Source organism: Electrophorus electricus, chromosome 8 (genome assembly GCF_013358815.1).
Source record: "Electrophorus electricus isolate fEleEle1 chromosome 8, fEleEle1.pri, whole genome shotgun sequence".
Lineage (NCBI taxonomy): Eukaryota > Metazoa > Chordata > Actinopteri > Gymnotiformes > Gymnotidae > Electrophorus > Electrophorus electricus.
This window is the reverse complement of record NC_049542.1, coordinates 11,880,459-11,942,469: the sequence shown is the minus strand read 5'-3', so window position 1 is coordinate 11,942,469 and position 62,011 is coordinate 11,880,459. Positions and strand designations below refer to the sequence as shown.

The 62,011-nt window shown below is 39.4% G+C and overlaps 3 protein-coding genes across 9 annotated transcripts; 1 reads left to right on the top strand and 2 right to left on the bottom strand.

The window, feature by feature from the left end:
- Nucleotides 1–1,516: 1,516 nt before the first annotated feature.
- On the bottom strand, nucleotides 1,517–19,585 carry snx27a (sorting nexin 27a). Its single transcript, XM_027002282.2, has 13 exons — nucleotides 19,222–19,585; nucleotides 15,073–15,304; nucleotides 14,618–14,810; nucleotides 14,265–14,329; nucleotides 14,059–14,163; nucleotides 13,264–13,342; nucleotides 9,692–9,855; nucleotides 9,001–9,090; nucleotides 8,636–8,785; nucleotides 8,201–8,329; nucleotides 5,084–5,143; nucleotides 4,927–4,975; nucleotides 1,517–4,700 (listed from the first exon to the last, which is right to left on the bottom strand). Exons 1-13 carry the CDS (start codon nucleotides 19,542–19,544, stop codon nucleotides 4,633–4,635), a joined length of 1,707 nt encoding a protein of 568 aa, XP_026858083.2. The 5' UTR covers nucleotides 19,545–19,585; the 3' UTR covers nucleotides 1,517–4,632.
- Nucleotides 19,586–22,450: 2,865 nt separating this feature from the next.
- Nucleotides 22,451–24,600, bottom strand: s100a10a (S100 calcium binding protein A10a). Its single transcript, XM_027002260.2, has 3 exons — nucleotides 24,394–24,600; nucleotides 23,126–23,306; nucleotides 22,451–22,780 (listed from the first exon to the last, which is right to left on the bottom strand). The coding sequence occupies exons 2-3, from the start codon at nucleotides 23,264–23,266 to the stop codon at nucleotides 22,616–22,618; spliced, it is 306 nt and encodes a 101-aa protein (XP_026858061.2). The 5' UTR covers nucleotides 23,267–23,306; nucleotides 24,394–24,600; the 3' UTR covers nucleotides 22,451–22,615.
- Nucleotides 24,601–42,077: 17,477 nt separating this feature from the next.
- On the top strand, nucleotides 42,078–57,116 carry trim46b (tripartite motif containing 46b). Of its 7 annotated transcripts, XM_027002358.2 has the most exons (13): nucleotides 42,723–42,923; nucleotides 43,112–43,198; nucleotides 48,161–48,407; nucleotides 48,671–48,821; nucleotides 49,146–49,344; nucleotides 49,970–50,116; nucleotides 51,580–51,675; nucleotides 52,065–52,318; nucleotides 52,653–52,774; nucleotides 52,944–53,282; nucleotides 54,969–55,198; nucleotides 55,353–55,420; nucleotides 55,534–57,116. In XM_027002358.2, exons 1-13 carry the CDS (start codon nucleotides 42,921–42,923, stop codon nucleotides 55,970–55,972), a joined length of 2,382 nt encoding a protein of 793 aa, XP_026858159.2. In that variant the 5' UTR covers nucleotides 42,723–42,920; the 3' UTR covers nucleotides 55,973–57,116. The 7 variants fall into 7 exon arrangements, with proteins under 7 accessions (XP_026858160.2, XP_026858159.2, XP_026858161.2 ...); XM_027002359.2 differs by lacking the exons at nucleotides 42,723–42,923; nucleotides 43,112–43,198 and adding an exon at nucleotides 42,078–42,166; XM_027002360.2 differs by lacking the exon at nucleotides 43,112–43,198.
- Nucleotides 57,117–62,011: the final 4,895 nt, after the last annotated feature.

Below are 62,011 nucleotides of genomic sequence, written 5' to 3'. Positions count from 1 at the left end.
TAATAAAAAATTCTATAGTAATGTCCTCATCCTTTAAAGTTGGAAGTTGGCAAAAGCCTCATGATTCGATATGGCATAAACCTTTTGGTTCACAGGTCAATATATTGTGGTTCTCAATGCAAAGATTACATAGAACATCATTACATATTCCAGACTGATTACCACATAATGGAAACATATAGCTGAAATGTTCCTATAGTATGGATGTTGTTTTTACAGTAATATTGACTAAACAACACAATGTCTTTGTTGCGGTGTGTTGTAATTTTAGTTGACAAGGTAGCGCCTCAGGGTTCACTTACAGTACAGAATTGTTATACTTTTACTTATGCCTCACACCAACCAACTTTTGCTGAAAACAGCTTTTTAAATTTTTAATTTTTTAAAAATTAATTTCTAATTTAATTTCTAAAGTGTGTAATTTTCAATTGTTCAATGCAAGGAAACTGAACTGACTTTTCATATAAAAGCTCTGCTCTCCTAAGGGGGAAGCGATGACTCCAGTATTACTGAGCTGCATTAAATAATCCCATTATAATAAATGTAATAAATAAGATACTAATAAAAGAAATTGGACTTTACTGTAGCATTCACTGTGAAGGAGCCCAACAGTTTAAGAGAAGATTGGCTGCATGTGGACCTTCTCTCAGAAGTCAGTGTTTGCTATAATAATGCCCTCTGTGACTTCCGTAGACTTTGCATATGGGTTTGACTCACTGAAGGGTATTGATAACAGCTGGCATCTCCCCCCTTGGCACTCCAAGCACGATAACAAGCTGCAGTGACAAACAAAGAAAGGCTAAATTAACTGAGAAGAATCCTGTTAACCAGGAGACAAGTTTAGGTAACTAATAAATATGAAAGGTCCACATTTAAAGGGGAATCAGTATTTACCCAGGGTATATACATAAATCTGATGTGGGTGTGTTGTGTATGCGATTTCTTGAAGCTTGGGTGGATGTAGCTGTAGTGTTTTGGCAGTATGCTCTCCAGCCTGGTTCACCCCCAGCCACTGTGCCCTCTAGCACTGCGTTTAACCAGGCCATCTGCTGCTGCAGACATGCTCTGCCTGGCACGGCACAGCACGGAGGATGTGTGTGGCTGGAAGAGAAAACCAACCCTCATCTGAACTGCCATCCCCGCCACAGGATCCTGTCAGAGCACATCACACAGAGTAAGCTTTATTAAACCATCAACTTACTGCTCAGCTGAGGAGTGTGTGTGTGTGTGTGTGTGGGGGGGGGATTTATGGTGTAGTGAGAGTGGGGAAATTATGTCTCAGCATCCATGGTTCCTCTGCTGCTCTCCCTGCCTTCAGAGTAGGTATATGCACACTATGTGTTGTGTGGGAAAATGGTTTCTTGCAGCTTTAAGGAACCAGCAGCTTTTGTTTGACTCTGGCATGTTGTTAGGAACTTTTAAACATGCTAAAACTTTTGGCTTTGTTATCAACAACTTGATAAAAAGTCTTTCAGCAGAAAAGTGGTAATGTTTTCACAGAGGGAAAAGAAAACCCTTCATCAATAGATCATTTTATTTAAAATATGTTACAATGTTTAAGTCTACATGACATTTTCCAAACTTGAGCTTTTATTTCATTGGTTAGTTGAAACCCATTTTAGATACAAAACTATCATTTACCGATATCGGTTGTTAATTTGTAATTAGGCTATATGAAACAAAGCATCACTGCTTGTCATCACTAATAAATTAGATCTCTTCCCACCCAAGCCCTCCTAAGCCCTAAAAGAGCCTTACTTCACAAGGCTACCCCTAGTGTGACTAGGCTTCTTTTCAAAACCCTTGATTTAATGGGGAAAAAACAATAATAAATTAATGATTTCAGTCAAAGGCTACAGCAAATGCTTTGTCAAAGCAACACACAAGCAATGCATTTACAAGTAATAAACAAGGACAAATGTGTTTTCTGATTCAACCTGCACATTAACTTGACAAAATGTACTCTTGGTTCACAGAACTAAAGAAATGAGCAAGACATAAAATCCCACATTGCAAAGGATTAGCAACTCTGTCAGATTCCGGTCAATGCCAAATCCTCCATCAACAGCCTACTGTGGTCCTAGAGGCCTGGATGTCAGGTCCATGTTTCAGCTGTGAGAGCGACGCTGCTTCATAGTGGAGAAAGGAAAGGAGGAACACTTGCCTTGCAAATGCATTCCAGTACATTCATATGCTCCTCACACATTTCAGTCAAGAGAAAAACAAACAAAAAAACAAACAAAAAACAGCCACAAAAAAAACAAACAACCCCCCCCCCCCCCCCCCAAAAAAAAACAAAAAACAAAACCCCACTGGCCACAGAAACATGACGGCACTGGTTAATATTTCATATGGTAATAAATATGTCCCAAGATATTTTTTTTTTGTTGTTTGACACTTCATAATCATTTTAACAAAATGACAGAAGTTTGTCTCTCCTATGAACATTTGACAATTACAGACAGCATACTCACAATGTAAAATATAGGCCTACTCACTCCTCGTTTGTGTTATGACAAAACTGAACAGGTCTTCAGCACAACATGATGTTTAGCTTGACTTAGCAGTAGAGGCAAGCAGTTAGTTTTGTAAATACAAAGAACAAAACATACATCCATGAGATTATGCTGCCAAGGCAACAGGAGGATATTTTCTGAGCAAATAGTGTAGTGTGCATGGACACCCACGCACACGCACACGCACACACCAGGTAGAACGGTATTAGCACTGAGCTGTTAATGGGTCTTCCAAATGACTTGAGTAGGTGTGGAGACGCAAGTTGAAGAGTTCAGACTGACTGCTATTTTTGCCCTTTTAATGAGCTGAAAGCACAATAAAATTCACGCAAACACTGAGCACCTGATGCACTCCAAAAAGGTTCAGTGAACTGCTAGGAAGGAAGAGGGAGAATAATCCAGAAAGGTAGAACACACCTACTAGGCAAACACCTTGAAATGTTCAAGTTTCTAAATGCTTCTCTTCTAGATTCCCATGTCCAGCCTAAGAAATGTAAATAATAAAAGATATATCTTATATTCAGAACATTCTCCTTTCCTTTCTCTCTCTCTTGCTCCCCTTTCAACAGTTTATATATTGAATTCATTGCTCAATGGGTGAGTTACCTATCCCCAGGGAGCCATTGTTCTAAACAGCCTGGAAGACCACACTTTAACCACTCAATAGTTAAAGCTGAGACTCACCAACTAACTCTCTCACATGCGCACACACACATTTGCAAAATACAATTAAACCACAAACACAACACTACTCTCTTTCTATTCCTCACGTTTCACGTCTTTTCTGAGAAAAAAACTTCACTTGTATGTAGCACTACTGTCCCCTATAGGAAGACATTAAAACTGCACCTGAATGTACACAAACACCAATTCCTGCCGCTCACCATCTTCACGCACACTGTTGTTCTGCATGCATATTATTGCCAACAAAATCTAGTCAACAGTTGAAGAAACAGGCACCCTGTTTATGGAGCAGCATTCACACACTATGTTCACTGGACATCTGGGACCACAAATACATAATTACACACGTGCACTCGCACACACACGTGCGTGCACACAAACCCTTCCCTCTCAAACTTTTATCTTGTATTCCATGGGTTGTTCTAAAAAGCCTCAAAGCAGTGGTCTATCTAGCCAGACTTTTTTTTTGTCCTTATTGCAAATTATCATTATTGTAAATTAAACAAGCACCTCACAAAGGGACACACTAAATTAAAGTGAAATCCTAACAGCTAGCAAGCACCTTCCCAAGCATTTTCCAACAAGCCTCAGTGTTATCTGTTTAGCCAGCGATATTAATGATGAACTACCATGACACCATTAAGCAATTTTGTTTAAAAACAAACAAACAAAATACATCTTCAGTTTGAATCTGAGTGGTCAGCTAAGACTACCTTCAAGGATAAAGCTCCAAAGCACTTAACTGAGTCCAACATTAGCAAAATCTCCTTGAGTTTAGATGCTTCCAATCAGTGTTAATATTTAGTTATTACCTTAAATCCCCTGCCTCTACTCACTACTCACATCTTCAGCCTTTACATCAGCCAGCTTCTTAAAGTACTCCTAAAACCCAAACATACATGCTGGCTCTGATCAGTCACATTGATTTACTTGCCCAAACAACCAATCAAAAGCAGTTGCTTGTCACTATGCTGCAATGATGACAAATGATGACACCGGCCCTTCTTCAACCACGGGTGGCTTATGCGGCAGTAGCGTTAGCCAACAGGAAAAGGGGACCCCGCTCCACAACCAACGGCCCAGAAGATCTTAGGCTGTCATATTCCTTTTTTGTGTTTATGTTCAGGTGATGAGGTGAACATATCTACTGATGACATGACCACAGATCCGTTTGCTGCTGTCCATTTGCAGTGAAATGGCCCTAGCTTAGCTATGAGTCTGTCACCATGGTAATAAGGGCATTCTCAGCTGTCAAGGTGACGTGGCAGACCAACGGGGCCCTCTGTAGTTGAAAGGAGCCCATTTTGTCTTCCTAATAATATGGTTGTTATGGTGCTGCTGAAGTGTTACCGTGGTAACATGGTTGTTATGATGGTTTGCTCTACTATGATGGTCCAGCTCAGTTTATGCTGATCTCCAGAGGACAGGCCTCTTATGAGGTGGCAATCTCGCCTCCTAGGTGGCGCCATCCCTTTTGTTGTTCCAGAGGAGAGAGGTACTCTGAAATGGAAATGCAGAACATGGAATTCTTTTGGATTTGTTTTTAAATGTTTGTTAAAACATTTGTCCAGTTGCCAACGTTTTTGTGCACATGAAAAAATGTGATTTCAGAATACATTATTCTCTCAAACTGAATGCAGAACACACAAACGACAGATGGTCAACAGATGTCACAAAGTGTGTGGTGTGTGTGTGTGTGTGTGTATATATTGTCAGCATGATGTACCATTGTTACTGCAATTCTTGTTGTCCTTGTCAGAGGCCTCAGCTTCTACCTGTACCATTTTGGAGAAAGTGAAGACAGTTAAAAACAAATGACAAGAAAGTATAAAGTAAAAGGGTAAAACAGAGGGGATCTGTGAGTGTGCAACATGTGGACTTGCCTCTTTCCGCCATTTCAGTTCACAGAAAATCCTCTCGAAGCACTCATGCATGTAGTTGAACTGAGAAAACACACTGTCATTAGTGGCTCATGAAATATAAAGTTTGTTGCTGACCTGCATGTACAAGTCTGTGCACATGACTAATCAAAGTCTGACTGAGCAAGGTCATTTGTAGGTAAATGTGCTTTTTTTTTTTGCAATTCTGCATTATGTATATAGGTCAGTCTCAATCAAGTTAAGTGCCAAGCTGGTGAGCACTTGTATGCTACAATTTGAACTGAGAGGATAACATTGCAGTTATGGACATTGTACAGCTGTGCAAAGATTGTGTTGCCTTCTTTGTACCAAGTTGGCTCCAAGGAAGAGAGGTCATTGAGGTTCTGTTTAAAGTCCAGTGTGCACTGTGGTTAATGAAGGCTACAGTGCTAGGGAAAAAGCTATTTGCATGTCTTTTTGTACTGGTCTTGATGGTCCTGAGTTTTCTACCCTATGCAAGAGGTGGTGTCCGGGGTGAGAAGGGTTGGCTATAATCTCGCAAGCATGCTTTGTATACCTGCTGTTGTAAATGCCCGGACTTACAATCAGGAGTTTGGCTCACTTCTGTGAAGTGGAGAATACAAACCGGATGGTTATTGATGAGGTGAGAATGGACTCAATGATTGCCATGTAGAACTGGATCCTGAGGGCCTATGGCAGGTTTAATTTCTTCAGCTGCCACAAAAAGAACATCCTCTGCTGCACTCTCTTGGTGATGGAGATGTTTCTCTCCTACTTTAGTCCTTGGATATAGTGGTGCCCTGGAGCTTGAGTGAGTCTACAGAGGAAACCACAGAACTGCTGATGTTGGGAGTGGGGTGGTCCACCACCATCTTCACTCTTATGCATTTGTCAGCAGATGGATATGATTGCACCAGGACACTAGCTGTTCTATTTCCTTGCTGTAGGTAGACCGTTAGTTAGGAGACCAACCATGGTGGCGTCATCTGCAAACTTCACTATCTTTAGTATTGTGACGCTCACTGGAGACGCAATCTTTAGTGTAGAGACTAATGAGAACACCACAACCATGTGGCATTTTAGTACTAAAGGTCAAAGTGTCCGATTTGTTTTTCTAGTTGTACTTGATGGATTCTGATGGCCCGGAAGTCCATGATCCACAAGTGGAATCTGGTATTGATAGCTGAGCTGCAGAGGCTCTGGAACTACAGTGCTAAAGACAGAAGTGTAGTCCACAGCGTAGTCTAGAGTGTAGAATAGTTCCCTGGGCAATCAAGATGCTGTAGCATGAAGTGCAAACCGCTGTTTGCAAACAGCAGTGGATCCAGCAAAGGGTTCATGATAGCTTCCGGGTGGGCAAAGACCAGGCGTTCAAAGACTTTCAGAACTACAAAGGTCAGGGTGACAGGCCTGTAGTAATTTAGTCCTGTGATGTTTGTCTGTTGGGGGATTAAAATTATGGTGGTGGACTCGCGCACTTGGGAACAGTGGAAAATTCTAGATTTGTTGAAAACGTCTGATGACTGGTGCTAGTTGATCACGGTGGTGCTTTAGAGTAGATGGTGGGACAATATCTGGATCTGGGGCTTTTCTCAACTTTTGGCTCCTGAACAGCCTTTAACATCCTGCTCAATGATGGTGAGATTAGATGTAGCCAGAAGTGAGAAAGTGGGAGAGGAGAACATTGGACTCGGGGGTACGTTCATCCTGTAAAATAACTTATTCAAGTCGGTGAGCTGGCAGTCATTCAGTTAGAAGGGCGTTTCTCTCACCTTTTAGTTGGTATATATCTATAGGCTTTTCCAAGTTGAAGTAGAGTTGTTAGCAGCGATGTGGCTATTCAACTTCTTAGTTTTACTTTGCTGTTGTAATCTTTCTCTAGCCTGTACTTTACTGCTGAATGCTGCCCTTTTCCCCCTATGAAGTGGTCTGAGTTCTGCTGAACACAATGGTTTTTCATTCAATCTCACCCATGTCTTTGTTGAGATGCAAAAAAAAAAAAAAAAAAAAAAATAATTAAAAAAATTATATATATATATAATAAATATAACCATGTCATACGTCAGGTTTTTATATTTTTATATTTTATATATATATATATATATATATATATATATATATATATATATATATATATATATATATATATATATATATATATATATATAAATATAAAAACCTGACGTATGACATGGTGTTTGTGTATTTGTCCAGGCTACCTGTCGCCTTTTCAAAAACAGTCCAATCTGGAATAAAAACAGCATTGAAGCTTCTCAGTGTCTTCACTGGTCCACCTCTTAACTGTTGTAACAACAGGCATGCTGGTTTTGAGTTTTTGCCTGTATGTTGGAATGAGGTGGATGAAACTGGAATATCAAAGCCTCTCGTGTGATGGCATATTAACCATTTGTAATGATGGTGCAACAATGGTCAAGTGTCCCCTTCCCTTGTGGCACAAGTGATGTGTTGCCTGTACTTGGGTCTGTAGCGATATATAAATTCCAACAAAAATGAAAGAATAACAACCTGGGAAAGTAAAATGGCTTGCAGTTTATGAACAGTGACTAACAAAGGAGTACATGATTTTAGCAGTAATGTGACATCTTTGCATAATTTTTGTGCTTGTTCACATAAAAGCAAATTTTTGCTTTTGCTGGTCTGCACTGTGATATCACTGTTTGCTCTGTGGAGATGGTCAGATCAGTAAGCCTAGTTTCTGTGAAGCACATGGTAGTTTGAAAAAAGCTTGTTGTTTTTATTGACAAGATGTAGTTCCTCAATCTTGTTGTGGAAAGAATGGAAATTTGTGAGAAAAAGATGGGAGAGAGATGCAAAAATCCCATGCACTAGCCACAACTGCCTCTCCTCCCTTTCCAGGTCAGGTTAGCAGCGTGAGGACTCAGGAATAATGCCAAGTTGAATATGGTCCTGAAAGTTAGTAGATGCTCCTTGCTTCAAGTGATTAAGTTAGACACTCCATAGACAACATTAACAAACAAAAAACAATGCAACAGGTAACTGCAACACACAAAGGCAGGCATACACGCTGCCATACTGAATCCAAAATGCAGACAGCAAGCACTTTCTTAAGGCATTTGAGTGAGTGTTTAAGCAACTCACATAAGGAGTGAAGATTTTAACCCAGCGGGGTTTTTTCTCTCCTCGAACATACTCAAAGCAGAAAGCCATGCCCTCCTCATCAGTATCCCACCTCTGCATCTCAGACCATTCGAATGCTATAACCTGATTCTGTAAAATGAAAATACACACACACACATTCATACACGTTGGATACATCACACCAACTCTGAGGGCTAAACACATACACAAACCTAACTGAATATAGCTGAGAAGTTTAAATCTATATTTTATGTTATATTTTTGAGTGTGTTATAATAATGCACTCAAGAAATCTTTACCAGGTTGCACATGCATGTACACACACACACACACACACACACACACACACACACACACACACACACACACACACACACACACACACACACACACACACACACACACACACACACACACACACACACACACACACACCTCCAGTGTGCCATCCTCAGTGCAAGCATGCAACTTGAAGTGGTGGATACTGATAGCTGCCATCACGTGTCCTTTCCTCCGTGAATCACATGAGCAATGAGGGAACATCATCTCATTATAGCCCTCACACGTGCGCAGCAGACTCAGATACTGAGAAAGAAAATTTTAATGAGGGTAGATTGAAATTCTGTTTGTCTGCAAAACTATAGTCTTTGACTAACCACAATTTAAAAAACATAATGCTATCATCAGTTGTTCCAAATCTGTGCTCCAAGCCATAGAGGTTAATGGTAGTCTTAACAGCTGTGTGGAGTTCTTCTTATGAGAGCATGATAACAGAGGAGCAGTCAGGAGCATAGACTTACTGTTGCCATTTTCCTCTGCTCTGCCAGCTTCTGAAGCTGGTAGGACTTATCCTCTGCTTTGATGAATCCCTTCTTCACATCATCCTGAGCCTGTACACACATATGCAGACAGACCGGGAATGACAAAAGATTGAGAACAAAAGTATGCTAGATTATTGAAGATAATTGTTTATAAAAAGTCCTGTGTTTATAACCTTGAAGGTTGCTGTGTTTGTTTGAATTGGAAGTCAGGTTAAAAAAGAAACAAACAAGGTGATCCTAAGGTTGGGTGACATGGCAAAAATATCACAATACATGGAATACCTGAAACATCTTCATAATGCATCACAATATTCAGTTATTTTTAACTACACTGTAGTAATATAGTAGTGAATTATAAGCTCTGAAAACATTTTCAAAAAAAAAAGGATAACACTGAAATAATAACCTAACATTAAATCAGTCTTGTCACTTTTTATAGTATGACAATTCAGGTTGTTGTATATACACTCTATATTTAAAGATACCTGCAATAGGCTTAGAAAAGTACATCAAGATAATATCATCACTGTTGAATCATCCAGCCCCATGTGATCTGCATCTCAGTTAATGATATGTTGTTGGTGACACTGTCTCGGTAGTGAAGTAGTGAGTCTGACCCAGGATCTACAGAACTGCTTCCTCACAAGGCTGGCTGTGAATGTGAACTGACCTGATGGAAACAGTAGTGCAGAGCCAAGGGGTGGTCATGAAGCAGCTCTTGCTCCTGATTGCTGAAGAGCCACTTGCGCAGAGCCAGGCAGGTTCCTGGCACCGCTGACGTGTAGTTCTGCACATATAGCTTGTGCGGGAACTCGTTGGGGGCTAATTTGCGCACTGATAAATAGACAGCATTTCCAGAATCAAGTAGAGCAAATCAAGAATGAAAGAAACTGAAAGCAAAACTAGTCTAGGACAAAATCTGTAGTCGATCTGGCACACAGCATGATGTCAAAACACTGCTTTTTGCCTCAAATTTTTCTCCCAATCTGAGAAACTGAATGTATACTTCTTGTATATTTAGTTTGATGGATGTGGCACCGAATAGTTACTGGTAAGATTTAAGTAACAGGCCACCAAAATGCACCAAAAAATAAAATGCTGCACCAGTAGAAATTTGGAGTGTAACGAATTCAATGAAATTGTGTTCAATCTATTTGTTGGGCATGTTCCTTTGCATTTTTTCACCCAGTTTGTAATAAGCCAGTTTGTAATGTTCAGTTCCTGTTTAAGGGGTTTTTTGCTTCTTCCCCCTCACAATATGCATACTTAGTGGGTTTCACATTTAGTAATTGCACTGGCTAGTTGAGAATTCCACTTTTTGGCTTTTTTAGCGAACATACTGAAATAAACACTAACCATATAGATAATAGAGAGCACAAATGGCTCAGTAAAGTCTAAACAATATAAAGGAAGTATAAAGGGGTGGGGCAATGAGGTAGCTTCCTGTGAATTCATGAGGAAAACAGGGTGGGAAGTGTGATGGTTTGAAACTACTTTTCAGGCAGCTGTTCCTGGATTGCAATTTAGGTGGCTGGTCTGGGACAGTTTGGCCTTTGACAGTGATGAGAAGAGGTCTCAGCCTGGGGTCCCTGATGATACTGATACACCTTTACAAATGATGAGCAGGAGTAGTGAGCCAGTGGTGAGCTGGGACAATTTTACTACCTTGTGGAAGGATTTGTGATGCAATACAGTGCCATTGTCCAACCAGACCATGCTGTTGGTAAGGACTGGTTCAAAAGAGGCTCTGTAGAGGTTTTAAAATGCTCTGAATATCAGCTTATTGTTGCACCTTCTACTAGAGTATTTGTAAACCAGGTGAGATAGTAACTTGAGATATGAAGTTAAAGTTGGTGGGCCTCAAAAGCCTACCTGCTGACATAAAGGGGATCATGGTCAAAGTCGACCAGCAGCTTTTTAGATTGGTACACACAGAGTGGGGCTGCTGTCTGCTCTCAAGGCAGAAAGCCAGAGGACTTCTCTCCTGTGAGCGGAGTCAGGCTGACTGGACATCTGCCACATATGACATCAGTGTCATCTGTGAACTCATATCACTTGTAATTGATGTGGAGATGGCGCAGGAACCAGTGTAGAGTTCCACTCTTGGTGGTGACAGACTGGGTGGTGAACTGGTTGATACTATAAGGTTCTATCTTTAGTAAGCTCACATTCATTTTCAGTGTTTCACAACCCAAGTGCTCAGAGCTTGGTGGCAACTTTCATAATAGAATTTGATTTTCATAATAGAATGCATAATAGAACAATGCTTTGTGATTCATGATAGATTGGCGCTCTGCAGAAAATACCACTTGAACATGTCTGAGACACAATTTTAGTGTTCAATGATTTACAAGTAGCACTGAAATCATCAGTTCAACACATCCATGAAGTTCTCCCAGATTGGTGAATGTATAAATGTTACAAATGCAAATGCATACTACTGTCTCCGGACTAGGGTTAGTTAGTAGTTTGTCTCTTGACGTCAGTCTTCAATATTCATGTCATCATTTAAATGATTTTGATTGACTTTCACCTAAGCCAAAGGTGACTTTAGTGCAGCAGTCATTTGATACTGTTGCGCTAATTATCATTACAGTAACTTTACATGTAGAAATAAAATAGTGTTGCTGCTACTGTAATGCTGTTACCATGAAGTTTAATGAATCTAGCCCACTTTGTTTACTTATTGCCTCATTTGACAATCATGAAAAGAAGTCATTCAGAAGTCATTTGGTCTGTTAAGAGAGGTACATAGTCCTACTATAGCCTATTGGGACCATGAGCCTCTTAATAGAGGACTGGACATGGTCCTACCATAGCCTGCAATAGCACACGTCATGGGTACCTTTCAGCTGCTTGAGGTATAACGTTGTTTTGTTTCTCTTCACAGCTAAGTAAGATTGGTCCGTGCTGTTCGGAGTGCACCTGCCCAGCAGTAAGGTAGAACTGTGGGTTCTAGGCAGCACACAGATGTCATGGTTGAGTCATGGCTTCTTCTTTAGCCATGGTCAGATGGTCTTGGTGACTACTACACCATCAATAGATCTGCTGATCTATGCAGCCCCAGACAAACCGTAATCCTCCGTTAAAGATAAAAGTAATGTTGGCATGTGGCAGCTTCCCTCAACACACTGCAGCCCATTCATAAAAGCGTTGGCAGGGTGCACGGTTCTCAGACTGCTAACCAGCTTGTACAAACATGAGAGAAAGCTTTCTTAGCCTTAGCCCTTGGAGAAATGTAGAAAATTACCACTGTAGCATTTTAACAGTAGTGGACCTCACCAGTGTTTGCACAACATGACACCACACACAATTCATCCAGTCTGCTTGTGCCAGACATGGTCTTCATGTCTACCTGGATTGAGGTGAATATCCTTGCTAAAATGGTGTCGGGAACTGATGTATGAAGTCCAGTTTTTGTTAATATTAGAGAAACTCCTACACTCTGCTTGTGCGTTCTAAATTTTAAAATCTATTCCTACATCCTTGACAGCATTCTGCTTCTTATTCCATCTTCCTGTAGTAATGTCAAATTATAATTAATGTTATACTAATTACATAAAAACATCTTAAGATTAAAGTGGACACAGTCTTAGTGCCCAGTTTTTTTAATAGACTGTGTTGTGTGAGTGTTTTGTTTCCAGCCAAACTGCTGGGTAATAAACTGTCTTAAGCCAAACTGGTGCATACATTTTGGCTAATTTAGCTCCAATTTGAAGATAAATAGGTCAGCTCTTTCCCCTGGGCTTTTTAGATTCTTCCTCCCTTGTTAGTCACATGATGCAGGCATTTTTACTCTTACCTACGGCTAAGGAATCTTAAGGAACAGCTCGAGAAACGTCCACCCTGAAAACTAAAGCAATCTCTCAAACAGTATTGGGGACTTAAATGCCCTGATTAACTTAAATTATTCAGGTTTTAAAGTATTTCATTAAAAAAATAATGCTATTGTTAATAAAGCATTTAAATGATTAAAAGAATAAAACAATTAAAAGCCCTTTCCTTTTCAAACCCTGTTTTAACCCATTTTAATTTTCCTACTCTCTCCATTACTGCTCATGGCGTTATGTTTTACTGTTTTTTTTAAATCCCACTTTTGCCTACAAGTTGTAAAAGAAAGTGGTTTTCCCTTGCAATAGCAATAATGAAACTCTACCACACTTGTTCTCCAGAAATCACACACACATATACATATTATACACACACACACACATCCTCTTTCAAGCAGACCGGTGTACTCACCAAAAGAGTGGTTGATCACCTCAAAGAGAGCAAAGTAACTGGCCATGATGCTGTCCATGCCAACCTTCAACACTAAAGCCTGAAAGGGAACAGCACACATCACCAATCAAAAGGCAAGGAAAAACAAAAAACAAAAAACAGACAATCCAGTTTGAACTGAAGCTGAATGAGCCTTATTACAATGGGAGCGAAATCTCTGGGAGAAGAGTGGTAAAGAAAGAAATGAAAATAACAAAATTAAGACAGGGGTTTAACCCTTTTTATAAGATGTCTCAAAGCAGCTTTACACAAATCATATATACACATAGAATCTGGGTCCAGGCCCTTAATGTGAAAGCCAGGGCAACAAAGGCAAGCAAATCATGTTTACCAATCTCCTCAGGTTGACATCATGTGGCAAACTCATAACACACAATGATTCTAACTTGCAGCAGGTGATCCACTAGTAAAGCTGTATTACAAAAATACACCAGTGTAACACCGACTGACTACCGAGTTAGAGTCACTGCTGTGTTGAGAACAGCCTTCGACACAATTGTTGTCACATCAGCAGGGGTCCAGTGGTGGGACACAGACTAGTGATATACAGGGTAAAGGCTAGCTAACAAATTATTGCAGCAACACTCTCCTGTTTGTAACTGCACACCTACAAAAAGCACATGCAAGATAAGTAGACCTAATAAGGCTGCAAGTAAGTGTAGATGCAAAGTATTGATTAAAAAGGTGGGTGGTGATTATAAAATTACATATCACTGAAGTATTAGTTTGATAATTACAGTAGGAAAGTCGCATTACCTGGTACACTTGGTCAGTGGTGCTGTTCTTACGCACTCTCACAGAAACAGTTGTTTTATCAGGGAGTGCTATTCGCAACTCCACATCGGTTACGCCATTATAGTTCTGAAACGCACACACACGCACATTTGAGTAAATGAGTTCAAGAAAATGAAGAGGTCACATATTTCTCTCTCTCTCACTCACTCACTCACACATACACTTACCTCATCAGACTCAGATAGGAACTCTTGCATAACATCACTTTCTCCAATGACCCTTACTGAGCACACTATAAGTAAGAAATCAGAGTTCAGGAAAGGTGACTGGTAAACAGTTCCGGACCGTATATACCACATTACCCCTAACCTCACTCACTGCAATACTTATCAGCCACAAAAATCTCAAAAGATTTAGAATAAGGAGAGAGGGAACAGAACAATATCGCAAACCATTTCCTTCCTTCTTAGCCTGGTTTCCTTTTCTACTAAGAAAACAGATGACCCAGCTCCAACCCACCTCCCCCATCTCTTTTTTTAATTCAAGGATTTCTGGCTCTCTCTCTCACTTGCTCACTCACCCCTCTCCAGGTATTCCTCCAGTCCTCTCCTGCGGGCATCTAGCTGTTGCTCAGACAGTGAGAAGGGCCATTTCCCTGGCAGCTTAGGGAAGGAGAAGGTGGCAAACTCTCTCTTCAGGTTGTGGTGCAGGATGGCAAACTCTCTGTAGCGCTTTGAGCACAGCTGTCTGCCAGACATGTTGACATTGTACACCTGTGTGTGTGTGTGTGTGTGTGTGTGTGTGTGTGTGTGTGTGTGTGTGTGAGAGAGAGAAAAAGAGAAAGAGATATCTTGGTTTACAGTAGCTCTCTCAGACCAGAAAGTAAAAAGTCATGTCTGCCTGGATAGTTCTAAGTGAATTATGGCAATCACCTGCAAGCACTGTGATAGATCCAAGAAGTCTTTAATTCTGGCAAAAATACAGCATCAAGAAGGTGGAAAAGAAGAAGATTAACAGTTTTTTTGTGGGACTCACCACAAATCTTTCCCCATGTTGTTCCACATGCTTGTAAGAGGGGATGGAGATGGGTACTGCCTGCTTGTCACTGTAGTCATAGCTGGGTGGGCACGAGCCATCCTCTCCGGGGTCGAGGCCGTCCACTTCCTGTGGTGGCACAGACAGCACAGCAAGCACTAGCTCCTTCTCTCCTGCCCGGATCAGGTCCACCACCTGCTTATGGGTGGCGCCCTCCACACTTACGCCGTTCCTATGGATAGACAGATAGACAGACATACAGACACAGAGAAACAGAAAAAAGATGTACTTGACAGTAGCCTCGTCATCTTTGGTTCCAAATGATTTAACTTTAATGTTTATTAATGATATGCTCCAGCAGAATTCACCTCACATTTAACATCTGCATCTGGTTTTCACACTAATGTATTGTAAGACTACTGATCCGAGAACTGAAATGCAGTTCTGTCTTGAATACTCAATTGCAACTGTGGAATTCTCCTTTGAAACTGTGCATGTTCTGATGGGCTAGACAAACATAATTCGTGTGCATGTGAACAAAAACACAGACACAAGCACACATGCAAAGAAAGGAACACACAGATGCAGGTACACAACGGTTCAGCTCAGGGCAACAGCGTACCTGCCAGCTGACTCCTTTCCACCATAACTAACCCACCACAGCAGTATGGAGAAAAACAAGGCACATCTGAGACCACAAACAAAGCAAGAACAAGGAGGGAAGAGGCAGAGACAATTCTAGATGCATTAACCAATAACCAATCCACAGTGCAGAATTAAGAGAAATATGTGTTGGAGGCTTGATCCCACTCAATCATCACTGTTTCTTCCCAGCCACTAAGTCAGAGATGCCATTACGCAATACTGTGACGTTGTGAATCCAACAAGAACCAAGTTCAAAGTCTTTGAGAGTGGAACTAGAGTTCAGTGCAATTCCAAAGCAATCCATATGACCTTAATGAGTTCCTGTGGTCACAGTCTAGGCTAAATTACAGCAGGACTAGGATGGTGTGGCGTTGTGCAACAATGCAAAAAGTCACACACACAGCCGACAGCAAGAAGCACCTAGAGGGACATTTGCATGCCAGTGTTGCCTTGTTTGTGGAGGGATGAAAGGGCAGTATGAAGGAAGGGAATGACTGCAGTATTACTGTACTAATCTGATCAGAATATGCAGGCTAATGGTGACAAAATTAGCACAGGTTATACCTTTCATGACGAACGCCATCAAAAACATGAGTTCCCTTATTTACTCACTTCTTTTCTCAGACATGGATAAAGTGTCATTGTGCAACAAAGGAAAACATTTGAATGTCAAACTGACATTTGAAACTCTAAGCAAGCACTTTCTTAAAGAACTGGCCTTGGCCCAAGTTGCTTTTACTTCACAACAATCTTGGACAATTATGAGATTATTGGTACTGTAATAAATTATATTATGGAACAATATTCTGAGGATATCAAGAATAGATAGTACTTCTAATTTACATGAAAGAGATATATAGTATACCAACAAGAGCCTGTAAACAACAACAAATCACCTATTGTAACGCCATCATCTTATTTCATTACTTTAAACAATTCTTTCTTTTTAAATAGCCTTAAATGCTGAAATATTAACTGTAGATTGAGCTGTTCTAGAACTGTAAATGCTGAAATATTAAAAACATTGTACTTGTAGCATTTCAAGTTTAAAAAAAAAATGTTGCACCATTGTTGGCTGTTATGTTTTGGTACATTATGTCTTTTACTCCTTAGGAAACTACAGAAAATGACATCATGAAAATGTCTTCAAATGCCTGATGTATACTTCTAGCATATCTTTCACCCCTCCTTCTCAAGCTCCTTAATAATAAGCAAAAGGTTCAACCTCCAAAGTACGGGGGAATTCTCAGCAGCGAATCTCTGGTGTCCTAATAACAGTGTGCAGTACATCACAGAAGCTTATGTAACCGGCAACCCAACCCTCAAGATTCCAACTTTAGCTGTAGGAAGGGAAGAGACAGGGTGGTCCCTCCTCAGTAAGAAGCAGCCTTTTCCTACACAGTGATCCAATACAGAGCACTACCGGACACACTAGCCTGAACTAGTCTTTGAGTGACTATGCTCTTGTTATGGTCTGTGGTATCAACACTTGGTAGCAAATGGAAGCGCTTTGTGTAACAGTTCCAAAGAGATGTGACCTACCAAGCAGCACTGACCAAGCTCACTCACAGACTCACAGAGAGAGAGAGAGGAGAGAGAGTGTGTGTGTAAAAATACATATGCAAATGAAGACAACTGTGTTATTAATCATGCAAGGCAAAATACTATGACAAACATCAGCTGTTCTTAAATGCTTAAGCTAAGATCAGAAAAAGGCACAGCCTTTTATCTAAGCATACACACATAGCATTATAACTTAATGACAAATTTAATTTTTTGAGTAAATATTAGTTTAAAAGCAAACCATATTACCATACTGAGCTAGATATCCGGTCAGTAGTACTGAATCACCTAACATTAGTTTAGCTAATTAGCTAGCAAGCAAGAAGTGTACACACGTACACACCAGATGTGCACTAACAAGGCCTTGTTGTGTGTAAATTGAGATTAAATTTCATCTTCCCAGATGGTACTACAGGGAGCAGTGACTGGCCAGCCTTGGGAACTGTCCCTGGCATGTGATCAATCAGCTCACAGAAATAAACAGCACCCTAGTCCAGGTCAGTCTGTCTAGTGAATCTGTCTAGCCATCATGTGTCAAAAACAACTTTTTAGGCTAATGGTGCTAGAGGCACACTGCTATGGATTTCAGCCACTTTCCCATCATCACTTAAAAGGTCATGGCCTGAAAAGGTCCATTCACGATAAAGCGACCTTGCCTAATAGTAAGCCGATGGGGTACAGACAACAGCGCAAGATGGCAAGTTGTCTGACTAGATACTAGAACAGAGTACTTCGAGTCCTGCTGCATATAGAGGACATGCATGTATCTACTACCGTCAGTGTCTGAGCTCCCCTCTGTAGGTGGTGTACAACTGCATTTAACCCGAGTGTCAAAGTCACATCAATTTAAAGTTCGAGGACATTTGCTGTTAGCAGTCTTTCTGAAATAGAACATGAAATAGGACATGAATAAAACAAGAAAACATTCATAAAAAAACATGCAAGTCTGGAGTGTGTTCTACCATGCATATCATCAAAAGCACATCCTCTGTACTGTAGACCCTTTTTTAAATCTACATAGCAGAGATTAGGACACTTTATGTAGGTGGTCAAACATGGATTTGCAAATCCATGTACAAAAAGGTGACAGCATGTGATGAAGCCACCATAATGGCTACCAGTATTCTAGTGGCTGCATATAAGACATGAAGTTATCAACTAATTAAATAACAGTTACAAAAGACGAAATGTGTGATCAAATCCTTTAAACAATATTCGTCTGCAATCAAAGTAATTTCCCCTAATACTATCATAACTAAAATTGTGCAACTGATTAAAACACAGCATATGTTATAACAAAATATGTTTTAAACACGTTTGCTTTATGTATACGTATAATAAATTAAATTAAAAATGAACAACAAATCACAGTATAAATGCTAACGTGTCTGTGCGTCACTTCGAAGTCAAGAACTGGGACAACATTCAGCCCGCTAACTGACCAGCCTGGTTAGGTTGGCAAAGGAATGCATAATTAAAGACATGTAGGTATCCAAACCTGCTGTAAACGTGCCCTCCTACCCTAGAGTCACACTAACTGTACTTCAGCGTCGTCAGTCGCCACAAAGTTTATTCAACGTAATCTTGCTAGCTAGCTAGATTTCTGCAGTAAGCGAGACATGCAAGCAAGCTTGCAATATGTTCAGGTTCAAGGCTTCTTGCTAACTACCTAGCTGTCTCCTACATTTACTGACCTTTTATCTAAGCATATCTATCGTTATAACCTAATGACTAAAAGTTCATTTTCTGAGTAAATATTAGTTAAAAGCAACACATATAACCATACTGAGCTGCCTATCTGGTCACTAATATTGAATCACCTAACATTAGTTTAGCTAATTAGCTAGCTAACTAGCTAGCCAGCTATCTAGATCAAGCCAGCAATGACAAAGCCAATAATACAACAAACAAATCAAATAACATCAAAATAAATCAACTTACACCTCCAGAATTCTGTCTCCTTTCGATATTCCTGCTCGGTCCGCCGCACCGCCGGGTAACACGGCACTGACATGCTGAAGAGGTGCGTACAATTCCCCGTTAATACTCCGCAGTTGCCCTCCTTCGCTAACTTGACCACGGACGTTAAATCCATAGCCGGATTCTGACTTGACAATTCTAACAATACGCGGACCCGCCGTCACTGTAGTGGGTGTCTGACTTCCAGAACCGCTTGCCGAACCGACACCAGATCCATTTCGGGACGCTACGGGTACTACAGACGGAGGAGTAGGGCGAATGTCGTCTCCCTCAATATCCGCCATGTTTAGCGCGTCGCGTAGACTGGTACGTACATTCAAAACAACCCAGATATACGCTCGAGTAGCGGAGCTAGGATAAGCAAGCGGCGCTGTCGTCGTCGGTGCTCCCATTCATCACGAGACCCTCAGTGATGCAGACAAGTCAGCTACTGTGTCGGGTGTACTAAATCAATTGTTGCTGCTGACCTTAACACCAGCCTCCCCTTACCCTAAATAAAAGTTTAATTTGATATTTGAAAGGTTGGGCTGGGTACAAGCTCACTAAAGGACCAGTTTCATAAAAAGTAATCTGTCAGAAATTGTCCACACCAACATCTAAGATATAATATTTTTATATACGAGTTCATTAAAATATGTTTTTGAAGATGTCTGATTGGGTGGAGCTCACTGGCCTGGGCCTTAGGCAATTTCGATTCAGAAAACAGAATTGGTGGTGTTGGACTATTCATTAAAATGCATAACATTCAGGTCAAGTCATGGGAGGTCATGTAGACAAGGTCATGAAAGAGAGCAGAAAGGTGATTGCAAGGTGCTAGCAACAGCCAGGTCATAGGTTTGATTCCTAAAGGAGTAAGTCACTCTTGAGAACAATGTCTGCTGGATTCTGTAATTGTAAAGGGTGCAGTTTCTGAGTCCAAGACCCAAACCGTAGCACAAAGGTTCAAGCCCCACCATTGCCAGGTTACCACTGTTGGGCCCTGAGTGAGGCCTTTAACTCTCAATTGCTCAAATTGTACTTGGTCACAATTGTAAGCTGCTTTGGATAAAAGTGTCTGCTAAATACTGTAAATGTAAAAATAAGTCCTACACTTCTGGTACTGATAGAAAAACTTATTTTCTAGTGTGTTTTTCTTTTTACCAGCAAATACATGTTGTTCATATGAGATTGTTACAGGCAACTGCTAAATTAAAATGAAATCAGTGAAGCAATTTTGCAGGATTCCACTTTTCTGACAATGGCAAGTGGAATGTCTGTATGGTTTGTGCACACTCTCAAGTTGTTATTAAAATCCAATTAGTGGAGTATGGACAGGTGAATCTTAACAAAGAGTGACAGTTAAATAGAGTGTGCAAAGAACATATAGGGAAGTTGGTAAATCAAAAATCAGAGACCTCCTTTTTCCAGCATATCCTAAAATCTGATTTGGTATTTCCATCTGAGTAGACATTTTGACCTGTGTGCTATTTGAAAGTGATTTTAATGGAATATTGCTATTACACTACTTGCATAAGACAGCCTAGAAGCAGAGAGGGAGGGCATGGGTTGCTTTTATTGAGTATGAAACAAGCACTTCAGCTTCTCTGAGGACTAAAGGTGGTGGTGTCCCAAGCTCACCGAGTATCAGTGTAGCCCCCTCAGGGGAAGAAGATACTCATGCTCAACTCTCATGCCCCTCAGTGGAGAAACAGGGCCAAAACACCACTGTCTCGCCCCAGTGTGATCAGCACAGGCAGGAGACATTTCTCCGTCACTCATTTGTGCTACAAGCAGGACTATTTAAAAAATCCTTCACTCCACTTATTAAGATAAATAAAATGGCATGGCTAGGGGAAAAATGCCCACAGTTTCTTTTTAATGAGACTTGTCTCTACTTTTTATAGACACTCCAGTTTAAATAGGTTCAGGGTCTGCAGTACTTTGGACAAACCTGTCAGCCTGTACACACAGGAGACTGTAAGCAATTGCATGCAACTTATTAATGATCCGCTAAACCATAGTACAGATATACTGTCAAGATAACTTGAGTGAATAGTCACATTGTCTTTTACTGACTCAGACATCTATAATCAATAATTTACTGTGTATACATATTATTGCTGATTATGTGTTGCATGTTGGTTATATATTGACTACATGTCCTACCATAGCATTCTTTATACCTACCACAAGGTTATTATAAATGTTTGTTTGAGATACTTTTAAATAAGTGCTTAACTTTGTAATGATAGATGAAGTCATATTTTTATATTCCATTAAAACATTATACAGCAATATCAAACAAATGCAACAAAAACAACATGTTTTACACTGAAAAAAGAGTGAAAATGGGAAACTCTAAGGATGTCTATGTACTTGACTTGTTCTCTCTGGTCTCCAGCCTATAACAACCAGGAGTCACTGAGCAACTTGATGTTTGCAATGACAACCAATAACAGTGACTGGCCACAATCTTGGCCTCACCCACTTATATAAGGCAATCAAAACGAGGAAACATGACAGCGATGTGGAAAAAGAAAAACAGGAAGTGTAGTGAGAGAAGTAAATCAAAATTTGCCATTTGCTTACACTACTGCTCAAAATAAGCAGTGAATGATCATTGTTTTTCCAGTTCCATGGAATAATGTAGGTACCACCTCTTTGCTGCCTGCAGTGTCATGTGACAGAGCTAGAGGCCATGGAGGCTCTAAAACTTTCTGAACAGTCTGTGTGGAGGTGTCAGGATCCAGTTTGGTGACAGCATGGTGAAACAAATATATGGCTATCTGATATGCCAAAGAAGATTAATTGAGTGATTTCCTGTAGTTCACAAGTAAATCTTGTGATTGCCTACAGTTCCCAGATCTGTGCAAGCTATATATATGTTTTTCCAATCTAACACACATAACTTGAGCCTTCAGTTTATTACTAAGCCATTCATGTTGGGTGAGTCAGACCAAGAAAAATGCAAAAATTGGCAGAGTGTTGGCTTTCTGGGACTGGGATTATGGATCATTGGTGTAGTCTTAGACCAGCCCATAGGCCTTGAAAGCAATGAAATATCTGGAGCTATTAAACAAAGTATGCAGGGCAGAGAGCATACTGTCATAAACAGCATGCCATACATACATTCTGACTGGACTTTCACCTCTAAGCCTGGGTATTGAGTGATGACACTATATGAGATTCTGAATTAATTAGTCGCTTTCTCCTCATCAATGTTTTCTCAATTTATTCATACAAAAAAAAAAGTAATCATACATACAAAACTTTGTTTTGAGTTTGACAGGAAATGGTAAAATCTGAAATTTTAATAGACAATGTGATTATACTTTCAGTTTTCTAAAAGTGTACACATTCCTTGTTGCTCCACTGTTTATTTTTGGGCTCCCGTCTTCTTCAGGTGCACCTGATAACACTGTTCGCAGGCAATGGACAGCCCTACCACTAAAGATACAAACTCCTCAAAGCTCACTTCTCCATCTCGGTTTGTGTCCAGGTCCTTCATGATCTTGTCCACTATACCAGGATCCTTCTGAGACTGAAGAAAGACAAAAAAGGACATAAGAACCAACCACACCCAGACTCTCACTTTCATAAGACCATAACCAAAGACTTATCTAAACATGTGTCTACATGTGTCTAGAATTTGCGAATGATTATGTCATATCAAAAGTGGTATCTCATACAAGAATGTTAAGTCATTCTACAAAGAGGCATTTCAGGCAGGCCTTCATGTATAAAATAAATGCGTGAGGGGGAACTTCATAAAATGAGTCACAAAATCTACTTGCTCACAAGCTCACAGAGAGTGAGTCACAGAGAAAAGTGGAAAAGTGTAGCAAGAACATGCTGAGGGAAAGAGGTGAGGAGAGAGGGTCGTTACTTTGAGGAAGTTGGAGAGCTCGTTTTCCATCAGCTCGCGGAGTTCTCTGCGACTCAGGGTGTTGCTGTTCCCCTCTCTGCAGGCATAGCGGTGGAACACCATAATGAGGGACTCCATGGCCTTTTCCAGGTCCGAGGGCATGGCTGCTGTAGTTCCACTGAGTGTGTGTACGTGTAAAAGACTAAGGAGCAGAGAGAAAATAATTAGATAAACAACAGCAAAGTGACCAGTATGGGTACAAAATAGTTATCTCGTCATTGGTCTGTCTTAAGTTGTCAATTGTTAAAGTTTAGATAGCATCAAAATTAATATTCATACACATAAGAAAAATATGTTTATTTCATTGTTTATTTCAGTTTATTGTCAGGATTAACTGTTCTTGGAATCTGTCAGTAATAACTAATATCCATGAGAATAAACATAAGAACTGACCTACACACACTGGCACAAACAACTCTCTCTCTCTCTCTCTCTCTCTCTCTCTCTCTCTCTCTCTCTCTCTCTCTCTCTCTCTCTCTCTCTCACAAACACACACTGAATCACATTAGTAGTTATACAGTTACAGAAGTTTTGGGTAGATGAGCTGATATTAAGAGATGATATTAAAAGACAAAAAATACTATTCAACTTTACAGCTTTTGAATAGTGGTGTGGAAAAACTGAGCACATTGAGAGAAAAAGGAAAAGAGAGGTAGAGTAGGAAAAAGTGGTGTAGAGGACAGAGACCACAAGGGTCACGTGTCATCTTTTTCACCCTTTTTTTTTTCCAGAATACTATGCCCATTTTGAGCCACTCCCTGACAATGTTCTTACATATACAAGAGTTAAGAAATGTTTTTACAGCATGAAAACAGAATAAAGAGACACAAATGAGAAGAGAGAAAGAGCGAGAGCGAGAGAGAGAGAGAGAATTATAACTCTGCAGTTACTTAAGTATCCTAATGTTTAAACATCCATTATTAACAGTTTCAGTGCAATAATTAGTTTATATCAACAGCTAGAATATTAAATGTGAAATTACATTAATAAATTACATACAAACAAAACATCAACTGAATAAAACAATAAAAAGACATTCTCAATATTAAATGACTAGTCTGTATAATGGTGTATTATACGCCTAATCCTGGATCAGGGTTGTTTTATTATATCACTTTACCTAGGGCTGGCTAAAGCAAATTACAAATAAAGTATTACATTCTAAGACAAATATTAAGCCTCTGTTTACAATACCCAAACCGTATAGTACATAAATTGTGAAATCATACCAAACTGCAGTTTGAGAGCAGAGAGTCTGCAGTGCGGTGGTAGAGAAGTTCAGTCCTTGAAATACTTCGCTCTTGAATTTATAACTCGGCACCGCCCTTTGCGCTTGTGAACCGATGCAAAAAAAGAGTGTGAGTTCTCCGAGTTTAGCAATGTGATGATTACTAGGTGACCATGGCCATGGCAACTTTGAAGCCAGTGGGTGTGCGGTATTGCAAATGATCAGTCGTGGAAAACGTCATCATGCACAGGAATATGATCCAGCGGTCCACACACAATATGCTTGCTAATGGTATGGAAAGCCAAAGTAGTCAAAATTCTCATCAAACTAAACGTGATTTGTAAAACGGTGGGAAAAGTGGCGTTTTGGATGCTTTTATGCCGTTCATATAGATAATTACAATTAACAATTTTTCATTTAAAAACTGTACAGTTTTTAAAGACCAAGGCTATTTCTTATTAACAATCTTCTAAGCTGGAAATAATCAGTAGCTCCCATTTGAAGACAGACACAACTCAAACTTGAATAAATAAACAAATATACTCAGAAGCTTTACGACCCACCAGTTCTTGAAACTTTAAGAGACAGTGGGTCCTGACTGCCAAGTGCTAGACTTGGAGCAAGAACACAAGTGTACAAAACAGGGATACTCCAAGACCAATAGTGCTGTTATCTATATTCATTGTTTGGCATCCCTCTTGAGTTTCATTCAATTTTAAACATAGCAAAAGTCTCATGTGTGCAGTTGCTATAGACACTACCAACCTGCACCTGATAGCTAGCTAGCCATCAAGTGTGACACAAATGTGCATTTGTTCCTACAACTTCAGACTAGTACTAGAAACAATTCATGACTGTTCAATTATAGCTACCTTTGAGTGAGCTTTTTTGCAAGCAATTAGTTAGTTGTCTCTGGTTAGTGTTTTACCATTTTAACAGGCTCTGTGATTAACTTGTTTAAAATGGTCCTTTCCTTGATAATGTTGATTGAATTACATTGGGTCCCAGATTATCGAGTGCTGTCATTCTGTGTCTATCTACAATGCAAAATGAAGTTCCTCCGCACCACCTTCCAGCTGAAGGAAATGTTTCTATATAGCTAACTAGTTAGCCAATTGCCTATTTAATGTATGTGCCCATTTAAAGTACAATGTCCAAAGTACCTAACCATGGTCACTACTGGTAGGTCTACTAAACTTCTAGCAAGCTAGCTAACCCAGCTAGCTATGTACTGTATGAATAAATGAATTATCAAGTGAATTAACACATATGTTAATTCCAAAACATAAACAAACTTGAGCACTAGTTTATCAGCTGACAAGATCTGCAGTGGACTGCTCTGGTCTGACCTTGTTCGTGAATGATACGGCAAAGAAATTCAAGTCTATTGGCTGTCAAAAACTGGTAGGTGGAGCTCATTATCTTATGGGATTTTAAACTGACATATAAACACGTCTTTGATGATTTTATAAATTATGCCATTTTTGATGGCTTTTGCAGCATATTTTACAGTGTAGCAAACATATTTTGTGGCGTAAAAACATCCAAAACACCGCTTGTTCGCTGTTTTACAAATAACGCGTTTGGATGTTGCGAATGTTGACTACTTTGGCTTTCCATATAGCGGTGCCTGTAGAGCCAACGTTGTGTGCGGAGGGGAAGTCGTAGAGCCCCAAGGAGAGCCAGCTTTACACCGAAGATAAACGGTTACGTTGGTGCCTTTAAGAGCCTGCGCATAAGCCACATTAAAAATAAGGGCACCCTCAACGGGGGCCGTGGCCACTAATGTTACAATCACTGGCCATCATAACACCCCCGCCCACAGTGTTTCGAAAGTGTTTCCTACAAGTTGAGAATTTACTTGTGGTGGTAAATGTAGCTAGCTAATGTTAATCTATAGCAGATACAGCTATAGTTGATGTAGGTTTGGTGAAGATGCGTTACTTTTGGTTAAATTAGAGTTTTAGAAGAAAGTGGCGACTGGCCAATAAAGGGCTGTAGGGTGGCGCCATCCCTGGTGGTATATTATTTTCATTTATTTTAAAAACAATCGATAACTGAGTGTAGCTAAAATCACGATGACAAGACGATATTTAGGGCCAATCACAAGTCAGAGCGCTACCAAGAATCGCCGACCACCGGCAAATCCCGTCCTGGTCCTATATGAAGAATTCAATAGAAGATAATGTCACTGTACCCGGGTAACCGGCGACGGACGGCAGGATAAATCGGCGCATCGGATGTTCGTCAATTTCGACTCGGGTACGAGTTTATCACTGCGGATTTTCGACAGCGTAACGCATCGTTGCTTGCAAGGAATCCTTTTTTCTCAGAGCATTTCGTCTGCCTTTGGTGAGGTTATGTATATTTCTTCGTTTACTTCAGTTTTAAGTTTTGTTCAAGATATGTAAGATAGGTTACGCGTGTGGCTTTCGTTGGGCTATAACCTTTAAACTAATTAGTTCATGATCGAATTTAGTTAGCCCACTAATTAACTCCATATTAAATCAAACTCACTTCTAGCTAGCTAGATCACTAACGTAGCTAGATAATTAACAGTATTGAAAGTTACTCCAGAGAAAATTATGTCGATCTTCTCATTTAAATTAACAGGAATATTTTAGCTAGCTGGCTAACCTAACCTTACCTACATTAGGCTATCTAGATAGCTATGAAAGTTAACTATGTTCAAAGTCTGCGCTTTTTTTTATCCATTCCCAGACGCGTACCTAGCTATGTCTACGATGAAATTTATTTTTGAATGAGATATCTGACCCAGCTTTCTACCTATGCGAAATAACTAATTTAATCCAACGGTATAGTCTTGATATTATTCTTATTTCTACTATTGTTTTTTTTGTTTTTTTCTGCCGGAAAATGATGGTAACATAATGTTCTTGGGCTTGTTTTTTGTTTGTTTGTTTTGGAATTATTTGTTTTAAACATTTACATATTCTATTTCATATTTCTTTTATTCACAGATCCTGGAGCTGAAATTTAGAATGAGAGCTGATGGAAGTCCCAGCCTGTGCGACTCCAGTGCTGCCCTGGCAGTATAGAAAGCACATAAAAAGAAGCCATAGTCCAGGGCCATTTCTCCTGAGAGTGACTCAACAGACTCAGCAAGAAGGGCAATGCTGCACTTTTGCTTTCATCTAGTTAGTGGAGATTAGAATTTGTCTCACTGCTGGTTGGAAACTTGCTCTTCCTGTTGTAGATCGGCAGTGGATTTCCAAGGCCATTTTCAAGTGGTTGCAATGTAGGCAACCAGACCTGGACCATTCTAATGTGGACAAAATGTGGGGTCACCCCCCCTCAGCCTTCATTGACTCCCAGTGGTATGCCAGCGATTGAGAGATACTTTGGTCAGAGCTTGTGCACTTTTTCTGCTACCATCCTGTCTGGGGCAAGGAGGAGCTCACATTTGCTGGAGTGCACCAGAGAAAAGTCAGATGGAGCCACAGTATCATCTCTCATCTAGACATTGTCCATCGTGCCCAGTTCCCCTGTTTCCTCACCTCCAAGCTGGCATGTGACAGATGTGGCAGAGGGGTCTGGGGAACAGCAGCAGTCAGCTCCTGGAGGACCAGCACTCAGAGGCCTGGCTGTAGAAGCAGATTCAGTTTCTCATGGACTGCAGGGCACTCGTGAGAGCTGTGTCATCTGGACTCATCGCTCCTGTTGCTCTGGGGGATCTGCCAGCATTGCTCCCAGTCCCAAAGCATCGCTGGCTGATGCAGGTATATGCTCAGGATGTCCTGAACAGAGTAGATGAAGTAAATGCCTCCATCACCTTACTGTTTGGCCGCATTCTGAAAATACACTCCACCAAGAAAATTGTGAGGAAGCTGGCAGGGTGGAGTCACGCAACAGCATCTTGGGCCACTAGCAAGTGTTTTTCATGCAAGCTTCATGAACCATTTGAGCCATTGCATTTTCATCTGGGATGAGTGTGATCTCCAAGTGCTTAAGGAGGCCAAGCACTCAGAACTGGAGGCCAAGCTGATGCACCACACAGACGAAGATGTGTGTCGCATCACAAGGGCAGAGGTGGCACTGCATTGCAATAGGGCCACTCGGAGCTGCAGGGAGTTTGATGTACTAATAACATGGTTGATCGAAGAGTATGATGGTGAGAAGGGCTACAACACCACTGGCACTCTGTGAGGATGGCCGAGATCCGGAAGGGTCAAAAGAGACACACCCCCCTGCATCCAGGACCCTCTGTGTGTATAGCTGTACATGCAGAAGGGGACTGTTGTGAAGGGGGGTACATTCTCAAAGCATACAGGTGTGCAAGAGTATCCACATTATTTTAATACTTCCACATGCATATGAACATGTTCATTGCTGTTAAGCATCCGGCTATATATTCACACGTCATTTGTTTAAAACAAATCTTTAATGTAGTTAATATTGAAAAACCAGAATAGTAATTCCAATGTGTTATGTGTTTTAAGGACCCTGGCAAGTGACACCTTTTTCCAAGCTTACCTAGTGGATGGCCTTGCTAGGTGGAATGAAGACTGGAGTCTGGCAGCAGCAGGAAGAGAGCAGCCCTACTCCTGCAGTGGCCTTCAGAGATATGCTGCTAACCAGCTGGCTCAGGAGGTACTGGGGAGAACACTTGTGGACTACACAGGGTCACCAAAGTATACAGGTTAGCCTGAAATGAAATTTCTGGAGAGATAAAAATTAAAAGCTGTAACAGTTAGATTGGACATTTTATGCTGTTTATTTTTTGTAGGGGTGGAATACCTATATGAGCAGACCGGCAATACTCTGGAGAACCATCTTAGCACTTGAGACAGAAGATCTCACAGTGGCAGAAGATGAAGGCTTTGCGGAGACACAGGACTTTGAGGACTTAACTGTCTCTGCATTTTGCCCCTTCTGATTCTGATGGCCCTGGGATATAGACTACTATCTATATTCATGCTTGTGATGACAGTTCACAGGTGACCAGAGGGCCATTAAGGAATCAAGCGTGATGCTTGTTGGATGTGGGCCTGTTGTTTTCAGCAGCAGATTCAATAAAGGTTTTCTTGTCTTTATTTGAAGAGGGAAAATATAATGCAGAATTGTATATAGAAAACCCAATATATGCATTTAGGACTTATTTTTATATGTACTAAGGGGCCATTAAGTCAAATGGGATGTGTGAGATGTTTGCCTATTGTTTTCCACAGCAGGCTCAATAAAGTTATTTTTGTTTGTTCAAAGAGAGAAAATGTAATTCAGACCAATGTATAAAAAACCCAATATAAGCATTTAGGATGTCTTTGCTCCTTATGTATGCTGCTATCTGCATTCAGGTTTGTGACGACACTTTAAGGGGACAAGTTTTCCATAGCAGGTTCAATAAAGGTTTTCTTGTTTTTATTCAAAGAGGGAAAATGTCATTGACATGAATACTTAGACAAGCTAACAGAAGCATGCCGATAATGTTCGCTAACGTGTTGAACAAGAAAGAGAAAAGTGTACCGTGGTCAAGCTCTCCGTGCTTTAGCGATTCACGGTCAATTCATTTCCACTTTAAGTTCTACATTTTATGGTATCTCGTTGCTCACCGCAAAATCACTGCCTCCTAAGCAAAGGGAAACAGGGCTTCCAGAGGTGAAAAATTCCACTGCCAATTAAGTGGTGGCCCTTGGCTATCGCCAGATCAAGTTTGAAAAGATTCTACTGCATCAGTTTTTAATAAATCTATATTGAAGTCTATGTATTTGTAATGATGTTTAAATGCTCAGTTAACTCAGAGAAAGTATAGTTACATATTTGTATGAATTTTCCCATAATGCCAAAACAGTTGTACTAACACGCAAGAGTAGTAGACTTTGACTAACACCAGTGCAAATCTGGACAGTATCTGCTATACCATTAAAAAAAAAAAAAATTAAATGCTGTCTTTAATGGGCTTGGAGACAGATCTGAGGTCTATTTCTCAGAAATTTCCCATAATGCTAAACACTTCCACTACCACATAAGAGTAGGAGCGCTTGCCTATCAGCAGAGTAACGCTGGACAGAATTCACTTTTCCATTTCTTCAAAAATCCATATTAAATCCACATTTGAACCACATTTAGGTGAATTAATGTATTCATATTGTATTAACTGAATTTGGATATCCATTTCTCAAAAATTTCCAAAACATTGTCTTCCCATGCCAAGACAATTCTACTACCACATAAGAGTAGGAAGCCCTGGTTATCATAGTTAACCCATTTAGCTAGCTGTGCTTTTTTAAGCTAAGATAAGCTTGCTTTACAACTGCGAAGTTTTGATATCCAACTTTATAGCTGATTTATATAAGGCCACTGCATTATCTTATAAAATGCAAGCCTTCTTTTGTTTCAAAATGTTTTCTTTTAGTTAACAAAATATACAAATGTTTTTCACTGTGAAAATTAATAAAAGCTCAAGCTGTATAAGATAGCTAAAATTCTTATCTCCCACATGCATCATGCATAAAATCGCATCACAAATACCATTAGTTTTGTTTATATGTAGTGAAGTAATAAAATGAATATTGTTTATTTATTTTGTATTATGGTTTGTGTATGGAAGCATTACTGAAGTGATCTGTGACCTCAGTGTAATTGTCTCTGAAAACATCTGTAGGTTCACCAGGCATAGAATGATACAGAAGTATATTAGAACTTTCATTCATTCAATTATAAACTTTAATAATGCTTCTGCAGACACCAAAGCCACTGTGCATTAGCAAAGTGGGTTATTCTGGTTTATTCCTGAAATAAGCATTAAGTGTTGCAGAACTCCGTGGGGGTCTGTGAGAGGTTCATTGCCTTCATTATTCAACTAGAAACATTTTAAATGAAATAATGAAAAGTTTATTAGTAGGCATGGAGGTGTAAGCATCAGACTACAAACATTGATGAAACCCCTGTGTGTCCAACTAGAAATTTTAACAATGCTCTATTGCACAGGTGCAGAGAGCATCAAGGGCAAGCTGCAGTACAGGGTAAATTAGTGGTGGTTTACAGATATATATTTTGTAATTTCATTGGTACAGGATGACATGATGTGAGAGTTTTTTTAAAAAAAGGGAATCTTTCAATAGAATGTAATGTCAAATATCAATTTGTATAATGATGAATAAATTGATGTTTTAGACACAATAGTGGTAATTTCAAAGATTAATATGCAAGAAAGCCTGTTGTAACAGCATGAAAACTAACTATGGCTAACTTTTTTTTTTTTTTTTTATTCAACAGTGGCATGCTGGACGTGTTTACATCATCCCTGCGATGATCAGGCCACTCAACATCAAGAATCTTGGTAAGAACAGTCATCTAGCCAGTGGTAGTTAGCTAGATAGTTTTTATTTAATAAGGATTATGCCCAATGGCGCAGCATGCAGCAATGAATCTACAGTATCGGTCCATGTCAGGGTTTCCAAACCTGAAGAATTCTGGAGGCTCCTTGCTCTGCACATTTTAGAGCTTTTACTACCTGCTTTGACACCCATCTCAGCTGAGGAAGCGCTTGTATAGGAGCTCATTAGTTGGATCAGGTGTATTTGGAGCAGAGAAAACAATAATGGCAACACTGTGGCAAATATGGGCTTCCAGGGCTAAAGAAGGGAAACCCTGATATGTGACATGTGAGACAACCAATACAATTGGACATAAAAAGCAACCAAAGCCAAAAGTACCACAGCCAAAGATGTATATAGATGTTAAGAATACAGACGATAATGAGAAAATAATTTATTGATAAAACTATATAATTCTTATGTAAAAAAATAACAGCAGTGTCCCGTGTAGTCCAGATATTCATTTACTCCCATTGTAGCTAAGCAGTGCAGTTCCATTGTTGCATGCTGCTCGCAAATGACAACAATTATATTTTATTGATTTATCTAAAACCCACAAAATGTAAACAGGTTTTATTCAGGGTAAAACATTTAAACCTCCCACAATTGATTTTTTTTTCCCTTAAGTAAATGTGTATGAATATTAATATTAATAATATGTATTACACACTTTAAGAGGACTTCAGAGGCCTGGCTTCATTATCTAGAGATAATGGGAGCTAGAGAATGAGCAACGATAGACAGAATCTCATTCTGCAGACAGAATGTAAGGAATCTTAATGGCCTGCTTAAGCACCTGCAAACAGAAGCAGCAGCCTCTGATTTTAAAAGTTTTAATGACCTTCATGAGATGACTGCAGGATTGGTCATTTTTACATTTGCATTTAAATTTCTCCTTTAGTCACAAGTAATACAGTAGAATGTTGTAGAAATGGAATTTCTATTATATTTCTATTAAAAGTAAATGAACATTTTACACAAAAATTGTTTGTATTATTTCTGATATATCGTAGGGTAAAATAAATAAGATGCATTATAGCCTCTTAAGTCAATTAGATAACAATTTTGATGAATGAATAATTTTTCAACAAATTTTAAGCATTTTAGGGAAAATATACAAAGATACATTTTATGCATTCCACTCTGTTCCACACTACTGAAGCAGTGAAGGCACCTGAAAAAAAAGTGTTAGGTGGAGAAAGAGAGACAGCCATTGTCATGAGGTGTATCAAAGGCCAAAATCAACCAGAGATCTTCCAGATCATACAGTTTCATTCTGTCCAGTAATTATGAGAATATTTAAATAACTTATATTGTGAAAAATATTCATTTGACTTTATGTCAGGTACAGAGTGCCATTGTAGTAAGCTTCGAAATGTTGATAGCCCCTCCCATGCTTCCCATGAGACAAATAATGAAATTACCATTGCTGAAAGGACTGTTGGTATGTATGCTCTATCTTATACCTAAAATTATCTAGGCCTCTCAATAGGTGTTTTTAGGGTAAAATGTATGGAAAATGTATGGAAAATGTATGGAAACAACTGGCACTCTATAACTTTGTCAGAAGTGTTTCTTCAAGACTGTCAGTATCCAATTATTAGTGATGATTCCATTGCTGAGCAAAAAGCAGCAGCACTGACATCATCTCTTCTAGCTTCCTGAAACACAATAGTTCTCAGAAAGGTGGAGGGAGGAGAGACCACATAGCATGCTGAATCAGGAGAATGAGGCATCATACATGTGTGGTGTAATCCCGATGTCCTATGATGTCAAGATTGCTTACCACATTTGTTGTCTTGTGCTCAGTATGACATTATAGTACACTGTAGTTATGAGTTTCATAATAGGCTTCTTCCACCCTTTGCCCCAGCTACTTACATTACTGATAAACCTCTTTGGCAGTGTGGTTAGTTTTCATTTATGTGCAGTCTACGCAGTATACATTAATACTTCATGTAATCTTCTTAATTAACATTCATGTGTTTGTTGGGCTTTTCAGTGTGGCCTTTACCTGTGATCAAGCCTTACCACATTTGGCATTGCACACCAGAGACATAGAAGGTCAACCCAGGAAAGGCAGTGTCACGATACACTGATCACGTGGTATGGCTCACCGCTTGCATTGGTATTTTATTGTTGACTGTGTTCACTGTGACTGACCCCTTGTTTGTAACCACACCCCCTTGTTGTGAGTGTACTTCATCACACCTGCACCTGGTTACAACATTTATGTATGTATTTAAACCTCTGTGTTGGTAGTGTTGGCTGTTGGTCATTGTTAGCGTTAGTGTATATTGTTCACAGGTTGTGCTTGGTGTTCATGTTTCTGCCTGTGCCTATGTTTCTATGTCATTATCATTTACATCAAGCTGCACTGGATTGGTATATGTGAGTGCCGTTAACATTTATTGATTCTCCGTGTTTTTACTTTCGTCAAATAAATGTCTGCTTATGTCGAGAGAGGTCTGTGCATCATGCTCTTTGCTCTGCAGCACTTGGGCTGGCACAGGCATTTGTTCTTGTTTTAATGAATGGTAAGGATATGTTTTAGTTGTTTAACTTTCTATCTGAGGCTTCTTATTTATTATGTAATTTACCATGTTTTAGGTACAGTGTTTATCAATTCATTTTGCCAACACATCTGAGGTTTCTCATTTCTTTGTACAAAGTGCAGGTATACTTAAATAGAATCTACTCACTGGTCAATCTAATAAACAACAATTTAAATGCACATTGTAGGCATTCAGTTACTGACTGGAGCCCATTTGTTATAGATTAAGTTAAGTGTTCAGGACATATTGGTTGTGTAGGTGTTTCTGCTCTGTTTACACATACTAGCACCTTAGTAAACAGCTTGCTTGTATGCTGGGTATGCATATAATAAAAGATAAGCTAGAATCTCTATCCATGTAGAGTTTCTGTTAGATATTCTCTAACCATGTGTCAGTGGGCAATTGCTTACACCAGGACCACTGTAGTAGTAATAATATCTTCCAGTTTTCTGGTTGAAATTATATATATGGGACTATAAAAGGAAGGACCTTTTGAAGCTGTCTTTTTTTCTGATGGGATCTTGTCACTGCTTTAAATGGACTTTGATTTTTGTTTCAGCAACCTTTGTGAAAGGCACTATATAAATTGTATTTATTATTAGTCAGACAATAATCTATGGCATGCTCCTGTATGGTAAGTCTATTAGATGTACATGTTCTTAATATATGTATCTAATAAACTGTCAATTTTCTGAAACAGTATATGTAAGATACTGTTCATCACTAACAATTTATTAATGAAGTTATAACTTTGAAGATGTGTTAACCTGCCAAAACTGACTTGTGAGATGTTGTCATGTCTGTCCCACTGGGGTGGATGATCTGATGAAAAGTGGTTACTGGCCTGTCACCATCAGTTTCTCCATTATTTATGCTATAAACAACTTTTTTTTTTTTTCCCCAAGAAATGAAGATAGCAGCACCAGGCTTGTCTTATTTGCATATTTAAAAACGCTCCATCAGAAAACAGTTCACTTTTGCTATGCGAGTTATTTAACTTATGTACTCTGCAGTAATATAAAACAGCTTGTGGTGTGTTTTGCAGTAAACATTGCACATTTAATCATACTGTATTCAATTACACTGGGAAGATATCTGTCTAGTTTCAGCAAAAGCTTCATGGAATGTTTGGCTGTATGATGAGGTCAAAGAACTCTGTGAGAAGTGTAACTTTTTCTTCTGTCTGTACTCTCAAATGCTTGCTGTTTCTGTGGATGGTCATTTTCACAACTTCAAAGGTCCTCCCTTTTGTTGTTCCTTATATGATGACCTCTGTTACACAGTTTGCTTTCCTCTACTTTCCAATGAATAATATGAACCTGTAGTCTAAGACTTCCAGTTTTCTACTTAGCACTGACTATATAATTAGTCACATTAAAAGTCGACGCTGATTCAGTTGATGTATGGTAAAATGCCCTGGACTGTTGTGGAAATTAACATGCAATCAATATTACTATCGTCAGCAATCCCACATCTGGCCACCAGAGGTCCACCTCTCCGGAATACTAGTATGGTCTCAAGTTACTGTTTCGCCTGTTTTCAATTAATACCACCAGCCAGTCTATTTAAACCCACTAAACCAAACACTCAGTATGAAATATTGCCTCTACCATTATTAAGCATTACCAAGCTGTTACATATTATCTTGCCTATTCTGTGTTTTGAACTCTGCTCATGTTTTTTGATCTGTGCCTTCCCTGGTTTTGACCCTGGTTTTGACTTCTTGGAATATCACTTTGCTTTGCCCCAATATTATCCATTTACTTGCAAATGGATTCCTATCATGTCTTTGAGACTCTCCCATCATAATTGCTACCGAATTCATTCTCAGCCATGGCCCTTGAAAATCTAATTGAATGTGTCTGAATTTTTAATTTTTTTAAGAACTGTAAATGAACTGGAATATTTGCAAAGTAACTCAGACTTTAGGGACCTTTTGCTGTTTTACAGTTTTGACATCCATAATGTTTTAATTGATTGTCTTGTTTATGACTCCCTAAATAAAAATGGCAGAATGTACAAAGAAAGTGAAGCTCTGTTCTTCAAATTAAGTGTGTGAACACCCTATTTAGCCAGTGCTTAGTGGGTGGTAATACAGTGGTACAAGAAAAGAAATTAATCAATTTCAGTAGGTCTAGCATTGAAGTGACTGCTAAATTGTGTTTTAGCACATTTGTAATTAGTAGTAGGATTTCAGCCTTTGTTATTGAGAGAAACCTACATGTAGGAACATTTAGATTCTCAGCCAATGTTGGATCTATTTCATCATCTATGTATGAATGCTTTCCTACTCCTTTTTCATCTGGCTTTATCTAAACACAGCATTTTAAACAGTCAGGGTTTAAATTCACCCCTTCCCTAAAACACACACACACACACACACACACACACACACACACACACACACACACACACACATATATATATATATATATATATATATAAATTGTTAGTACAGCACAGCGCATAGTCATAGTCCTCACTTTTATTACATTTTGTTACCAACAGCATCACTTGACATCAGTATCATGTCACTCTGACATACCAAATAATAAAGCAAAGTCAGTTGTAACATCATTTCACTCCACAAAGTGTCACAATATCCGAATGTCTCCAAAATCTGTCAGTTGACATAATTATGTCAACTTGACATCAAAGTTGACAAAAGCAGTTTTTATGACATCTTGTGCTTTAAGCCTTTAGAAATGTTTATGCATGTTTATCAGTTGTCATGAAGGGCTTATGTAGGTGTCATATAGCCTTCTAAACCACATCTTCAGTTACGTGTTAGCAAAAAGTGTTTTATAACAACACGTCAAACCTCTTGTCTCATGCATTTCTGTGAGACTCATGTATGCTAAATTCATACCTTACAAAAATGTTTGTTTATAGTCAAGTTTATTGCTTTGACTGTATTTGATTTGTTGCTATGGCAATAAATAAAAGCTGAAATGTAAATTGCTAAGCCCTACTGCCACATTACTTAGACATGCTTATTAGATGCATTAGATTAGCCAATGAGCTGACGGTTTCTGTAAATGGATTTGCCATGCCACTCTCGTCTTAACTTGCTTAGCTAAAATGTTGAAGTGAAAGTTCAGTGGTGCATTTTCATACAAAACAAAATTCAACATTGTGATTTTCCATTTGATTGCATGTACATCCCAGAGTACTACAGTGATGGCAAACACCTTAAAATGTGTTAATATGTTAATGTATTAAATATATGTATGTGTGTATGTCTTACAATTCCTTCAAGAGCTTTAGCAGTTTTTCAGTTTTTCTGAGGTTGATGGTCTGAAAAATATATTTAGATTGATGCCTGAATATTTGGCTCATCTTTCAATACATTCTGAGGTGCCAGTGATTGGATGTTGCACTGCAAGAGCCCTTGATAAGAGTTTTGTGTGGTGACACCTCACTGTCCTCAGTTTGTGGTGGTTCCACTGATTCACAGTCCTTAGTAAATCCTTATTGATCTGAGGTGAGTATACATAATGCAGAGAACAGATGTGCTTTTGTGTGCTAGTAACATAGATCATACAATCTTTCTCAAAAAAATATGAGAAGTTTCTCTAGGGAGTTTTACTTTGTCACTGTTGCTCTTAACTTGCTCACAGGGGGCTTGGAATTGAACATTTGTAAATCTGCTTTGTGACAACATCTGTTGTAAAAAGCACTATATAAATACATTTGATTTGATTTGAATGAGTGGTCCAAGTTTGTTAGTTCTTTCTAAACATCTCACCACCAACCGTTCTGTCCTCTATCCTGGCTGTGTTCATTCCTGCCTCTCATTGCACTTCCTCTGACAGGTCCCTTGAAAACTTACATAAAAAGACACATTGCATTGATCTCTCCCCCATTGGCAGAACAAATTCTGAATGGCATCCCATACTTTGCAATCACAAATGCAAAGTGTGCAGTGTGAGCAAAGTGTGCAAAGTGGGCAGTGGTAGCTCGGTGGTTGACTAGTAATCAGAAGTTTGCCATTTCAAGCCCTCCACCAACAAAATGTCAATGTTGGACCCCTGAGCAAGGCCCTTAACCCTCAGTTGTTCAAATTGTATTCAGTCACTTTGGATAAAAGCGTCAGCTAAATTCCATAAATGTGCTTTTTACTTTATGTACAGTGTATAAATTCCTATTTAAATGTTGCCTTTGTCTGGGATGATTTATGTTTCTACTGAAAAATAGCTATATGGATAACTGGACCGACTGTAATAATATATATACTTAATAGTTATAATTTGCTAATATTACAGCAGATGGTCATAAAAGTAATTTGTCAATAGTAACTGATTTCAGGCTTTCCATCAGGCTCATGCAGTAACTTGCGAAGTAGCTAAGTTAAAATTCAACATCAGAATCTGAGAGGACTGTTAAAACTGCCTCAGGAAGTTAACTGTTAGGAATCTCAAGTTGAATTATTTGAGAGAGTTGCATTTTTTGCAACTCAGAATACTTGCATGCAGTAAAAATCTTATTATAATGTAATGTTGAACATAAATAATAATACACAACGATAACCTATATTTTGTTAAAAGTAACAAGTTCTGACAGACATTGGCTAGTTAGCGAAAGGTAGATAAAGAGAAGCATTTAGCTTAATGTTATAAGCTGCCATGGTAGCCCAGTAAATGTCACTGGGCAGATGCCAGTTAGCTACAAAGTACCCATTCTTAAACGCTATCTACATTTACAGATAAGTGATATGATATCTGTTTTTTCTACGCTGATCATAGTTACAACTTAAGTACCCTTTCCTTTTAATTCTGCAATATGCAAGAACCACTGTTTTCATAGGAACTAAGATGTGGGCCTTGACTGAAAGGTCTGAGAAAGATGAAAAAATCAAGGAGGGGGATGTTGTGGATGTAGTTTATGAAGATGAAAGCTCTTCTGCTGTCATCTTGAAGCTGAATGGTAACTATTCATCAAGTGCATAAAATACTGAATTAAAAAATTATTTTATTGATATTACATTGAATATACTGTCATAAAAAGGTTATCCAACCTTGTTTATTATCAAGATGTTAAATACATGTGTCTTAGCATTCCTTTTTGAACTATCAAATAGTTCTTCAGTTTAGTAACTTGAAATGTACATACTTGAATACATTTCTTACATTTCTCATTCTCATTCAAAGCTACAAAAGCCTGAATATTTGCAAAGAGATATTTTAGGAATGTGGAAGACAGAGTACTTTTTGGTCAGCTATAATTAAGGATCTTATAGTGGCCATTTTTTAAAGGAGAATGCTTGACACCTATGGTCTACCCATGGACTGGAAATGCCAGAAAGAGTTCTCAACCCAAGCCAGCCTTGAACCCAACAAAAATGGACCTTATTTTTAGTAGACTACAAATATGTGTCTTTCATCACAGTCTATGATTATGCAAAGACTGGGGATTAATATTTGCAAGACTGCAACAAGACTCTTTTTGAGATTATTTCCCATCATACTGCTGTTGAAAATCTACAAGAAGAACAGAAATAAAAGCAACTTTTGGCCACAGCTGCTGTTTTGTGTGCAGTGGTTTGTTCTAAAAAACATCAAAAAGAAAAAGACAAGAACCACGGTTTCCAAGGCCTTCCCAGAGTCTCCTCCAGGTCTCTCATCTATGTGATGTTCCTGTACCCGCTCTGCTTCCTCCTGTTTGGTGCTTGAGAGAGCCCACCTATTGGTTGTTTAGAATGTCTTGTCACTATTTGCGGGAGCCAAGGCTAAAAACTCATAACATTGAACATGGTTGATGTCAAGATGAAAAAAGACACTTTAGACCGCCATTCTGACTACCTTTAACAAAAACTCTTATGATTTTACTCCTATATTGAAAATTTGTGTGCAACAGTGAAAGAGCTTGAAAAATCATTTGGTGTAAGGCCATTATTACGCAGTGGTCTTGTTGGAATACTGTAATTACCACAGAATCAGTACTTTAAACAATTATATATAAAAAATATAATGCTCAGTTTATTTTTAAAGTGTTTATTTTAATCCAATTTTAACCCATATTTCAACAAAATTGAACATTTTATCAGTTTCTGCTCTAGATATAGAGACATTTAGAGAATATATGAACTGTAAACTAGTCTGTGTTCCCAATTTCTTATTCAATACACCAAGTTCCATCTCATCTACTAGTCCTTTGTCTTGTTAGATAGCAATTAATAAAAAATAGAAACATACAGTTAAGTATTTTATATTATTCCAATTTTTTTTTGGCTATTTTTGGCCTAACCACCTTTGTATATGATGAGCTTTAAAAACAAAACAATAAAAAACAAAGCAAACAAATAAACAACAAAATAACCAACAGCAACGACAAAGGCAGATGCACATTCATGAATGCCCTTTATTTGGACTCATGAAAACTATATCTATATGCAATATATGTAAATATATATTAGATATATAATAAATAATCTTAATAAAATGTTTATTATTGCCATCAAAAAATTGCAGATTTTCCCTACTGTAATGTTTCTTAATGACATTGTAATAAACCACAAATATTACACAAATATAAAATAATATTATTAAAATTGCATCCTATCTTTTAAGGAATATAGCACAAATGAGACTATATCTATGTCTGCAAGATGCTAAGAAATTTAAGTTTTGTTTTTTTTTCAAGTTTACTGCTGTAATACATTGCTCATAGGACTTCCTTCTACAACAAACAAACTTGTACAATTTTTTTTCAGGTCAGCAAAAATATATAAGGGGTTAGTAAAACTCTGATCCACTGGCCTGGGGGTAAAATCTTTCAGTTAATGTTCAAATCCAATATCAAAATGGAAAAAAAATGTCATCTGAGTGACTTTGACCATAACATGTTTGCTGTTGACAGATGGCTCCTTGGATTCTATAGAGTTTATACAGAATGAGGTAAAACACAAACAAAAAACTTTTTTTTTTTCAGAAATAGCAATTCTGTGGGTGGAAATGCCTTTTCGATGAGAGACGTTTGTTTGAACTGACAGGAAGGCTATGGTAACTAACATACCCACTCTTTACAACTGTCGTGAACAGAAAAGAACCTCTAAACATGCGATATTTTAAGCAAAAATAAAGCCTCAGTCAAAAGAAAAAGACCAAAGACCCATTGTAAAACATTTTTAAAGGATAGCAGAGCACATATAAACCTTCCATTTATTTCCAAGATGCTAGAAAAAGCTCAGCAGCTAAGATCATACTTGAATCAAAACCACATACTTGAAGTCTTTCAGTCAGGGTTAAGGCCTCATCATAGTACAGAGACAGCACTGATTAAATCTGTTCTTTTTGCTATATTGCTTGATCTGAGTGCAGCATCTAACACTATAGATTACAACATTTTACTAGATAGACTCAAAAAATGTTGTTGGGATTAGAGGAATAGCCCTTTCTTGGTTTAAATCTTATCTAGCCAGTTTGTTAACATAAATAGAGACTTTTCAGCATACAACTGTATGCACTTGTATTTGCAGGTTTGATGGGATTGGCTATCATGCATACTAAGTCTTTTGGTTAATTAGCCTAATGGACGTCTATGGAACAAGGAGGAGGAGAGAGAGCGACATTTATTACTGAAGGTGCAGCACGCTTGCGCACGCACACGTGCACTAACCCACCCTGTGGCTGGACCACCGATATTTTATACTTCAGTTAGTTGGATCTCATGTGCCATCGAAACAAGTACATTACAGTGTCTGCGTTCTCATCTAACCATTGCTTTTAATGTCAGACTCAGCTAAGTCTGTTGATGCTGCAGAGTGCGTTGTTCCATTCCCAGGATAACCGTGATGGGACTGTAAAGCGCTTAGAAGACACAGTCTGTGAAAGGCAGATCGAATATTTATTAGCCTACCATGGACCTCTTGGCTCGTTTAAGTGTAAGTTGATACGTAAACCCAACCATTAATTTAGAAATAGCCTGCATGGTATGTCTACAGCAAACCTCACAAGTGTGAATCAGCTCTTAGACTACAGTATTCATCTGTGTCCGACTAAACAAACATAGGTGCCAATGTCAATGAAACACTGGTGAATTTGATGTGTGTCGTTGCCGAAAATGTTCCTTTACCATTTGAATGCTAGAAAATGTTATGCTATATGATATATTTTACAATGTCGAGTGTTTTCTGATACCTGATAGCTCCAAACTGGCTTTGGTGTAATATGTGCTCCGGCAATGCCAGAAAGGTGTCGGTACTAACTTCCCTCAAATGTCCTCTTTAAATCTGCTTTAACAGAATAATCTTAAATCTGATTTCCCTTCTATTTTCAGGTTTTGTCTTTTTTTTCTTTTGAGCTTGTAAAAGACAAAGGTTAACCTGGAAATTAAGGAAGTGTCATATAGCCTATTAGAAACATACAAACGTTAGTCACCGCACTAAAGAAAGGGGGCTTGCGCTCAGGAAGGCGCGTTGCCAGGGAAACGGGATGCGGACAAGCAGAGAGGTTGCCATGTAGAGGCGGTATAGAAGGCGATAAAAAAGGCATTCTGGTGGCGCACTGACGAAGACCTCCTACTAACCCACAGACCTCCTACTAACCCACATTTCAACTTACAAGGAGCGCAGTGGCAATGAGGCGGTGATTCCACTAGCCTGTCGAGGACCCCACAGCTTTGCCCCGAATCACAAAATGGTAAACTGCGCTCTTTTCTTAACTAACCTTATCATTTAAACTGACTAGCGCGATTAGATCACTCCAGGTTCTTTCCGGCACGGTGTGGTAACTACCTATCTGTGGTAACATAGGGCTAAATATATAGAGTAGTTTTAATTAACTGACATGTATGTTGGAATTTTACGGTTTCTCAACTGGCACACAAGTCGGCCGCCATGACTTACATTCACGGAGACCGTTGCTTCGCTAAACAGGGAGGATATTGTGTAATGGCGCCTAGATACCAGGTGAAGGTAAGCGCGTTGTCTGTTACTGCGTATGCACTAAAAATATCCATACCGATTATATGCTAACTACACGAAACCATCTCAAAATTATCGTAGTAGAGAGAGTGTATATAAAAACGGGTTTTCTTTTAGTGGAATGTGGCACGGTGTTCACCGGTTCACAGTGTGCTTTAGGGATAGAGAGTGACGTATAGGCCTAGTTGACATTGGCGAATGACGGTAAAACGTCTAAGAAATCCTGTCGCATTATAAAATGTTTTGAAACGTGACGAATAGTGTTCTTTATATATATATATATATATATATATATATATATATATATATATATATATATATATATATATATATATATATATATATATATATATATATGTGTGTGTGTGTGTGTGTGTGTGTGTGGGGGGGGGGGGGGGGGGGGGATTTAGCTAAACGCTACATTTGAAATGTCTGTAGGTCAAGGTTTGTTTGTCAGGATTTTCTTCCTAAATATTTTGTTGGTAAAACTATATATTAGCCTGTTATCCTTCTTTTTTTAATCTTCAGTTTTGAAGGTATAGTGCCTTTATCGTCCTATGTTTTTGTACATAATCTGAGTTTAATCTTAGTGTGTGACCATGTGCAAGAAAAATGTAATTAGTTAAACAAAAAAGAATGTGTGTAGAGGCTTCCTGAAACCCATCTACAGTAATATTCTCTAAACATCCTCAAAATGCTGTTTATTAATTTTGTAACTGCCCAGTGACCTCATGCATGTATCAATGTCAAGGTCATCAGTTAAAAGAAGGATACATGTGGCACAACCAGTGTATGTGACATGGGTTTATCCAGGACTTCGAACACCCACACATGGTGAAGGTTTGACAGCAGTGGCTGAACCCACCACCAGTGGTAGAGTGGTTGGATGTAGCTGCAGCTGTCCTGAAATGTAACCTACTTCCATAGCTGAGAGAGCTTCCTATATCTTTGATCAATGTACTGTTGTGCTCCACTACATTCACCTTTATTGGTTTGTTTTTTGTTTATTGAGATATTGAGATATTGAGGGTATCCAGCCTGTGGGTAGCTTTTGCCTAGCTTTTGTTGCTGGTGAATGTTGCTCTATTAGTCTCTCATCAGACTCCCACTCACCATTCTGCAATAGTGTTTCAGTTGGCGCACTGCTGATGGTGCAGTGAGGAGAGTGAGTCTGAATGGTTATGGTCACCACAGTGCGACAGTGCAAGGTAGTAAAGCTTGCCTTGTCATACCTCTGTGATTATTCATTCTGTTGAAGGATGAAGACTCACTTGCACTGAAAATAGTGCTTAGTTCCATTGCAACACTGTAAGTGGTAATCGGTTTTATTTGGACCACATTGGAAGCTTCCAGTCAAACTTCACTGCAAATGCTAGCACTTTAACTCAAAAACCACATTCTAAGTATAGCAATTGAGTGTCAGGTTAGGAAATGCTGTTCTGTCTGATTACCTGTTATGTCTGATCTTTAGATGATGGCTCTGGGATCATACTGTCTCACATAACATTTAGTAGAAGACATCATATTTCACTGCGATCTGACAGGTGCTCTTTCAATTCTTTAACGGCTTATGTAGCTTGTAAAAAATGTCATTGTCAGGCATCAAGACATTGTTTAATACCAACCTTATGAGGTTGCAAGCCTGCTGAGCAAAACAAGTAATACTTATTACACTGGTGAACAAATCCAAAGAGGTATGCTGGGAGTTGGGCATTGTTCTGTGTCATCAGGGGCCGGTGTCATATTTTAAAGAAACCCTGGCAATACATGGCCAGTTGGGGTTTTGTAGAAATTTGGGCTTGGTCTTCATTACAAAGACATCTCACTATTTATACCCTTTATTCTGCTTGTAGTATTAAGCAAATCCATACAGTGATGATGTGATGTGTCTTACAAGATTCCTTTGTGTTACAGGTTAGAGTTGCCTTGAAGTGGTGATGGTGCGAAATACATCCATTGTTGTGTATGAGTGTGGCAGACTGTAGTGTAGCCTCATGCTGAGCTGTCAAGCATGCCTCTTGGAAGACTAATAACCATAGCCGGTCATTATTTACATTGAATGAAGGCAGCTTCTTTGCCTGACAGACAATGCCATTTCTAAAGCTTAGGTCTTTATATCGGTGAGATAAATCTTGGCATGTCCCAGGCGTTTTCTCACCCCACAGGCTTTGAAGAGTAGAGGAGACACACACTAAAGTTGACTTGGTCTCTCCCAGAATCCCATAGTTTAAACATCCATAACAAGTTGTGTAGAATCTGTAACACGGGTTAATGAAGCCTAACCCATATGTCAAACAAGTGTATGTTCTCTCACAATTTATGGTTTTTACAATTTACAAAGAACATTCTTGTCACATGTACACTGTAGGGAGGGGAATCATTTTCACCAGACATTACATCGCAGTATTTCGTCAGTCATCAGTACATCTGGAACACTGGCCAGCTGCATGTTCTACAGTCGTTTAAAAGCTGTAAACAAATTAGTTACGTTAAACCAGCAACATTTATAAACACATAGTAATATGAAATTGCTAAGATCTTATCCTGTTATACCATTGTCTTATCTTGTTATTGTTTTATTCAGTCACTGTAATCTCTGTACTCAGTTTTTGACAGATTTCTTTAACTGACTACTGTTTTGTTAACTAGCAATGGTCAGAAATTGTGTTGGCATTGTGTTAACTAGCAAGGGTCAGAAAATGTGGATATTTGATGCATATCAGGTATTATAAAATAGTGTCATATTTTTGCAGTATCATATTTGTTATTTATCATTATTAAAAAATAACCTACATTTCTATTTCTATCATTTGTGCTTGTGACCTTTTTAACCATTGAAATTGACTTTTTAAAAATGTTCTTCATTTTCTCTTAAAATTTTTTAAACATTTATTCTCAACAAACTTTCAGCTAAAAACTGAAGGACTGAAAAGGTCAGAAAAGGATAAGTAAGAGAAGCAAAATTTGATGTGGAATAAAATATAGGAATTAATCTGAATGCTTTATATAAAAGGCTCCGTGCTGCTCTGTTTTGAATGCTTAGCCCTATTTCAATATTGGTTCTCTCTTTCCCTGGCCAGTTCATGGTAACAGTTGTAATACTTTTTGTAGATCAGTGTATGTTCAGAGATTTACTTTAGTGTTCACTGTCTTAAGACAAAACATGGAATGTAATGATTTACTGCTCAGTTAAATTCTACTTTGTGAATATTGCAGATCAGTTTCTTGAAGTGCACAAGCTAATGAGGTTGAGGAAAAAAGTGTAGTTGCTGAGTTCATTAGAAACTGCTCCCTTATGGCAACTGACTAGTTAGGCATGTCCATTGGAATGAACCAGAAAATGGGGAGCAAAGAGAACTTAAGTTTCTATAATATTCTTTGGTATGGTAAATAAAATTCTCTAGTGTCTTAGCTAATGTCGCCATCCTGCCCCACCCTTGCAGGTTCAAGATTTGGTTAACTCATAATCGAATGGTGATTCAGGGATGTCCTTAAAAATTTTGCTGTGACAATATGAGACCAGCTTGAGACCAGTTATCCAAAAATTAATGTTGAGTGGAATTCCAGGCTCATATGGCCATAATTTTCATGACTGTATATGTTCTTTGTGTTGACATTTAAGTTTTGACATGAGCTAACCTTTTGAGTCATCTTTTCATATGTTAGAGTAACAAGATATGGTGTTCTCTCTCTAGAATTAATAGGCCTCCTTCCCAACAGGAGAAAGTAATGCTTTAAAGATAGTTATTACAACCATCATTATATGATACCTGCCATCTTTTTGTCAACAGTTAAAAAGGGATGTATCCATATGGAATGTCCTGGGCAAATGTTTTGCATATTATGATATTATACATATGCTTTAGTTTAACCTTTAACAAGTATTACAGATTTTGCAGCAGATATGTTGATTATTGTGAGTTGTCACTGCAGTATCTGTCAGACATTGTTAACAGTGGCAGGTAAAATATGAAAATGTAAAAAAACAAAACAAAAAACATCTGGGATGGAACGGAACCCACTGTTCTGCAGTGGCTATAGATTATCAGTCTACCATAGCAAACCCAGCTCCCAATGTGGCTGCAGCTCATGTGGCCCAACTGGTGGAGCCAGAAGAGTAAGACAGCACAAAATTCATAGGTCCTGTTTCCATGCAGAACTTATACTGTCATAATAACAAATATGTTTCACTCTGGATAACAGCAGCTGCCAAATGCTGTAAATGTAGCAGACCTGGTCCATGAGCTGTGTGTAGTCTGTCAATGAGCTAATGGGGAACAGTCAAGTGCCTTGCCTTAGTTAGGGAACACCTTAGTTAGTAACACCTTTGTGCTGAGTGAGCAACTGATTTACTTGACTCTCAGCAGTTCAGTGTCCACAGCATCAATTGCTGATGGTTTCGACTCACATTTTCAGCACACTCGTTGAACCGTTACCTCATAACAGTACTCCTAAGAGAGCCACAGGAGTTTGAAAAGTGGGTGAAAGCATTTAATGACCACTCCGCCAAACTGCTTCCTCTGTGGAGCAGAAAGTATGGGATCATTATGGCACTTCTGCTTCCATACATTGACAGAAAAAAATGAATATGTTCTGAAGGCCAGTGACCACAACCATAGAAAATATGTAAATACAGTTTATCAGAAATGTTCAGTGCAAGCGAATTGTTTGGCTTATGTTCTGAATTGACTTAAGTAATCTTCATTGTGATTTATGGTTAGTCATATATTTAATTCACTAAACAGTTTTATAGCACTTTGGCACTATAAATTTCTTAAAGCTCATTAACACTGGCTCCCTTAATAACTCTCCCCCTGTCTCTTTCTCTGTGTCTCTCTTTCTCTCTCTCTCTCTCTCTCTCTCTCTCTCTCTCTCTCTCTCTCTCTCTCTCTCTCTTTCTTTCTCTTTCTTTTTCCTCTCTTTCTCTTTCTTTCTCTCTCTCTCTCTCGCCAGTCTAATCTGAAGAGCATGGAGCGGGAGCTTCAGTGCCCTGTGTGTAAGGATATAGTGAAGCAGCCGGTGGTGCTGCCCTGCCAGCACAGTGTGTGTCTGCTCTGTGCTTCTGAGGTGCTGGTGCAGAGTGGCTACCCGCAGCCCGAGCTGCCCCCTGAGCCCAACTCGCCTGCCTCCACCCCCAACACCCGTTCGCCACGCCAGGCCCGCCGGCCCACACCCAAAGCCGAACGCATGCTGCGTCCAGGTCTGTGGTTGTATATGTGTGTGGCCCATGGTTTCTGTTATTCCTGCTTGTGCAATCCTGCTGAGTAGCATCATGCTTTGCCTGAAGATAGTGCTGGTGCTTCTAGACTCACAATTTTGCATAGTGCATTAGCGAGCAGTAATGGAAAGGTAAATTGAGAAGTAAATTCAATAAGTAAGAAAATGAACAAAAGAGGGAAATAGGTAATGATGGAAGGGGATAATTGACAATGCCTTCATGTTTTCTCCTATACAATCGTGCAGGTTTTGGAACGTATCCAGGGCGTAGGCGTAAGGAGGGCCCTTCCCAGGCCATGCTCTTCCCCTGTGTCCCCTGTGGTCGAGACGTGGAACTGGGCGAGAGGGGGCTGGCTGAATGCATGAGGAACCTCACCCTGGAGCGTATAGTGGAGAGGTAATGCACAGAGACACAGTTCGCTCTCAGTACTCCCCAATGCACTGGACATGTTATAGGCTGATGTATTCAGAGTCACTCTAACTGAACCAAGGGATACTTTACATTGAAAAAAATTACTGTCTGGCACACAATGGTCTTGACTACCTGATATTTAAGGTTGCTATGTCAGTTCTTGATTTGCTGAGGCCTCAATAGTTCAGTTAATACTGGATTAACCAGGCAGCTAGAGTTTGGTTTTGGAGCAAATACAGTGACCATAGCAGCTAACAGGGCACAAGGCGCACATGGCATTCAATAACAGTGTCCTGTTGAAACATGCAGGTACAGGCATACGGTGAGCCTCGGCAGCGTGGCCGTCATGTGTCAGTTCTGCAAGCCGCCGCATGCCCTGGAGGCCACCAAGGGCTGTGCCGACTGCAGGGCCAGCTTCTGCAATGAGTGCTTCAAGCTTTACCACCCCTGGGGCACGCCCCGCGCCCAGCATGAGCATGTGCTGCCCACCCTCAACTTTCGGCCCAAGGTGAGCCATGGGACTAGGCCAGCAGCAGCCGCCCTTTCGGTGGAGGCTTAGGGGTTTGAAAATCTGCAGCAGCTCTAACACGCTCCTCTGCAGCAGCTATCATAGTATGAACAGTGGTCTATAGTTCAGGTTCATGAAGTAAAAATACACCCCCACAATTTTGTTCCTTTCTGCTTGGCTTTGCCAATTAGTTCAAGCTAGCAGGTAGGATGAATTGTGGCAGGACACTGACTTTCTGAACCTGAGCTCTTATACCTGTGAGTGGTAGTACTGTAGTATTATCAGTTATCATTAATAAACTGCATGTATCCAATTCTGCATATCCATTTATATCTTAGTGCTTTTCAATTCAGAGGTATTCCTGACACTTTCTCTTTGCAGTTCCTAACTGAACTGAAGCTTCAAAGGTCTCAAAAAAGGTTGCTCTGTGCTAGCATGACTGTGTTGTAAAAGTCTCTTCTGTTCTAGCGTGACTGTGCTATAAAAGCCTGCTTTGTGCTAGCACAACTCAGCTCTCTCTTAAAACTATCAAGTGCACTCTTTGAATGAGGCTCCTAACTGAGTCATTGTTATTTCATAATCACATAATCACAGTCATAATTCCTCCCTCTGCCACTACCTGTAGGTACTGACATGTCTCGAACATGAACAGGAAAAACTGCAGTTCTACTGTAAATCGTGCCAAAGGCTCCTCTGCTCCCTCTGTAAGCTCCGTCGAGTCCACGCAGGCCACAAGATTGTGCCTGTCACCCAGGCATACCAAACACTCAAGGTAACTTCCAGAGTTAGGGTCTATTTAGTTTTACTTTTCACCTGAGTTGGACATCTGTAATTTAGTGCAAGGAAATCAGTAAATGACTGTGTTCATGTGACAAAATATTTTAATATTCGTAGTCATTATTATACAGTTATATATTTACACATTCTGTTTTCTAAGGCCAAAACCTTTAACGAAAAGTGTTTTTTGTTTTGGCTCAGAACTACAGAAAACTGAATTTAAACTGAGGTTAAAGGAAAGAATATCAGCCCTACCTCTCAAGGTTAATAACATCAGCCCTATTTGTACTGATACAAATCATAGACCTTTTATACATTGCCTAAATGTGACCACATGTAACTGGATGTATGAACATAATCATAAATAAAACATGTACTGAGTTGCAAATACTTAACACTGAATGTCTTTCTTAAGCATGACCTGTAACCTCACATGACTGCAAGCTATAATCATCACATGACTCATATTCATGACATGCCTGTTACATGTAGAGATCACATGACAGGCAATGTGCTGCAGGACTTGTAACGCATATATTTTAAGTTTCTGCTTGTTTTGGGCTTTTATCTTCAATTGTATCTTTAGGTAAGTGAAAGGTGATTGTCTTGGTTAGTGCAGAACCTTTATGCCTTTTTCACCCTGGAAAACTCTAGTGTTGGACCACTTACCAAGAACTGGAGAATATGGCACCAGAAAACCTAACTTCTAAGATACTGGTAAATTCTGATGGAAAATATTTTTTAAAAAGTCCTTCTTCAAAGGGAAAACCATAGCATTGGCAGTGAAGACCATGCTAATGGATCAATTTCATATGAGTTCTCAAACAGTTAAAATAGATTTGTCTCGGTTTTAAATAATGAATTCCTGAGTCCAAATAAACAATAATAAGCATTTAATAGGTATAATATATTTTTAAAAATTATGAAATCCAAAACAGAACTTGGCAATGAACTCTTAGACCCTACTGAATGTGTTCTCCCTGGTATGGTGAAGTCCCATTCTCTGGCGGGTATGGATTTGGACCTGCGGACATAAGATGCGTCTTGTACACTGCAAAAATCATTCTACTGCAGCTGTCAGTGGTCACTTCATGAGTGAAGATTACCAGTTGTTGCAATCTTACATGCAAATGTCTCTGTTTCTCATATGAGATGGTCTGGATTGAAGCATTCACAGTTCCTTGTCTTCTCCTCATTCTGTCATTTGTATAAGTCATTTGCTCCTGTCTGTCCACAGGATATGCCAGAAGTTGAAAAGCATTTTTTTCTTTTCTTGCAGCTGAGACTTTAACATGGTTAACCCAATATGGATGTAAATGTTCTTGAGTTAAAGTTCCACATTTTAGACTCATAGTCGTTTCATTTCAAATCCATGTTGGAAGTATGAAGCCAAAAACAGGAAAAGCTGAGTGATTGTTCACTTATTTATTGCCTGTGATATTTATGTGTGTATAATAGGACAAGATCACCAAGGAGCTAAACTACATCCTGTCCAATCAAGGCACAGTACTGACTCAAATCACACAGCTGGAGAATGCCATCACTCAAACTGAGGTATCACTCTCATTAATGTTACTAAAAAACAAGGACACGATATTTGTCCTGTGTGCTCTCCTTTTAGCTCATGTATCAACTTCATTATACTTGAATATTACATATTTTTATAGTTTTTTTTACAATTCATATGTATTTCAGTTATTTGTTTTTTACTATGAAAATAAATCATAATTCAGCTGTTAGGAAAAAAAATGCAATTATATGCAGTGCTGAATGTCAAAATGAATACACAAAGCTGAAATGCTGGAATCTGCAACCATCTATTTCTATTCTGCATTTCCACTCAGTTAATCAGAAGAACCTATTTTAATAATTTCCCCTCTTAGTGTGAGACTCTTCTAGCACAGAACAATAACCTGTGTGTGTGTGTGTGTGTCTGTGTTTAGGTTAATAGTGTAGCGGCCCGTGAGCAACTCTCTCAATGTGTGTGCGAGCTGACGGCTCTGCTGTTGGAACGGCAGTCCATGCTGGCCCAGGCCCTGGAAAGCTCACGCCAGAGGCGGAGTGAGGCCTTAGCCAGTCAGGTTGCTGAGAGGCGGAGCCTGCTGGAGCATGCAGGCCTGATGGCTTTTACCCAAGAACTCCTGAAAGAGGTGGACTCGGCCTGCTTTGTACATGCAGCTCGACTTACACACAACAGGTAATATGCATGCACTTGCTCACACACACACACACACACACCAAGTAAGACACAATTAGTGTTTAGCCTTGGTCGACATTTATAAGAATGCATAGTATACTGTATATTCAGAAGTCTTTGAAGAAGTGCCTTATGAATGCATACCACATTTCTGCTCGTGGCAGTCTCATGCAAACAAGACAAAAAATGTCATACATACTTTTTATAATCATGCTGTGTTGGAGATAAATCTGTAGGTGTCAAATCTGTAGGTCTCATTGATGGCCCTGACCCTCTCTTTTAATCTTACTTATCTGTCTCTCTCTCCCTGTCTCTCTTTGTCTTTCTCTCTCAGGTTGGCCCAGTCCATTGAATCTCTACAGAATTTCTCTCTCTCCGCAGATCCCTCATTCCGACACTTCCAGCTGGATGTCTCCAGAGAGCTTAAACTCCTCACTGACCTAAACTTCATTCAGGGTGAGAAACAACACAGTCTCACCCACACACTCACACTTTGCCTCAATACCTTTGGTTATAACCTTTTGTTCTATGCTAAGTTAGGATGGCAAAAAATAAGTAAAGTAGGTTTTTAGTGATTATAGATATAATAACATCTTATCTACCTAAAAATGTCATTTCCCATCAGCCCCTCTAGCCCCTGTGATTGACACCCAGCGCACTCTGGCCTATGACCAACTCTTCCTGTGCTGGAGGCTGTCCCAAGACTCCTCTCCTGCTTGGCACTTCTCTGTGGAGTACCGTCGCCGGGGTGTGGTGCCAGGGGGCGGGGCTAGAGGCGGCATCCGTGGGGGATTGGCTGGTGCCCGCTGGGGCTGGCAGAGATTGGAAGAGGTGTGTGGAACCAGCTCTGTGATTGATAGGCTGGAGATGGACAGCGTGTATGTACTGCGAGTGAGGGGATGCAACAAGGCCGGCTTTGGGGAGTACAGTGAGGAAGTATATCTGCACACGCCTCCAGCTCCAGGTGACCACTCTGCAGAGACTCGGGGAAAACAGGGCCCTAATCATGTTTATTCATGATGTCCTGCCATGGCTGCAATCTTAAAACATCACATATACAGTATTCACATACGTATCAATTAGATTGTTGAAAAGGATCACACTGGACTTGTTACTTTGCTGTTTAGTTGTCCTGAATACAGAGGTAGTTAGAATAGCTTTTTTATGCACAGACATGAAAAATAAAGTCTAAATAAGTGGTAGAAATACAAGCTCTGTGTTCATGTATGTGTGCATACACATGAGCGTGCACATGTGTATAAATGTGTGTAGATGCAGTTTGTGTGTGAGTATTGTGGGGTGTTGAACGCAGAGTGGATGCCTTCTAGGAATGTCAGTTTTCAAGCTTGCTGTTTTGGAGAGAAGGAGTAGTAGAATTGGGGTGTCCATGCCCACTCTATAAAGGGTCTGCTCCACTCTAGAAGGGGTTTGTTCCCAAAATCTAAGGGGAAGTCGCATTTAATGCCCCATTTTGACAATATATTATTTGTGACCTTACAAGTCAACAAGTCAGTCACTTAAAGCTGTTCAGCATTTTTTAGCTTTTTTGAAAGTGCAGGGTCTGAATTTTGTTTTGTATAAAAAAACAAAAATCAAACAACAAACAAAGCTATGTTCATCCCACAGGTCCAAGACATGGTACATATATTGATAAATTTACATGCATGGGAAACTTACAAACATACTTAACACATGAACCAGTCTGTGTGTACTGTGGCTAAGAGTCATGCTGTTTTGATTACTTTTAACAATCACAGTTCGCCCAGGAAGTACTGATCAATAACTCATTTGTCTTTCACTCCTTTTTTTACCCATCCCCATCCCTGCAGCCACCTTTTTGTTATTCTCCTATCCTCTGATGGTACACTTTTATCCCACATTCTTCTGTTTCCTCATCCTTCTTTTAGACTTTTTCTCTTATCTGTTTTCTGCTTGCTTATTACCTCTTTTTACTTTCTGCTATACAAACCGTTCTTTTTTCTTTCTCGGGACTTTGGTGCTAGTAGACATTTTGTTGTGAGATTATAATTGTCCCACCACCCAAGCACCTACTGAATAACACTGAATTTACTAATAGCCTAATGTTCTGCTGAGTTCGGACAAATATTTAAATAGAGCACTTCTAACATTAGCAAGTTGTAAATGTAAATGTTTTCAACTGTTATCTAATGTTAGTGTGCCTTTTGAGAGAACAGTACAATAGGGTTTGGCTAATGCCTGCAGAATGCTAAGATAAATCTCCATAAACCAAGCTCACCTCTCCTTTGTCTACTGAGAAAGGCACATTCTTCCTTTGAGCATGTTCTGTCCAAATTTCTGTAGTCTGTGTAACTCCCCTCTTCAGTCCTAATTTTTGCTGTGGCTTTTTTTTTCTGATAGCTGTCCTTATGCCTTGTCCTCCCCTTTTATACCCCTTTTATTCTATCTGTCAATCTTCTTTCTCCCCATCTCCCCCTTCCTCTCATCCCTGTCTCTGTTCCCCCTTGTCAATTCTGCTCTTCTCTTCTTTTAACCTTCTTAACCCCTCACACTTCTCCTGGCATTTATTATCTCCTCTCCTTTCCTCTCCTCTCCTCTACCTCTCCTCTCCTACCCTCCTCTCCTCTCCTCTCCTTTCCTCTCCCTTCCGCTCCTATGTCTGTGCTGTCAGTGCTGAATTTCTACCTGGACTCACGCTGGGGACTGCATGCTGACAGGCTGGTGGTCAGCAAAGAGCAGCGCTGCGCCCGCAGTGTGCCAGGACTCTCTCTACTGCAGGCGGCTGACCGCGCTCTCACTTCCTGTCACCTGACCGCCGACCTGCTTGTGGGCGACGTGGCCGTCACACAGGGACGCCACTACTGGGCATGTTCGGTGGAGCCTGGCTCCTACCTGGTCAAGGCAAGGAGAACTTGGTCAATGTCATGGTTACCGTCTGATTATTGCAGTGGTCTGTTATTTACCATACCGAGGCTTCTCTATCCTCCTAATCTCTCACTCTTTCATCCTTAATCAACACACTTTCTTTCCCTTGCTCTTTTCCTGTGCTATACAGGTTGGTGTTGGTCTGGAGTCAAAATTGCAGGAGTGGTTCCATCTGCCTCAAGACATGGCCAGTCCACGGTGAGAGAGCAAAAAAGGATAACTAATGTGCTGTATTTACTTTAAACTCCACCCCAGAGTTGTTGTCAAACCACATACACCCCTCCTATTTAACTATTACGTAACCTCCACAGGTATGACCCAGACAGTGGACATGACAGTGGGGCAGAGGATTCTTCAGACTCTCCGCCCCCTTTCACCTTCCTCACCATGGGCATGGGCAAGATCTACCTGCCCCCCTCTACCAACTCCCATCATGGAACAGCCAATTACCGAGATGGTGGCATTGCTAATGGAAATGGCCCTGCTTCTCCAACTGGAGTCACCTATCCTCTACCTCCCAGGCTGGGGGTGTGTCTTGACTTTGAAAAGGGTCGGGTAACCTTTTATGATGCACATTCTCTCCGCCCACTCTGGGAGGGGCCTGTGGACTGCTCCGCCCCTGTCTGCCCAGCATTTTGCTTCATTGGAGGAGGGGCTCTGCAGCTGCAGGAGCTGGTAGCAAATCGTAATGCAGATCAGACACCTGTCAGAAGGGTTACCATCCAGTCCCGTGTAACTAAACTGAACTGAACTGAGGTAAATTGCTATAAATTATATTATTCCGGCAAAATAAGATACACACTGGGCAATCTCAGTGAATTTTGTTTTTATATTTAATTTTTAAGAAACAGTTTTTTAATTGCACTGAATATGCACATCAGAACAACTTTGTGATTTTCTTTTGTTCTACAATGTCTTTAATAGGGCTTCATTACTTTAATTGTAAATTTCTCTAAACAAATTGCAAGAGCTAATCTTGATGTGGCCTATGAAACTACTTAATATATCTGGAAAAATGTTTATATGCAAGACCATATAATACTCCCTAGAGATGTGGAATCTTTTGCCTTTTTTCTCTTGTTTAGATTGTGCACCTCAAATGTTTTGATACTAGTTTCTTTCATTGAAGCAAGCCAAAGTGCTTTCTATCTTTAAACGCCTCCTCAGTTAACATATCTGACTGTTAGAGACCTCTCAATGATTCTGGTTACTGTTAAAGCCAAAGTCAGTGCCATTCTCTCCTGTTCATTTCAGTTCTATCTGACAGATCTCTTCAGTCCCCTTCTCTTCAATGCTCTTAAATAATGTTGACTGGCAAATTGACGATTCACATCACAGACATTTACATACTATTTTAACTACTGTATGTTGGTTCAGGAATCCACATCCAATCTGTGTTGTAAATATTAATTGCATATTTAAACTTTTTTTTTTTTTCTGTTACCAGTTTACCTTCATTTCATCAGATTAGAATGCCCTTAACTGTAATTTCATCAAAAAAATTTCAATCAAAAGAGCGGCCTGCTTATAGGTTGAATTAATAATACTGAACTTCATTGTACTTAATGAAGAACATAAGCAATGGTAAGGAATCAGAGTGTGTTAATTGCTCCTGTATATGTGATGTGTTGAGGAGATGGAGAATGTATGAGTGTGCGTGCATGCATCTGTACACTTGCTACATTATGCAAATCCTTTAGCTTTATCTTATAGATTTTTTTTTAATGGGCTGACAGTGAACTTGACTTTGGTTATGGTGATAAGCTGTGCTTCCTTCAAATCACTTATAAACAGATTTTGTGATTAAGATAACATAGACATCACCTGCTGGCAGAATATTTATTAAATCTTAACAAAGAAAATATTGCAAAATAAAGTGTAAGTCTGGATATTGGACAGTCATCATTTGAGTTGTTCCTGCAAAATCAGGCTTAAAATGCGGGCACTTCAACATTTTGTCCAATAGGGGGCAGAAATAGACAATGTATTGAGGCATCATCACTGACCTGCTGGGGATTTGGCATCTCCAAGCCCACTTCTGAGAGCTACCTTCTCAGTGAGTGAAGTTCTAACCCAATACTTGTACATCCTACTTCATTATTTAGGTGGCATAGAAAATCTGAAAGAATTGAATTGGACATTTTAGATTAGGCCTGAAACCCAGAGTACGGGATGGGAAATATACAAACATAGACAGTGGCATGCAAAAGTTGTGACACCCCTGGTCAGAATTTATTACTGTGACTAGCTAAACAGGTAAAAGGACCTCATTTCCAAAGGGCATAAAGTTAAAGATGACATTTCTTTAATAGTTTTAAGCAAGATTACTTTTTTATTGCCATCTTTTATAGTTTCAGAATAAAAAAGGAAGAAGGCCTGAAGCAAGTTTAGGCACCCTTAAATAGTAAAACCCCCTTTGTATCATAGCTTCTGAATGCCTTTTGTAGCCATCTTGTATCTCTTGATGTAGTCTGTTTTGGATTTCGATCTGTTTAAGATCATTATCTTTTTGTAGAACGTATTCTCTTCATTTTCAGCTTTTTAAAGACTTTGATGTTTGTTTCCCTAATTTGTTGTTATTTAATTGAAGCCATTCTTCCTTCTACCACTGAAATGTTCCATGTATCACTAGCTACAACAAGCCCAAAGCACGATCGATCTGCCTCCATGCTTAACAGTTGGAGAGGTGTTCTTTTCATTAAATTCTGCACCTTTTTTTCTCCAGACATATTCGTTGGATCATCTTATCCAAAAATTCTATTTTAACCTCATCAGTCCACAGAACTGGTTATCAGGATGGCCCAGGCTTGTATAGCTGTTCTTCTGTCAACTTCTGATGCTGAGTTTTATGGTGAGGATAAAGGAAAAGTTCTTCTGATGATTCTCCCAAGAACATTATATTTGTGTAGGTGTCACTGCATAGAAGAACAGTGTACTACCACTTCAGAAGTCTTCCTGAATATCTTTTGCAATCAAATGTGGATTTTTGATTTGCCTTTCTAGCAACCCTATGAGCAATTCTGTCAAAGTTTTCTTGGTGTTCCAGACCTCAACTTGGACCTCCCCTGTTCCTATTAACTGCTAATGTAATTTCTTAATTACATTACAGAATGAGTAAATGACTGAAAACACTTTGCTATCTTTATATATACTCCTGCTTTGTGGGCATCATTTATTTTCAGAGTGCTAGACAGCTGATTATAGGAGCCCATAGTTGCTGATTGCTGGGACAAAACTTTATAAAGTATTTATAAAGCTTTGAAATTAGCCTTTGGTAATGATGACTGTGTTCAAGCCATAGCTCTAACAAGCTAATTAAGGTTTGAGACCTGGGAAAAGTTATCTGAAAACTCAGATCTGTTCGGGTGCCCAAACATGTCCATGGTGCTCCTTTGCTTTTTTTCACTTGTAATTTTGTTCACTTGAACAAAACAAAAATAATAGACTAATCTTGTTTAGAATGTTGAAAGAATGTTTTATCCTTAACCTTTTGTGTTTTGGAGATCAGTAGTTCATCTTCTACTCCCTTAATTATTCACAGTAACAGAAATTTTGATGAGGGCTGTCCAAACTTTTGTGTGTGTGTGTGTGTGTGTGTGTGTGTGTGTGTGTGTGTGTGATAGCAATGGTGGCTGTCAGCATGAGATCAAGCACTAAGCACTAGTGTATCACACCACACAAGACCTAAGATGCAGACTGTGCAAAGGAACCTCTGAGACAATCACACACTGTGAGACGACCTTGTGGCAGGGATCATATACATGAACATATGCAAGGCATTTGAACTAGACACCTCCATGTCCAAATGCCAGAAACTACAGATTGGTGGAGAACAAGGTTAAGTTTCTGTGGGACCAGCAGATCCAGACAGATAAGCATGTAGTGGTGACCCAACCAGATATCATGACAGTAGGCAAGATGCAGAAAACAGCAGTGTAAATAGACTTGGCAGTCACAAGTAATGGAAACATACAAAGGAAGGAATATGAGAATTTGGACGTTGGATGGAATGACGATATGGAGAGAATGTGTAAGGTTAATGTCAAGCTTGTCCCCATGGTGATGGGGCACTTGGGGCTATGACCCTTAATCTGGAGGAAAGGCTCCAACAGATTCTAGGAATGACATCAATCACAGTCCTAGTCTCTAATAGAAGGCCAAATGTGAAGAAACATTCACCTACTGGAAGGGTGAGACATAATATATGAATACTACATCTGTCTTATAATTAATTAATTAATTAATTAATTAATTAGGCTTTAGAAATTAGATATAATTACAACACATTTGATATGTCATGATCACAATTTAGGTAACTCGTCAATGAATCTAGTGAAGCTAGTATTTGACATCACATTTTACATTTAGATTTGTGACAATAGTAAACAGTTTCCAAGACTATTAGATAGACTCAGTTTTATCAGTTCCATATACATTTTATTATTAACTTTTTGCAGAATTTTTAGATCAAGTCATCTCTGCAGATGATATACCCTCTCTGCTTTTAAAAAACCCAGATGTAAAAACCCACATGTCTTTAATTGCTGCCATCTTGAGTGGTTAGGTTTGTTTTGGTTCAAGCAAAGCTTTTGAGCAAATACAGAGTGAATGAAGGGGTAAAGCAAGCCGATGTGCTTTCCCCTATGACTGAATACTGTGTTTTATAAATGCAAGCAACTTTGAAATCGCAGATTACAAAATGTAAAATGTAAAATGTAAATGTAGGCAGGAACTGTGAGTGAAAGATCAACATTGCTGAGTTGTACTTAAGTTTCTTGGCTCTCATTGAAATCACAGATCGGAAAGTGATGAACATAGTGAGGAGTGTGATATTTCTCACAAAATGATGGCGCAGATCCTGTTCTCTTCTTGTATCGCCCCTATATCATGTCTCCTGTTCTGGCATTTTCTTTTTTGTTCTGCTTTTCAGCTGACAATAGCTGTGTCCTTCACCTCATATATATTTTTTCTCTGATGGCTTCTCCTTCATTTGTCCCTGTCTCCCTCTATTTCTCCTTTTTCATCTTCTACCTTTGCTTCACCCCCCCCCCCCCCAAAAAAAAAACCCAAAACAAAACAATAAAAACCAAAAATTGTAACAGATTGGGTTTTAGGCATGTAGTCATAACACCACATGTAGCCCTGGCCTTTAATCCTACCAGGAAGCCTTACACCCAGTGAGAGGGGAACATATTTAAATCCTTCAGAAGATTTGTTTCTGCCTGACCTTCAGCAATCATTATTTAATCATTTAAGTCCAGCCTTTTCCCTAGGTCCCAGTATATCTGTTAAAGGTTTGGCTATACACCCCATGATTTGGTCATTGGCCCTGGTGTTCTACCCTGTTACAGGCTTAAAGCCACACCAGCTGTTGTAGGGTCTGTATGGTCCACTACCATATGTGTGTATTACTTTTCATAGCACACTGTACAGGACTGACCTGGTTTTACTCTGTCTGTCACTATGCGATAAAATTTCTCTCCTGTTCACTTGGTATTGAAGTATGATTTAGGTTTATCTGCTCTCCTACTGATTTGACCACTGATAACAAGCTTCTTTTAGCCTTCACTGCTGCAACATGTAACAACAATGTCAGTTTTCAGAAGCCTACTTTAGGTGTCACACAGTGTACAGGAAAAGTCCACCCAGACCTGTCTCTGCCTTAAAGCTGAGCAAAAGATAGGTGGGGGTGGGTGGCAATCAATTAGTTGAAATGTTCAGGTAAGAGGACAGAGGGAATTGGATGAAGCTTTTTTTGAGGTGTGGGGACTGGGGGTAAGGCTAACGGCCTCTTTCCCCTCCCCCACATAACAAATTAACACTGACAGCTACACTGTTCGGGTCTGCAGATGAATCTGCGTTTTCAGCTTTCAAGGTTATGACCCCCCCAAGAGCCTGGCTCGTCTGTATGTCTGCTGCCTAATCCTGTAGATAAACGCGAGCTCCTCAGAGTTGTGGCACAGGCTGGTGTTCATCTTAGCCAAACGAAGGGATGGCATGCTCTCACTGCTAGGGAACAAATTCTCTTCACCTTTACAGACGATGCACATGTTTAACCCCTTTGATATTGGACTTTTGAGAATTTGATCTGAGGATCATATTTAAGAGATGTGCTTCATTTTAAAAACATTTTTCCTAGCAGCATGTGTTGTGTTAGGATTTTAAGTTGCAAGCTAAAGCATTTAAGATTTACATCATGTTAAATCTCTATCAACAACACAAAACCATACACTGTAGTTAAATACATTAAATCTCTATCAACAACACAAAACCATACACTGTAATTAAATACATTAAATAATCAGTAAACTACTGAAAGACATGAAGTTACTGTATATATTCTGCATCCAAAACCTAAACTTGACAGATGTTTAATTTCAAATAAGAAAAGTATGGATGAAGATTATTGCAAGGGAAATAATACATTTGCATTTTGTTCCACCTCACATACTGGTGGTGTGAACAGCCCAAGAGGTCAGCAGAGAAACAGGTCTGTTATATACACGTCAACCATTTCACTGCGAGTTATACTGTGTATGACTATGTATGTGACAAATAAACCAAACTTGAACGTCTGGTTGGATGCACCCTCTGAGGGAAAGTTCACTGGACAAGAGGCCAGCACCAGCTGGAGACATCAAGCTATGTTCCAGCTGTGCACGTTGCACCACATCACACATTTCTATGGCCTCTTATAATTTTTTAATTTTTTTATATCCAGCATCATAAATGAGAAGTGTTTCAGTTAAATGCTACAGTGACTGCATGTTCAAACTGGTGGGTGGTTTA

What these genes read in the sequence shown, in the direction of transcription:
- snx27a (XM_027002282.2), bottom strand. Translation starts at nt 19,544, where the DNA reads ATGGCGGATATTGAGGGAGACGACATTCGCCCTACTCCTCCGTCTGTA. An exon ending in GGAGACAGAATTCTGGAGGT is followed by an intron (nt 15,305 to 19,221) that starts GTAAGTTGATTT and finishes GTCTATCCATAG; the next exon opens with GAACGGCGTAAGTGTGGAGG. An exon ending in GGTGATCAACCACTCTTTTG is followed by an intron (nt 9,856 to 13,263) that starts GTGAGTACACCG and finishes TCTATTTATCAG; the next exon opens with TGCGCAAATTAGCCCCCAAC.
- s100a10a (XM_027002260.2), bottom strand. Translation starts at nt 23,266, where the DNA reads ATGCCCTCGGACCTGGAAAAGGCCATGGAGTCCCTCATTATGGTGTTC. An exon ending in AGCTCTCCAACTTCCTCAAA is followed by an intron (nt 22,781 to 23,125) that starts GTAACGACCCTC and finishes GTCTTTCTTCAG; the next exon opens with TCTCAGAAGGATCCTGGTAT.
- trim46b (XM_027002358.2), top strand. An exon ending in CTGGAGCGTATAGTGGAGAG is followed by an intron (nt 48,822 to 49,145) that starts GTAATGCACAGA and finishes TGAAACATGCAG; the next exon opens with GTACAGGCATACGGTGAGCC. An exon ending in CAAGACATGGCCAGTCCACG is followed by an intron (nt 55,421 to 55,533) that starts GTGAGAGAGCAA and finishes TAACCTCCACAG; the next exon opens with GTATGACCCAGACAGTGGAC.